Source organism: Balaenoptera borealis (genome assembly GCF_965194805.1).
Source record: "Balaenoptera borealis genome assembly, chromosome: 11".
Lineage (NCBI taxonomy): Eukaryota > Metazoa > Chordata > Mammalia > Artiodactyla > Balaenopteridae > Balaenoptera > Balaenoptera borealis.
The window spans coordinates 99,253,339-99,325,048 of NC_138868.1; positions in this window are offsets into that span (position 1 = coordinate 99,253,339).

Here is a 71,710-nt window from a genome sequence, read left to right on the forward strand (position 1 = left end):
TGAACCTGTGGAGAGAGAGATGCCCAGTACCACCCTTGGTTTGTGCTCTAGAGAGGAACAGAGAGGTCAAGGGAAGCTGCCACCCTATGGCAAGTCCAAGAAGGCTTCCTGGAAGAGGAAGAAGAAGGATTTCAGGGGCTTGCTGAATGCAGGACAAGATGCTGAGCAGTGGGCAGAGGTGAGGTGGCATCCAGCCCAGGGAGAGGCCGTGTGGGAGTAGATTTGATACCAGAGCATCAGGAGTCAACAAACCTGCTGGAGTCCTAGTTCTGTGTTTCCAGCCATTTAACCATGCCATACCTCAGTTTTCCTGTTTGTAAAATGGGGATAATAATACCAGTTCTCTGTCAGGGTGAGTAAAAAGAATAGGCGACCGTGTCAGTAAACTGGCTTTTAAACTGGGAACTGCCACGCAAGCGTAAGCAGCTTGGGTCTGGAGTTTCACAGACCGGGGTTTGAATCCCTGCTCTGCCACTTCTGTGCAGCCCGGAGACAAGTTGCTTGAGTGTCGTCACCTGTAAAATGAGGATAACGAACCTCTGCATCACAAGATAAATAGGCGTTGTCAGTGGGAGAACGTGTCCCTGGCATATAGTGGCTCCAAGGAGCGTCACTGTTCCTTTGCAAAGGGAGCGGTGTGGCCTGGTGGAAAAGTGACATCCAGACCTGGCCCCTCCTCTGCTCAGCAGCCTGACCTCGCCTTACCTCTGTGAGCCTCAGCTTCTGCAGGTAAGAAAGAGGAGGCGAACCTCTCTGGGTGGCCGTGAGAATGGAGAACCCTGAGCAGAGGACTAGCACGTGGGAGGTGGTCAGTAAGTGATGGGACTGTCATCAGCCAGAATGACCAGGTAAAGGCAGCTGCGAATCAACAGGCCAGAGAGCAAAGAGGAGAGAGTTCGGAAGAACAGGAGGCAGGAAGAGGAGCAAGGTACCCAGGATTAGAAGTAGCAACAAACCCGGCACCGCTGAGAACACGTAAGGCTGCCAGGGCTGACCTTGACCCCACCCCTACTCACGCCCTGGGGAGCAGCTCTGGGCACGTTCTGGTCTGGACCCAGGCTCTGGACCCAGCCCCGAGGCCAGTCTCTAGCTTGCCCCACCTGGCATTGATGGATGCCCAGGCGGGGACCGCAAGGGCTGCAGCCACGATCAATACTCTAATCAACACCACATGGAACCTGCCAGCGTTTTTTCCCCACCCCAAACTTGGGCGGGGGGTTGGGAATTGCTGAGAGGAGAGAGAGATTAACTCCAACGCTGAGAAGTCGACTGGATGAATAATTGAATCAGTGGGAGAGGAGGAGGAACGGGCAAGGGAGACAACACAGCCAGGGATGTGGAGGAGCCTCTCCAGCTGCAGGGGTGGGGTCCGGAGGCAGGGGCCTCCTGGGCTTCACAGGCCAGCACGAGGGATCTGGGACAAGGGTGCAGGCTCAGATGAGGGATGACAGTGCCAGCTGCTTTGCATTCCTTCTGCCAACGCTGAGTCCCTGCTGCGTGCCCCACCCTTTGATAGGACAGCACGTTATCCTCTCCCACCCCTCCTCCTTCCAAGTCGTGCTCCAGACCCTGGATCTGCGGCTCCCACAAGGGCTCCAGAACCCCCTTTCCTTCCATGCAGCCCTGGAGCGTGAGGTTAGGACACAGCCAGGGGCGTCTGTCGGACCCCAGTTCTTCCTCTACTCCAAGGGCCAGAGCCTCCTTCCTGGGAGTCTTTTGCAGTCCTTCCCTTGAGGGAGGGGCCAGGTTGTGCTGGTTCATCTGTAGCAGTGGCTTTTGTCCAACTGCTGACCCGATTACTAGGTGCCAAACTTCACTCTCCTGAGTGGCAGCACAGTGCTGAGTGCCCAAGGATGGGTCAAGACCTTTGCTGCCGCTTGATCCCCTGGTGCCCTGCCCCACTGCCTCTTTGGAGCCAACCTCTCTTGCCAATCATGGGCCTGTGCACCCACTGCCCTCCAGATGGAACCCTGGGCATCTCCACCTGTCCCTGGGGCAGAGAGCCTTGCAGGCTGGGCAGCTGAGCCCCACAGAAGTCGCACCCGGGAGGAGACCTGGTCGTAGGTTATAGCTCTGCCAAGGTTGACCTTGGTGAGTCACTTCATCTCACTGAGCCCCACTTCTCTCAGCTTTGTAAGGAGGATAATCATCTCTGCCCTCCTGGCCCCCCGGGGTTTCTGAGGAGAGAAAATGTGATAATGCTTCCTGATGGCTTGGGAAGGCTCAGCCAGGAAGTGATGGACCTGGTAGATGTGGCTCAAGCTCAGGCTGCTGACCCTGGACCACGTGATATCCATCCACTGACCCCACGTGGAAATGATACAGGAATGAAACCATCAGATACACGTGGGGAGACTTGTGAGAAGTGGGGGGATCGTGGGCTCTCTTTGGACTGGACCTACACCTCATCCTTTGATCTCTCTCACGGGTTCTTGGGCATCAACCCCAGGTGTCCATGGAGGTCTATGCTTGAGCTCAGGGTCAGGGCTCAGGGAGAAGAAAGTGTGACCTCAAAGCCTGGCTGAACCCTCCCCGGTCATATGACTTTAGCATGGCCCTCACTCAGCAGTAAAGATTGTCCCTGGCCACCCTCCCTTATTCCCCTCCCTAGACCACCTAGAATGTCACAGCTGGGAGTGACCTTAGAGACTTCAGGTAAGATGGCCTGAATTGACTTCAGGGTCACTGCTGTTTACATTAAGGCTGGTGGTTTGCAAACTGGGTCCCTGGGGGCCCGAGGCCTTCAGGGATGTCCTGCAGATGCCATGATGGGGAGGGCAATGGGGGAGTTGAGTGATCAAATCTTTGCCCCCTCCTCCCAATCTCCTTTTGAGTCAGGGCTGCTCCCTTCTCTCTCCTTTTTTTAAAAATAAATTTATTTATATTATTTACTTATGTTTGGCTGTGTTGGGTTTTGTTGTTGCGCGTGGGCTTTCTCTAGTTGCAGCGAGTGGGGGCTACTCTTTGTTGCGGAGCACGGGCTTCTCATTGCAGTGGCTTCTCTTGTTGAGGAGCACGGGCTCTAGGTGCATGGGCTTCAGTAGTTGTGGCAAGTGGGCTCAGCAGTTGTGGCTCATGGGCTCCAGAGCGCAGGCTCAGTAGTTGTGGCGCACGGGTTTAGTTGCTCTGTGGCATGTGGGATCTTCCTGAACCAGGGCTCGAACCTGTGTCCCCTGCATTGGCAGGTGGATTCTTAACCACTGTGCCACCAGGGAAGCCCTGCTCCCTTCTCTTTGATCTGTATTTTATTTCTGGGTAAAATGTATGAAAACAGGATTCTGCCGCAAAAAAAAAACAGTGTGAAAACTGCAGCCCTGCACTATCATCCCTCATCTGAGCCTGCACCCTTGTCCCAAATCCCTTGTGCTGGCCTGTGAAGCCCAGGAGGTCCCTGCCTCGGACCCCACCCCTGCAGCTGGTGAGGATCCTTCACATTCCCCCGATCTGAACCCGACTCTGCCCTACTCAACCCCTCCCCTGCAGACTGTCCTCATCTGTCCCTGGATGGTTCTGGGCTCTTCTTCCAGACCACATTCTCCTATACTCTCCTGTACACCTATCTCTAAAATCAAAGCCAACCTTCCAACTGGCCAAGCCTGATGACTAGTCTCTGTTAAAGAGATAACGGGAGAGCCTTCCCAGGAATCCAGGTGTATTTCAACAGGGATCTTCTGGAGATTTGCCTTAATTTGCTTTAAAGGACTTGGTGGGTGGCAGCAGGGGAGACTTTGGAGGCTTATTGTCCCCCCCATGGAGTGCACACTTAGCCTGTGCTCACTGTCATGGGCAGGGTGGGAGCAGAGCAGTTACAATCGCCCTACACGCGATTCACACCTCCGAGGTCCTTCCACACCCCACACTCCATCTCATGTCATCTCCACAACTGACCGGTCAGATATCAACTATCATCATCCCCATTTTACAGATGGGGAAACGGAGGCTCAGAGTAGGTCTGTGACCCTTCCCCAGGGCCCCACGTGCTGAAGCTGCCGACTCTTATCCTCACCCGCCTCCCAAGCCACGCCTACGCTGCTGCAGGGCTGCCTGAGTCTGGCCCTTCCAATGTCGATGTCAGATCCACCCCCAGGGCTCCCTGCACCGAGGGCCTGCTGGCCCTGAGGCTGCCGTTCCTCCCTGCCCCCTCTCCGTCTCTCCTCTACGTCCTCTCCTTCCGGGGCTGAGCCACCACATCCCTCCATCTGTTCTGTTCATCCTCACTTTGGCCGGAGGGCGTGATAGTGAAGGCTCTGTGTGTGTGTGTGTGTGTGTGTGTGTGTGTGTGTGTGTACGCACACATGCTTACGTGAGAATGATTGCACAGACAGGAGTGTGTGCATATGTGTGCATGTGTGCACACGTCTGCATTTCTGGGAGTGTGTGAACAGGCAGCATGTAGTTGGGTGGAATGATGACCAGACCCCGGGGGGTGGGGATGGCGAGCTGGGACCCCTCGGTGGGCTCTGCAGGTCACTGGCCAGGCGTTCTCAAACTAGCACAGCATCTGGCAGGAACAGGTGCTCAATAGATGCCCACTGAAGGGATGCAAGTGTCTCCAGTACAGACTCAGGGGAGCAGTGTCCTGGGAAGGGCCTGGGTGGGGCTTTTCCTCTCCTAGGGCGAAGTGTCCCGTTGGCCGGCTGTGTGGCAGGGGCTTGTCTGTGGACAGCGTGTCGGGGGAGGGTCCTCAGGCTCCCCTGGCCAATGTCCGGTGTGTAAAGCCTGTCCTGGACAGAGAAGCCCCTCCCCCTGCCCCCACCCCGCCCCCAGTGGGAGCCACAGTGGAGACAGTCCAGGCCTTGGGCTCACACAGGCCGGGGATGGGTGCTGCACTGATCTGGACTTGTCAGTGCTGGCGGACCTTGGGCGAGTTGCCTAACCTCTCTGAGCCTCCCCATCCTCTTCAGCGACAGGAGACTCATCCTCTCTGCTGGAAGTCCTCTAGGGATTAAGAAGATGCAATGAGACCACATGGGCCTTCACATGTGGGGACTGTTCTCTGGTCTGTAAAACAGGGATATTTCCCTGAAACGTGTGCATCAGTTGCGGGGCTGATGCACACGTTTGCCAGATGGCTCAGTAACGCTCCCCGTGCGGTGCATGGCACCCAGCAGGAGCTCCACAAAAGCAGCTACTTCAGTAATTAAAAGGCCAGCTACCTGCTGTGCCGGTCAACTTGGCCAAGTGCTCTGTGGCCGTTAGCCAAACCCACAGTTCTCTGGGGTCATCATCCAGGGCCCCTTTGTCCCAGGCAGATCAGCCACGGATGAATTTCCCTCAGGAGCGATGTCAGCCTGCCTCTGGGACAAAGTGGTCCCCAGGACGATGTCTGGGGGTCCTGGTGGGGCTGTGTGCCTGGGCTGGGAGAGGGACCTTGTGACATGTGACTCTGGAGGGTTTAAAGTCAACTCTTGTCTCCGCCTGCTCTCTGGTGTGGGGACGAGGAGATGGGGTTCTGGGGCCTGTGGGGAAGCACATACCCCAGCTGGCTGCTGGTCTGGGAGGGAAGGGAAGGTTAGGGAGTGGCAGTTTGGGGACTAGAGCCTGGGGTGGGGTGGGGCTTGTGAGTCAGGAGACCCCAGCCCCATCCCTGACCCAGAGGGGCGTCCACAGGCAAGGCCCGAGGACAATCTGGGCATGGGTTTCCCCATCTATGAACTGGGGTGACTCAAGCACTCCTCCCAGGATCCTTGAAGGGCTGATAAGACATGGGAAGCAGCAGACCCCTCTCCAAATGGCAGGTGCCACCTTGCTGGTCCTCTGGGCAGGTTTCCAGACTCTTGCCCTGACATCCTCTGACCTGTGATTCCTGGCTTAAAAAACAAACAACAACAACAACAAAAAACTAATGCCAAGCCTCCATAGCTCTCTGGGGACAGAGCTCAGCCTTCTCTACAGCCAATTACATACTAAAAATAAAAGCTTCTTAAAGATTTCCCTTTGGCTGGAAAACCACGATGTGAATTCTGGCCAGGGAGACAGGAGATTTGAGATCAAGACTCTACTGTTCGAATTGTCTGACAGATTTTGGACAAGTCACTTTCCCTTTCTGTACTTTCTTTTCATCCCCCCCTCTGCCCTCAGCTTTACTGAGGTATAATTGACAAATAAAATTGTAAGATATTTAAAGTGTACATAGTGATGATTTGATACATGTATAGATTGTGAAAGATCCCCACCTCCTACTTAATTATCACATCCATCATGTCCCATATTTATCTTCTTTTTGTGTGTGAAGACATTTAAATTCTATTCTTTTAGCAAATTTCAATTATATACTCCTTGTTATAAACTATAGTCAACATGTTATATACTAGATCCTCAGACCATATTCATCTTATAGCTGAAAGTTTATACCCTTTTACCAACCTCTCCCTATTTCCCCCACTCCCGAGCCTTTGGCAACTGCTTTTCTACTCTCTGTTTCTATGAATTTGACTTTTTTCAGTTTTTTTTTTTAAAAGATTCCACCTTTAAGCAATACCATGCTGAATTTGTCTTTCCTTGTCTGGCTTATTTCACTTAGCATAATGCCTTCAAGATCCATACATGTTGCCGAAAATGTCAAGACTTCCTTCTTTCCCATGGCTGAGTGATATTCCACTATACATTTACATATATATATACATATATATATATATATATATGTATATATATATACACACCACATCTTCTTTAACCATTCATCTGATGATGAACCGTTAGGTTGTTTCCCTATCTTGGCTACTGTAAGTGATACTGCATTGAACATGAGAGTGCAAATATCTCTTAGATATCCTGTTTTCATTTCTATTTTTAATTTTTTAAAGGATTCTCCATACTGTTTTCCATAGTGGCTACACTAGTTTACATTCCCACCAGTGGTGTAAAAGAGTTCCCTTTCCTCCACATCTTTGACAACATTTGTTACCTTTTCTCTTCTTGATGATAGCTGTGAAGTGATATCTTATTGTAGTTTGGATTTGCATTTCCCCGATAATCAGTGATTTTGAGCACCTTCTCATATACCTGTTGGCCATTTGTATGTCTTCTTTGGAAAAATCTCTATTCAGTTCCTCTGCCCATTTTTTAACTGGATTTTTTTGCTTTTGAGTTGTATGAGTTCTTTATATATTTTGGATATTAACCTCTTATCAGATATATGATTTTCAAATATTTTCTACCATTCTGTTGGTTGCCTTTTTGTTTTGTTGATAGATTCCTTTATTGTAAGAAGCTTTTTAGTGCGATGTTTATTTTTGCTTTTTCCACTTGTTTATTTTCACTTTTGTTGCTTTTGGTTTTGGGGTCAAGTCCAAAAAATCATTGTCAAAACATCAAGGAGCTTATCCTCTATGATTTCTTCTATGAGTTTTATGGTTTCAGGCTCCAAATTTAAGTCTTTAATTCATTTTGAGTTGATTTTTGTGCATGGTGTAAGATAGGAGTCCAGTTTCACTCTTTTGCATGTGGCTGTCCAGTTTTCCCAACACCAGTTATTGAAGAGACTATCCTTTACCCATTGTATATTCTTGGCTCCTTTGTTGTAAATTACTTGACCATTTATGCATGGGTTTATTTGTGAGCTCTCTGTTATGTCTCATTGATCTATGTGTCTGTTTTTATGCCAGTACCCTACTGTTTTGATTCCTATAGCATTGTAGTTTGAGATCAGTAAGTGTGATTCCTCCAGCTTTGTTCTTTCTCAAGAAAGCTTTGGCTATTCAGGGTCTTCCATGGTTTCAAACAAATTTTAGATTGTTTTTTAAAAAATTCCTGTGAAAAATACAACAGTATTTGGATAGTACAGACATTTTAACAATATCAATTCTTCCAATCCATGAGCATAGAGTATCTTTCCATTTATTTGTGCCTTCTTCAATTTCTTTCATCATTGTCTTATAGTTTTCAGTGTACAGCTCTTTCACCTGATTGGCTAAATTTACTTCTAGGTATTTTTTAAATTTTGATTGAATTGTAAATGGCATTGTATTCTTCATTTCTCTTTTGAATAGTTTGTTGTTTGTGTATAGAAACACAATGGATTTTTGTATATTGATTTTATATCCTGCAAATTTACTGAATTCCTTTATTTCTCCTCCTCTTCCTTCTCTTTCTTCCCCTTCTTCTTCTTTTTCTTTTCCTTCTCCTGCCTCCTCTCCTTCTTTTCCTACTTCTTCTTCTTCTTCTCCTTCTCCTTCTACAGTTTTATTGAGGTATAATTGACATACAGTAAACTGCACATATTTAACATGTTTAACTGGATAAATTTTGACATATGTATACAATTTTGAACTATCACCACCATTAAGATACTGAACATTGAAGGGGTTTAGAACATGCCACCCCTAAATATGCTGCTTTGGCATATTGATTATTTTGAGCCGAAGACACTTGAGAAATAACAGATATAGAAAGGGCTCTCTGACCTTGGTTTTCTTCCTGAAAGCAGATCATAACATTTCCCATGTGAAAGGATTTCTCTATGTACCAAGAAGAGAAGACAATACTTATCACCAGAGACTGGGAATCAATTCCAAAATGGATGTGTACAAAGTTACTGAAATAACCCTTATCTTCCCTTAGTTTCCCCCATATATTTCCTAGTCACCATCCCATAATTTCCTGCCCCAGCTCAGGCCCCTTTTTTTTCTTCACATCCCCACAATTTATCATTCTTTGTTTAAGAAGGTATATAAGCTTTGGGGACTAATGGCTCCTTTGGCCCTTCATTTTCCTTTTGAAGATTCCTTTGTACAAGTAAAAATGTTAATTAAAATGTGTATACTTTTCTTCTGTTAATCTGTCTTACGTCAATTTAATTCTTAGGTCCCAGCCACAGAGCCTAGGAAGATAGAAGAAATTTTTTTCCTTCTTTACAACATAGCCATCAGTCCCCAAAGTTTCCTCATGCGCCTGGGGAATCCTTCCCGCTGCTCCGCCCCACTCCAAAGTTTTTAACTACCTGTGGTTCTAAAGTAAGTTGATGGCTTCCGTTCTGGTGGCAGGAATAAGGGTTTACAAATTGAGAGGATTCCCTCTCAGACCTGGGAAAAGAGGTGTGCACAGGTAGGTAGCATCTCCTCAGGGATAGGGTGGTGGTGGGGTTTAGTGGAAAAGGACTAGAGAAGACGCATTGTTGGCAAAGCTGGGAATTTGATTGGGTGATCACTTTATTGGTGCTAATGAAGGTTAAGATTATCCTATGCATAAGAAAGACTACTCTCACCCTTCACCCAGGTGCTTAGAGCTGGAGAAAAAAGAATGGAAGGAAAAAGAAGGGATCTTATATACCCTTGAAGGTGTGTGGGGCAAAGGGACAATTTGAAGAGGTAACTATTAGAATATTCTTACCCCTCCATACTGTCACTCTATCTACATGGATTGTGCTATTATTACAATGGGAATGGGTTACCAGTGTTTCTCCAAGTATAGCCCCAGAACTAAGAGGCGTTACCTGAGCTTGTTCAAAAGACAGATTCTAGTACCTGTTCACCTCCCACTTATCCTGCCCCTGACCCATTGATGTGGAATTTTGAGAGGGGGCACGAGTGATTCTAGAATCTGAAATTAACAAGTCTCCAGACATTCCCTTTTAAATGTAAACTTTTAATTGAAGGATACATACACAAACAAGCAAATTTATAAGTGTGCAACTTGATGAACTCTCACAAGGTAAACACACCTGCGAAACCAGCATCCACATCTAGAAACAGAACATCACTATCCTCTGGAAGTGCCCTTGGCCCTCCTGTAGCCTCCTGCTCCCTCCACCAAGGGTAACCACCAACCTGGCTTCTAACCCCATACATTGATTTTGCTCTTATTTTTTAAACTTTATATAAATGAAGTAATAAATATGTACTCATTTGTATCTGGAAAAATTTCCCTCAGCGGTAGGAGAATGTGGATGAAGCCTTTCTTCCCTCAGCACTATCTTAGAGATTTATTTATATTGCATGTGGTTGTAGTTCGTTCACGTTCATTGATGTATAGTATTCCTCTGTATGATTATATACAATTTATCCATTCTTCTGTTGATGGGTATTTGGATTGTGTCCAGTTGTGCTATTATGAACTGTACTGCTGTGAAGACTCTTGTACAATATTTTGATGCACCTATGCATGCATTTCTGCTGGAGTGGAATTGCTATGTCAGAGTAAATGCTGTGTGCAGCTTTAAGAGGTACTGCCTGTGGCACATCCTCTAATATGGCCCCAATGATCCCTGTCTCTTGGTCTTCACACTTGTTATGAGAATGTTTGCATCCTGCCCAAATTTTTATGTTGAAACCCTAATCCCCAGTGTGGCTGTATTTGGTGATGCGACCCCTACAGAGGTAATTAAGGTTAAATGAGGTCATGAGAATGAGGCCCTGATCCAATAGGATTAGTGTCCTTATAAGAAGAGACATCAGAGAGTTAGCTTGCTCTTGCTCAATCTCTCTCTCTCTCTCTTCTCCGTCCCCAACCATGCATGTACAAAGGAGAAGTCATATAAACACACAGCAAAAAGGCGACTGTCTGCAACCTAAAGGGAGAGCTCCCACCAGACACCAACCCTGCTGGCACCCTGATCGTGGACTTCCAGTGCCCAGAATTGTGAGAAAATAAATGTCTGTTGTTTAAGGCCCCTGCCTTCTGCCTCAGGTCTACAGTAGTTAGTTATGGCAGCCTGAGCAGACTAATACAACACCCTGTGTGACCTCCTTCCTTTGGGTTGGGTTGAATTTATTGACACACCCCTAACAATAGAATATGGCAGAAGTAATGGGATGTCTGAGATAAGGCTATGAAAAGACCTCAGCTTCCGTCTTGTGCGCTTTCTCTTGCTCTCTTGCTCACTCTGAAGAAAGCCAGTTGCCATGTTGTGAGTTACCCCTTGAAGAGGTCACACAGCAGGAAACTGAGGGAGGTCTCCTGTCTAGCCAACAGCTTAAGAGGAACTGGATCCTGCTAACAACCATAACAATGAACTTAGAAGTGGACCCTTTCCCAGTCAAGCGTTCAGATGAGACTGCAGTTCTGGTTGACAGCTTGACTGCAACCTCAGGAAAAACCTGGAGCCAGAGGTACCTAGCCTAGCTGGGCTATATTCTTTACCCACAGAAACTGTGGGATAATAAATGTTTGTTGTTTGAGCCACTAAGTTCTGGGCTAATTTGTTACACAGCAATAGATAGCTAATATACTGCCAAGCTCTTTTCTAAAGGGGTTGTACTAATTTATATTCCTACCAGCAGTGACAAGAGTTCTAGTTGCCCTACATGCTTGTCCACACTTGGTATTGTCTGTCTTTTTTATTTTGGTCATTCTGGTGGGTATGTTGCAATATTGCATTACAGTGTTAATTTGCATTTCTCTGATGACTAATGAAGCTGAGCACCTGAATATCTTTTGTGAAGTGCTTGTTCAAGTCTTTTACCCGTTTTTCTAGTGGATAATTTACCTATTTTTAATTTATCTGGAGGGATTCTTTTTATATTCCGGTTATGACTTTTTCTTGGACATCTATATTGCAAATTACTTCTTCCATTTTGTGACTTGCTGTTTCACTTTCTATTTTTAAAGTTAAGAAAAATTATTTTTTCAAATTTACAGAAAAGTTATAAGAACAAAATTAGAACAAAGAATTCTAGTATAGCTTTTACTTAGATTCAACTTTTGGTAGCATTTTACCTCATTTGCTTTATCATTTGCACTCTCTTCCCACAACCCCTCCCAGACACACACACATGCATACACATGTACACACGCACGATGCTTTTCTGAACCATGTGAGAGTAAGTTACATACATGACGATCTTTACTCCCCAATAGTTCAGTGTATAAGTGTACATTTCTTCAGAATAATCCCTTACATAGCCACTCTACGGCTATCAACTTCAGTCAATTTAACATTGATATACTACTCTACTATCTGTATTCCATTTTTTTTCAGGTGATCTACTGATGCCATTTATAGCATCCCCCACCCCCCAGCAAATACATAATCTCATCGAGGATTAGGTATTGTTCTGTCATCATGTCTCTTTAGTCCCCTTTAATCAGGAACATTTCCATAGCCTTTCTTTGTCTTTTATGACATTGACATTTGGAAGAATACAGTCCCTCTCCCCTTCCCTTTTAAATAGAATGTCCCTCATTTTGTTTGTCTGATATTTTCTTATGATTAGAGGAAATACAGCACTGCCAGCTGGAATAGTATATGAATGACGTTGTGTCCTTCTCCAAGTCTCACATCTGGAGCCACACAATTTCCCTCTGTTCCTCATTAATGACGTTAATTTTGATCATTTGGTCAAGGTGGTGTCCGGTTTCTCCACCGTATAGTTCTGATATTTTTCTTTGAAACTAATGAGCAACCTAGGGGGATACACTTTAAGACCATGCAACTATTCTGCTTCTCATCAAAATTTCCCCTAGATTTAGCATCCACTGAAGATTCTTGTCTGAACCGATCTTTACTTTAATGGTTACAAAAGGATGATTTTCCACCTCTGTCTCTCCCTCCACTTTTACCAGCCAGCCGTCAGCATTATACTGTGAGCAGAACCCCTCCCTTTGAAGGTGTCTTGATTTAATGGAGTCTAACTTATAGGTTTTCTCCTTTATAGTGAATGACTTTTGTGTCCAGTTTTTTAAAAAAAATTGCCTACCTCAACCTCTTGAAGATATTCTCCTATATTTTCTTCTAAAGGCTTTATTAATAGCCCTTTGACATTTGGATCTGTGATCCATTTGGGATTGATTTTTTGTGTCTGATGTGAGCTAGGGGTCAAGACTAACTTTTTTCCATCTGGAAATCCAATTAACTCAGATGTTTTCATTAATAATTTTTACTTAGAGAAGAAATGCATACATACTTTCCTCCCTTAAAAAATTCCAAGACATTACAGATAATGCTAAAGTCTCCTTTGACCCTCCCTGCCCATCATAATCATTTCTCCCTCCCCTTGGAAGTAACCACTGCTATCAGTTTATTACATCCTTGTGGACTTTTTTCCCTAAACATTTACATACATGCATGTACCAGTTTCCGTTTTCTTCCCCCTATCCCATAGTGTCACCTTGTATGAATCATTCTACAACTTGCTTTTTTCACTCAGCAACATGTCTTGGATGTCCTTTTGTGTTGGTACAGAGATCTCCACAATTTTTGGAAACCATTGCTCTGGATTACATGTTGTATATGTCATACGTTACAAACTGTCAAAGTACAGCTTGTTTTGTCACTCGTGGATTTTTAAGTTGGTTCTAATTTTCAGTTTTGCTCTTCTGATAACTTTTATGCACACTGTATGAACCACTCGCTGGGTAGAACCATTACAAAGATTGAGGCATCCCCAAAGGGAGCATCTGTGTCCAGAACCCCTGAGAAGTAGATGAGGATAAGAACTCAAGTCTGGAAGGCACTGGACTCTTCTCAGGTTCAAGACAAGCTAGAAAGCTCTGAGTCTGGGTGACAGCCAATAGTGACAAAACTGGAAGTGAAACCTGTCTTGGGATGCTGGGCCCAGGGCACAGCAGACCTCCCAGACCACCCTGCTTCACCCTCCCTGTTTCACCTCCCTCCAGAGCTGGACTCCAATAGGGGATATTACGGCAGAGGGGTGGGGGTCTGCTCATGGCTCCTCCCATCCCCTCCCCCAATGCCCTGTGGTCTCTCCACAGGATCCAGGCCTACACCTCGATCCTAAGGCCTCCCTCCTCTCAGCCTCTGTTTGTTTAAAACTCATCCGCCTTCCAAGATCCCCTTGGGGGACAGGTAAGGACAAATTTTGAAGGGAGAGAAGCTGCAGCCCTTAAATTACATGTTGGGCAAAATAATCACAGAATCTTCCCCAAATTTGTCAATGGTGGCACTGGGCCTAGCTGCTCAGTAATCACTTGCACTTGATGACAGATCTCGAGAAAATGCGTTTTGGAAGCAATCAGTATATGCTGAATAGGATCCTATTTTACAAGCATTTTATCTACTCTTAAGGACATGGGAGATGAGGAAAACAGATAAGCCTCTCTATTAATATTGATTAGCCCATTATATATCTGAAAAAGAGATTTTAGTCGGAGATGATTGCACCTCAGCAGCATAGCCTTCCTTCTTGAATTGAATCGTTTAATCCGCTGTTCTGTGCTGGGGTGTGGGAGAGAGGCACCTGTGGGCTTTGCTTCCTGCTGGGAGGAGAGGCAGAAGAGGGACTCAGGTGAGAGGACTGAGAGGGCACTTACGTGCTTTCTTGCCCATCCCACAGGGACCCAGTAAGAGGAAGGTAAAATGTTAGCAGCAGCAGGAAGGATGGAGGTCAGACTTTAGGAATAACTGCTTATTTGAGTAGGCCTTTTTATTATTGATCACAAAAGACTGATAAAAAAGTGTTAACCTCACTAGTAATCAAATTTAAACAATGAAATATTACTTTTGCCATCAGATTAACAAAGATTTGTTTTGTTTTTTTTAAAAAGCATAATACCCAGTGCTGGTGAGGATGTGTTGAAACTGCACTTTCATGCATTACTGCATGACTGGAGGAAGTGCAGGTGAGTACCACTTTTTTGGAAGACAATTTCATGTTATTTATAGAGGACCTATTTTCTGTTCAGCACTAGGTTAGGACCTGGGTGTGTAGTAGTGAATGAAATTAAGTTCCTGCCCTCACAAAGCATACCATTTAGTGGCGGAAACTGAAAATTCACAAGTGAACATACAATCAAATATTTACAAAATGTGAAGGGCCTTAAAGAAAACAAACTGAGCCAGGCAGGTGGTGGGGGAGGTCAATGAAGTCTTTTCCAAAGAGGTGGCTATGAGCTGAGTCATGAATGGTAGGAAGGAGCGAGCCACAGGAAGAGTGGAAATGATCCTGGCAGAGGAAACAGCATGTGCAAAGGTCCTGTGGTGGGAGAGATCTTTGATGAACTGAGAAGAGGCCGGGGAGGACACAGTGGATGAGGGGAACATGGTGTGGAGTCAGCTGGAGCAGGGGTGAGTGAGTGACGAGCAAGGGGAGCCCTGTTGGGTTTTCAGCAGGGGTGACACAACCTGCTGTTACCGTTTGATGAAGAGGTTCTGGCTGCTGTGACAGTGGGTTGGGGTGGGTAACAGAGGAAGCAGAAAGGACAGTTAGGAGCCTATGGAAACAGTGCATGTGGGAGATGACAGTGCTTGGGCGAGGGCCTTGGCTGGGTGATGTGTATCAAAACCTTACAAAGGTTTAAGCCTTTAGACCAGCAATGCCACTATGAGAATTTATCCCAAGGAGATGACCAGGTACACCCAGAGATTTATGTACAAATACATTCATCGTGGTTTTAGTCAGAAAGACAAAAAACTGGAAACAACATGAATATTCACTGTGAGGGGGCTGGTTAAGTGATGGTACATCTAGACAAGGGCTGCCACACAGTTATGAAAATTATTGTTTTAGAAGAATATTTAATGACACAGGAAAATGCTTTACATTATATCTTAAGTGAAAAAAAATCAGGATGCAAAACTGAATTTACATTATGGTGCCAGTTTAACAAAAAGTAGTGTCTGTCTTTTTATCTAAAATAAACACCAAAATGGTCATGGTGATTCTCTGTGTGACCTATGAGCGAGTTTACTTTTTTCTACATTTCAATGTTTCCTAAATGTCTTACAATAAACATATACTTTCGTAATTGAAAAAATACAAAAATTATTTGGAAATAATAAGGTGCATCTCTCTAGAAGAGGCAAGGGGTGGGTGTGTGAGTGTGCAATGGAGGCATCAGGGGAGGGGCGGGAAGCGGCACCTTAAGTGAAGGGTGAGTGTAAATCCAAGTTACCAGCCAGGCGCACGTCAGCTGTTCCTCCTCTTGGCCTGAGACCCTCCTGTCCTTGAAGACACCCCCTAAAGCCAGCTCAGCTCTTTCCCCTCCTGTTGTTCACCTCTCGCACGTTGCCTCAACAGTACGGCCACTATGCACGGCCTGGCTGTGGTCGCGTCCTCTTGGGGCTGAAGAATGAAGATACCTGGGCTCCACCCCTGCCGGTTCCCATCCTGAGAATTTTCCCGACCGCCAATCTTCTCTATTTCCTAAATGGCTCAACCTTCCCTCCCAACAGAGTCTGTGAGTGTGGCAGTTGGGAATGTGAATTCTGGGGCCAGACTGCCTGGGTTGGAACCCTGGCTCCCGCACTTCCCTGCCCAGATTCCGCGCCCTCAGCTGTGAGCGGGGATTAGAATAAGGCCGACTTTGCAGAGTTGAGGAAATGGGATGAGTGAAAATATGCACAACCTTTAGGACAGGGCCTGTCACTTAGTGAATGGATGCTGTAGGAGTGGTGGTAGTGTCATTCCTCCAGTTGCTCAGGCCAAGAGCCCAAGGGTCCTCCTGGATTCCTCCTTCCCCTCATGACAGTATCAGAGCTGCCAGCAAACGCAGATTGTCTGTGCTCAGCCCCTGCGCTGTGTCCATCCTGCCCCCCTGGGGCGGCTGCAAGAGCCTCTGCGGGGCCTCCCCGCTTCCATTCTCGGCCTCCCTATGACTCAGCCTCCTCACGCCAGCCAGAAGGGCCTCTTCAGGGGAAAATCTGGTTCTGTCGCTCCTCTGTTAGGGGTTACGATAAAATCCAAAGTCTTTACCATGGCCTGCAAGGCCCTATAGAATCAGCCGACAGAAAAGAAATGGAAATTTAAACAATGAAACATTATTTTTGCCATTAGATTAGCAAAGACTTTAAAAATAGAAATAATACCCAGTGTGGGTGAGGACGGAGTGAAACTGGGCTTTTATGTGGGAACCGCCTCCCATACCGGCATTTTGAGGTCAGGGAGGGAAGTCAAGGAGGAGGCCAAGGAGTCCTGAGAGAGGTGAGGACCAGGTCAGCGTGGCTGAGGGAGGACCAGGGAAGGGCTGCTTCAGCAGAAAGGCGGTCTTGGGTAAAGGCCACTGAGAGCTCAGATAAGACGGGGCTAGGGAACTGACCGTGGCTTTGGCCAGAGCCCTTCCCGGGAGTGCTGGGGAGGGAAGCCATATTGCAGAAGAGTGCAGAGGAGAGAGAATCCCATGAGTTGCGATAGTGTGATGTGTGTGGTGTGTGTGGTGTGTGTGTGTGGTGTGTGTGTGGTGTGGTGTGTGTGTGGTATGTGTGGTGTGTGTGTGAGTGTGGTGTGGTGTGTGTGGTGTGTGTGTGTGGTGTGTGTGTGTGGTGTGTGGTGTGTGTGGTGTGTGTGTGGTGTGTGTGTGGTGTGTGTGTGGTGTGTGTGTGTGGTATGTGTGGTATGTGTGTGGTGTGTGTGGTGTGGTGTGGTGTGTGTGTGGTATGTGTGGTGTGTGTGGTGTGTGTGTGGTGTGTGTGTGGTGTGTGTGTGGTGTTTGTGGTGTGGTGTGTGTGTGGTGTGTGTGTGTGGTGTGTGTGTGTGGTGTATGTGGTGTGTGTGTGGTGTGTGTGTGTGGTGTGTGTGTGGTGTGTGTGTGTGGTATGTGTGGTGTGTGTGTGGTGTGTGTGGTGTGGTGTGGTGTGTGTGTGGTGTGTGTGGTGTGGTGTGGTGTGTGTGTGGTGTGTGTGGTGTGTGTGGTGTGTGTGTGGTGTTTGTGGTGTGGTGTGGTGTGTGTGTGGTGTGTGTGTTTGGTGTGTGTGGTGTGTGTGTGGTGTGTGTGTGGTGTGTGTGTGGTGGGTGTGTGTGGTGGGTGTGGTGTGGTGCAGTGTGTGTGCGTGGTGTGTGTGTGTGTGGTGTGTGTGTGGTGTGTGTGTGGTGTGTGGTGTGTGTGGTGTGTGTGTGGTGTTTGTGTGTGTGCGTGGTGTGTGTGTGTGGTGTGTGTGTGTGTGTGGTGTGTGTGTGGTGTGTATGGTGTGGTTTGTATGGTGTGGTGTGTATGGTGTGGTGTGTGTGTTTGGTGTGTGTGGTATGTGTGTGGTGTGTGTGTGGTGTGTGTGTGGTGTGTGTGGTGTGGTGCGGTATGTGTGAGTGGTGCGGTGTGTGTGTGTGTGGTGTGTGTGTGTGTGTGGTGTGTGTGTGTGGTGTGTGTGTGGTGTGTGTGGTGTGTGTGTGGTGTTTGTGTGTGTGTGTGGTGTGTGTGTGTGGTGTGTGGTGTGTGTGGTGTGTGTGGTGTGTGTGTGTGTATGGTGTGGTGTGTGTGTGTGGTGTGTGTGTGTGGTGTGTGTGTGGTGTGTGTGGTGTGGGTGTGTGGTGTGTGTGTGTGGTGTGTGTGTGGTGTGTGTGGTGTGTGCGTGGTGTGTGTGTGTGTGGTGTGTGGTGTGTCGGGTGGTGTGTGTGGTGGAGGGCAAGAGGAGACCAGCCTAAGGAGAACTCTAGAGGATAAGGCAGGCCCTCTGGGGTGGGAGTGGAGGGGGCCTGCTGACTGGGGGGGTCCTGAAAGCCCCTGTGAGGAGCCAGCTGGCAGCAGCAAGTGGGGAGAGCAGGAGTTTCAGGAAGCTGTGATAGCTGGGAAAGGCCCCGAGGGGCATGTGGGGCCCAGATTAAAACTCATTAGAAAAAACAAAGGAAAGCGCGGGAGTTTGATGAGTTTGGTTCTAGATGCCAATTCCTGCCAGAGCCTTCTTCATTTCCTTGGTAAATCAGATCACTTGGATCACTGCCGTGGAGGAAATGTATTTCTGATAGGGACCTCTATCTGATTGTGTGTCTGTTCGGAGATTCTCCACAGGAGCAATGAGCTGGTGATGTAAGGGCCCCACAAAGAAGTAAACAAACACGTGTGTGTGTGTGTGTGTGTGTGTGTGTGTGTGTGTTTATGTTTTTCCAGTTCCAGTTGGGAGGGCAGGAGTGGGAGCCTAGGCCCTTATTTTTGAGCCTATTTGTTGGATCGGGTAGTTGGGTGAGGTTAGGGCGGGGGCTCTTGTTTGGGGCTCAAAGACAATAAAAATACTTTTAGTTTTGATGTTTTGAAATGTGGGTATTTGGGGATATATAAGAAAACCCCTCTTTCTACCCATATGTGTTCCACTTTTCCTTCTAATCCCTGCTTAAAGCCCACTGCCTCCAGGAAGCCTTCCCTCCCAGCCCCACTCCTGGTGTGACCAGTCCCTTCTTTGAGCCCAAGTTGGCTTGGGCAGATTTGTGTCATTGGACCAAGGGTAGAGGCTCACACACCGGCATTTAGAGAAACCTCACCCCTCTGGACCTCTGTTTCATCATCGATACATGAAAGAGGATGAGGGCTAGTCTGGCTCTTGGAATCTCCGGTCCTAAGTGTCCACAAGGAGCATGAGAGCAGGGGGGGCAAGAGTGGCGGACGCCCCAATATACTGTGAACATTTGTTATAGATAGGATGTTATACTAGGCCCTTTTCATGCATTGTCTCATTTAATTTCACAACAATTTTATGAGTCAGCAGGAGCTATCACTGTCCCTATTTTACAGGTAAGGAAATGAAGGCTTAGAGATGTTAAATAATTACCCAAGTTTGGCCCTGCACGGAATGGGCAAGCTGTATTCGACACAGTCACGTGACCTGGGCAGGGCGGCCTGGCCAGGAACCTGGGGTGGGGCCAGGCGGAACTGTGGCCATTCTCCCAGCGTTAGTGGGAGCCTCTGAGACCCCCTTGCCTTGCTGATTTCTCTGCTGCCTCTGTGCTCTCTAATGCTCCCAGTCTTTGAAACTCCCAGGGTCAGAATTACACACCATCCTTTCTCTAGGTCAAGGACTATAAAGTTAAATTCCTACAGGGCCAGGCAGTAATTAAGTGAAGTGGGACGTGGCCAGAGTAAGGGCAAATGTTTGTTGCCTGAGCGATGGCAACTTCGGCTCCGGAAGAACACTTGCTTCTTAAAGGCAGCTGCTCCTCGGCTCCAGCCAATTGTCGTCTCCTGGTATTAGTGAGCAAAACCTCTGATCTGCTAAGTTCTCTGTTCTGAGCAGTATCTCAAACGATAAGCAAATAGACAAGCAAAATACATTTACAAACGGAATACCTGTCAGGTGGCAAGTTTGTAACCTCTGAAGTCTGTTCTCATGCCTGCCTTGCTCCAGGCATGCTCAGCTGAAAGCTCCTCCGGCTATGGGTGCTAAGGAAATGGTGGTGGACCCTGAGGTAGGCTCCAGCTTTGGGGAGTTTGTGATGGAGTGAGATAGACATCTCCTGGAAGAGTCTCCTCCCTTACCAATTCCCCACTCTCCCTGGCCCCAGCACATTTCAACACATTTGAAGGGGGATGCAGATGTTGGTAGGAATGGGTCCCAATTTCAGACCTTTTTGAGTAGTTTCCTAACTGGACTTTGAACAGAAGTGTGAGATGGCACCCTGCTGGGAACGGCAGCCCCTTGAATTAATGTCCTTCATCCTCAAATTTCTCTAGAAGGTTGGCAGCCTAGTAGCTGGGTCAAGGTGAAAACCCAACACACATTCGAAGATGACCAACACACAAGGAAACAAGACACCATGCACAAGAACCAGCAGAAACAACAGACAACAGAAACGGTCTCACGGACTTCAGATAGTGGAATTGTTAGACATAGACTGTAAAATGACTGCACTTACTATGTTCAAAGAAATAAAAATTCAGCTTGAACATTTCAGCAGGGAACTGGAAACTATAAAATACATAACATTTTAAAAAAGGAATTCTAGAACTAAAAATGCAATACCTGAAATTAAGAACTTGATGGATGGGTTTATTTATTTATTTTAATTAATTAATTAATTAATTAATTTTTGGCTTCATTGGGTCTTCATTGCTGCGTGCAGCCTTTCTCTAGTTGTGGCGAGTGGGGGCTACTCTTCGTTGCGATGCACGGGCTTCTCATTGCGGTGGCTTCTCTTTGTTGTGGAGCATGGGCTCTAGGCGTGCGGGCTTCAGTAGTTGTGGCATGCGGGCTCAGTAGTTGTGGCTCGCAGGCCCTAGAGTGCAGGCTCAGTAGTTGTGGCGCACGGGCTTAGTTGCTCCACGGCATGTGGGATCTTCCCGGACCAGGACTTGAACCCATGTCCCCTGCATTGGCAGGCGGATTCTTAACCACTGTGGCACCAGGGAAGTCCCGACTTCCTGGGTTTAACAAGAGATTAGATACAGCTAAAGTGAAGGTTACTGAATTGGAATTTAAGTCAGAAGAAACTGTTTACAGTGTAACACTGAAAGACGGAAAATGTAGAAAAGAGGGTGAAAAAGTGGAGGGAAAAAAATGAGGTCTGATATATGTTTCATTGGAGTCTCAGAGGAAAGGAGAAGGAGGAGAGAGAGAACAGGGCGGAAGAAATATCTGAACTTTCCATTACTGAGCAAAGATATAAGCCTATAGAGTCAAGAAGCCCCCAGAGGTGGGTTGATCTGTGCCAGACACAGGAGGGCTCAGTCATACACTGACTCAGAGGGATCAGAAACCAGTACTTTGCAAATTACTTGGCCTAGATGGGAATGGAGCCAGAGGTCCCAGCTTAGGGGGAGTGGGAACTGGGGGAGTAATGGAAGTAAAGTTTTCATTAATTTACTTTATGAACTTATTCATTCATTTTTTAAAAATTTATTCATCAATTCAACACTGATTAATTGAGCACCTCCTTGACTTGAGTCACTGTGATTGGCTGTTGGTCAAGTCTTAGTTTTTTTTTTTGCCATGTAGCTCGTGGGATCTTAGTTCCCCAACCAGGGATTGAACCTGTGCCCTCGGCAGTGAGCATGGAGTCCTAACCACTGGACCGCCAAGGAATTCCCCAAAAGTCTTAGTTTTAAAAGAGATGTTTGTCCTCGAATGAGGCAAGATGTTTAGAGAATTTAGTGTCTGGGTGCACAGAAGCAAGATGGCACCTGGAAGTCCATGATGATGGGGATTAGAGCCTGGTTGGGAAGAAAGGCCATTTGATGGGAAACCATCCAAACTGGTACCTATGCCATTTTTGGTTTATCTGTGAAGATACATATTATTTCAGGAGGAGGTAATTTGAGCTGTTAATAAGCTCTATGGTACTCTGAATGGAATTTGTAGGGTTTTGAAGAATCTGACCAACTTAATGTTATTTGTATTTTATTCATTTTTCTTCCTTTCTCAGTAAAATTTATTGCAGTAAAAGGAGCCTGCCTAAACTCTACTAGAAGGAAGTCCAGGGGTTTGTGTGCTGGCATGGGTTGCTGAGGAAGGAGGCACAGCAGCCCTGTGGAGGTCAGATGTGGTGGTAGTGGCCATTAGGGAGGTCATGCCAAGGTGCCCCTTCAGGGGACAAAGCCAGGGCTCTTTGAACGGCTATCCCTCCTGGAGGTTTGGGAAGGCCAGGAACACTTGAGGCACATGCAGACTTGGGCACTGGCCTCCTCTATGGCTCTCAACGGTTGGGGAGGTCACAGACCACCTTGAGAAGCCCGTTACCAGAAAAGTACACATACAAACCATATTCCCTGTGCAAATTCAGGGGACTCATGGATCCTGATCTAAAATTTTTTGACCTATCTGACCCTTCGTTGTAATTTGGGGAAACTGACGTCTACCTTAGTGAAGCGATCGTCCAGATTCACACAGAGAGTGGACTCTGTCCCAAGTGTCTTGACCTTTGGTCTGGTGCGGTCCTCCCTCCTCCTGGCTCCCTTGGGAGCTGTCCAGGATGGGGTGGTGCTGTCTGTGTGTGGAGGCAGCTCTCTCATGGGACGTGGTGCGGGGGAATCAAGTTCATGAGATGTGTGTCTGGGGGACTCTCAGTGGGTGGAGGGCCCATGAGGGGAAACCCCTTCTGCAAGATGAGGCCCTTCTCCTGAGGGGCCTGGGGGGTCAAGTACTAGCTGCTTGTCAACCCGAAAGACACTGGGGAGGGAAAACTCTCGCATAGAATAGGGCGGCCATGAAAGAGTCACTGGAGGAGGCTGATTCCTGAAGTCCTTCTCTCTCCTGTCAAACAGTCTCCAGAGCAACCCAGGGCTCAGGAGACAGCCCCAACTTCCCAGGGTGACCTGCCCTCCTCTTTCCTGGAATCCACCAGAACCCAGCCTTGAGCCTGACTCCAGTCCTGTGGGGTTAATTGCCCTCTGGGTTTTCTCCCCTCTCTCCTCTGTGTTTCCCTTCCTCTCGGCTGCAGGGACAAACTCCCATTTTCTTTCAAGAAAAAAATTATGATTATTAAAGATGTAATCTTGGAGTCTAAAAATACCACAATGTGAATGCCTCTGTTCCCCCAATCCTCTTCCCTCTCTCCCCATCATCGCTCCCTTTCTTAATCAGCCCCCCTAGAATTGCACTGGGGACAGGTGTGGAAACCACTGGTATCTTCAGCAGCTGGGACGAGAAGTGGCAGACCTGGAGGAGAGTGGGGAGGCGCAGGCAGGGTTGGGTGCAGCTGCAGGAGAGGGGGGCTGGGGTACGTAGGGTTCACTGTGTGCTCTGGCTGAGCTGCCCTGTCGGTGGGGGGCCGCTGTGAAAAAGCCTCAGGCTCTTGCTTCTGGATGGTGAGCAGTTTCCCAGCACTCTTAGCTGAAGGCAGACTTCCTCTTCTCAATGAATGTTTGATTTGAAGTTTATTGACTCCATTTGCCAGAGTATTTTCCTTAAATGTTTTTTGAGTCTAACGCACACTGTATGCATCCATAATTGTTCTGGCGAGCCTTGTTTTTCTGTGGGACCAATAAAGCAATTTGGATGAGATGGAATTGAACTCAGAGGCATCAGGAGAGGGTGGCTGGAGATGTGGGCAGGGAGGGCAGAATGGGCTTGAGAGAGAAGAGCCAGGAGGTGGGGAGAGGCAGTATTGAGGATGCACCGTGGATGCAGAGAGCTGGAAAAGAGAAAGGAAATTAGACAAGGAAGAGGACACAAAAACATGGAAGGGGAAGAGAGAGAAAAAGGAAAAGGAAAGAAAGATGAAAGAATACATTTTGGCCAGCTTGCAATTTTGTGTGACCTTGGGAATACAGGTGAGTTAAGTCTATGGATGACTCTCAAATTACTTCGGAGTTTCCAATTCTAATCTCTTCTTGCTCTCACCCAACCTTTCATGAAAAAAGCAAAATAGGTAGGTGTGTTCGATGGCACTGTCTGCTCCCCCAGCATCCTTTCACCCCCTCTCATGGCGTAGCAGCCTGTTATGGAGTAGGACTGAACTCCTGGGCTGGCCCATCACTGGCCTAAGCCAATCACAGTATTCCTAGTCCCCTAGCCCTAGTGATTGGTTGAGGAAGAGAACCAAGCCAATCAATGCTTAAGATTCTCCTGGTCCCAGTGATTGGTTGGAGAGCTACTTTGTCATTGAAGTTGGTCCAATCAGAGAGTAAGTTGGGAATTTTGTTAAAAGGTGGGGGAAGAAAAGCCTTTTATCTCCTCCTGGTTAGGAAGAAGGAAGCATGGGACCCTAGAACTGCTGGCAACCATTTCATTACCAGGAGGGAGTTCAATCTGGGGATGAAGCTGATGTATTAGGAGGGCAGAGTGGAGAGGATCACAAAGAAATGGAGCTGAGCCCTACGGGACATCACAAACCTCTGGATCAAACTTATCCTGAAGCCAACATTTCCTCTGGACATCCCAACTACACAAGCCAGTAGATTCCTTATTGTTTAAGTGATTTTGAGTTGAATTGTCTATTACATATAGTTGAAAATATACTAGTTAATGTAATATGTTTGAATTTGATCCTTTCTCTTCTCCTAGCTACAGGCCTCATGAAAACTCTGGCAGAATGTACCCAAAGGCCCGGACTGGGCAGAGCTCCAGGAGAGAGCAGGGCTCTGGACAGAGTTCCCTCCCAAAACTTAGCTCAGACTTTGGGGGCAGGGATGTGGCTGGAAGGATGAGGAAGGAGCAAGGAGTAAAAGAACAGAGAATCTACATCCTGGATGGTCAGGCCCTTCCCACTCAGCTGGGCAAACACGCCCTCTCCGCTGATCAGCTCCTAGCCAGCCTTCAGCTCTAAGTACCAATCACCCGGCTTGGCATCCCAGGCTCACCTCTCACCGCTTCCCTCTGTGCACACCACTGCCTGCCAGGCTCAGCCCCTGGCCATTCTCTGAGCACACCCACACCTCTCCTTTGCCTAGAACCCTAATCCTAACCACCCATAAAGCCTCCTCTGACTTTAATCAACTTTAAAGCCTCCTTTTCTGCTGGGGCTTCATCAAAATCTGCACGAAGTAGGGTGGGGGGGGTGGCCAGGGAGAGCTGGGAGGGCCCTGGGGGATCAACGGCTGCGGAGATGCGCCACCTGTTCTCCACCAAGATGCACGTGAGCGATGGGGTTCACCTTTGCAGTGTGCTCCTAAGGTTATTAAAAGTCTAGATCTGTTAGCTGTCACCCCTCACCTTTCTTTTATACTCAAGAAAGCATAGAAGAAAGTGAATGACTCTGGAACAAGAGGTCACTGCTTGGCTTTTTAAAGACCTTAGTGTACCTGTGGTCTTGACAGCCTCATTTGTAGAGATAAAATGCTTTTTTCTACATTTATAAATTAACTCTTCACACTGTAAGAGCAAAGCTGGCAGGTGTGAGCACAGAGTTTGACACGGGGTGTGGGGAAGAGACACAGGAACAGGCCCTTGCTGCTCTGGTCTGCCGGAGGGGGCGGGGTACACACTGAGCACCCTCATTTCTCCACGTCACCCTCCCGGGATCAAATTCACAGCAGGGTGGGTGAGAGAGAGGTGCTCCCAGGAGGTGTGGGGATCCTGAGAATACTGGGGCTCGTGCTCTGCTTTCCAAGTATAGCCTGAGGAGCGGATGAGCCCCCGGGGTGTGACACAGGGTGAAACTGCAGCTTCGGTAGAAGGAGGTGTCCGGGGTAGGTTTGAGTTAGTGTTTCTGGCCGCCATGCCTTGTATCCAACAAGGAGGGGGCGGTTCCCACAGGTTCCCGAGGGGGGATTGCAGAAACACTGAAAGAATTGGTGGAGGGAAGAGTTCTGAGGTCAGAATGAGGCTGCCACGTGACTGGACTTCATCGGGGGCTGCTATTGGGATGCCAGATCGGGTGGGGCCGGAGGACACCAGCTCGGAACCAGGGACAAGTGGCCTGGGGGATATCTCACGAGGCTGGCAATAACCCAGAGGGTGTCCGTGTGTGTGCTACTCCCCACCCCCATCCCCGCAGGCCATCCAAGGCAGGGAGATGGAGCAGGAAGTCTCCTTGAGGGAAAAGAAATGGCGCCAAAAGGGACTTTGATTCTTGATTGACTATCCAAAAAAGAATGTTTTAAACTGAGTTACTATCTACTGACAAGTTGGTCTCCTACCACGACCAACCCCGTGGCCCCAGCATCAGCGAGAAGGGAGAACCCGGGCAAGAGGCAGCCATTTGTGGAAAGTAAAGTCACTTGTCTTACCTACTGAGTTGTTGTATGTGACTTCTACCCCTTCCCACAGTATTTAGTTCAATGAGTATATGAAAGAGAACCTCAGGGTACTATGGGAAGGAGTACTGGGAGGTCTGACCTAGTTTGAAACATCAGAGAGGGCTGCCCAGAGGAGGTGATGTTTAAGTGGAATTCTGAAAGATGTGTAAGACTTAGGGGGGTGAAAAGGGTGGGCATCATTCTAAGGTGGCTGACCTTTGCTCCTTCACCCCATGTGAGGACTCCCCCAGAGTCCCCTGGGTGGGCTGCTGCCGTAGCCACCTCGCCCCGTTCCCTGGCCAGGGCCAGGAGCAATGGGAAGTATCCCAGAAGCTTGGGGCTGCCCTGTGTGCCTTTTTCTAGAAAGCGGTGGAGGTGGAGAGGGCCTGGGTCTGAGCCTCTGGCCAGGCAGCCTGACAGCTCATTCTGCGGGGGAGTTTGCCCTTGGTCTCAGCCAGCCACATCCCGCAGCAGCTTGAGAGCCTTTGCTATCCGAGCAGGGGTGAGGCAGGTGGCTTCCTGCCCCCATGTCCCCAGCCAGTCCATACGCTGTGCTGTCCGGCCGGCAGCCAGTGCGTGGTGTTGGCTGCCCTGCCTAACGATCGGGTAAAGAGGCAATCCTGTGCGGTCCTACCCATGTGCCAGCCTCAGTTAGCCCAGGCAGGAGCGAAGGGCGGCACGTAACAGAATCTGCAGCCAGGCTGATGCAGTGGGGGCCCTCCTTCCGTGCCCTGCGGGCCCTGGCGATAGATCACAATCTGGGGACGAGGAGAAAGGCAGGTCTCCAACTTTCTCCTTGCTCCTAGTTTGGAGGGAATGTTCTAGAGTGGAATCACGGCCACGGGATAGGAAGTTCTTTCTCACCAAAACCATCTGGACCCAGCCTGAGTGACAGCAAATTAAATGACAGAGGAACGCTTACCAGGAACCTGACCTCAGAGCGGCAGGGTAGGGGTGGGGATGGGGAGATGGCCGAGGCCTGGCTCAGGGGGCAGCCCTGCTAGTGACCGCGGCAGTGGCTGCCATGTGGATGCTCCAGGCAGGGTATGGGGGAGCCGAGGCCACGCCCAGGGTTTCCTGGGAGCTTAGGGACCCCCCAGACGGACCTCTCTGAGCCCCTGTGGAAGTGTTAGGGGCAGTGGGTTGGGCCTTGGCTGCTGGGGAGTGACCTTCCCCTTGACCAGCCTCCTTTTCAGGGTGCCTTCCCCTCATAGAAGGTCCAGGGAGAGGGCCGCCAGGCAAAATGTAGGATGCTTGGTTAAATGTGAATTTCAGATAAGTAACAGATAATTGTTTAGGACAAGACTATCCCGGCAATATTCAGGACCTACTTACATGAAACAATTATTCATCATTTATCTGAAATTCAGATTGAACTGGGCATTCTGTACTTTTATTTGCTGAATCTGGCAGCCTCTTCAGATTTTTTTCCAGAGGGTGGAGAGCTGTTTCTTCACAGCAGGTGGAGGTCTGCACACCACCCCGTCCTGGGGAAGGAGCAAACAGGCTGTGCTAACCCTGGGCTCTGTGTCCTGGGCCCATCGAGGGGGCCTGTGGACCACTGTGGGGAATCACCTAGGACCCTGGCTGTGGTCAGTGTGGGGAACCAGATTCATCAGCTGCCTCTTCTGAGCTCAGAGCACAAAGGAAGTTTAGGAAGAGGAGATGCTGTAGGCGGTGAGGGGAGGGGCCCAGGCCTATGGGAGCGCCTTTCCCAGCTCGGCAGAACCTAGAGCAGAGTGTCTTTTGGACTCTGTGGCTCCCGGCTCGGTGAATGTCCCCTCTCTTAGCCGGTCTGGCCTCCCTCAGCCCTGAGATGGCAGGAAGTATTCCCAACCAGACTCCCTTTCACTCTGATGAGGCGGGCACTGGGCATCTATCATGGGCTCCTCTAAGCACTGGTGTTTGGCTTCCTGGCACAGGGACCGCTGCCCTCCAGCCTCTGAATCTAATTTCCCAGAGGCCTGGGGAGCCATGTGGGTTGGAAGGATGAAAGAAAACATCAATCTTCCGGTGCTCAGCCCAGGCCACATTTAAAATGGGGAACTGAATGTTTCTGAGTGTCCTGGTTGGGGGTGGGTGGGGACTCTTTAAATTTGAAGCATGAGCTCTCAATGGGGTCTCCTACCTCACTGGGGCTCAGGGTGAGCAGGGCAAGGGGTAAAATGCATGAAAAGAAGCTGATGAACCAGGAAACAGCGTTGCAGCAGGTTAATTTCTCATTAGGCCCCTGGAGGAGGCCCTCACCGGAGGGCTGTCTGCCCTGAGATCAGAGACCTGCAGAGTTCATCACACATCCCGTCCTGGTCGCCCCAGATGCATTTAAATACATTTCTCCCCCGGTGCTTCTCCCCACGGTTCATGCTCTGGGCTCTGGCCCGTCCGGTTTTAAATGAACAAACGACAGGACGGCAGCATCTTCCTTAGGAGAAGATTCTGGAGGCAAACTGCCCTCAGTGGGACTGCCAGCATCCACTCTTTGTGATGTGTTTTTGGCTACCACATATCCTTCCCTGTCCCGAACCTGGCTAAGCCTCTGCTGCCTCTGGGCCAGTTCATAATCCCCAGTTTCCTCAAAACCTGCTATACATGGATGTCTTGCTGAAACTGTTTGGGATCAGCTGCGCCTGGCTCCGAGGCTGCCTGCACCTTCCACACCACCTCCCTCAGCCCTTCAACCCTGTAGCTGACATGTCTCCTTGTGTATGCTTCTGGTTTCCCGGCGGGGGTGGAGGGGAGTTCTCTCTCTTCCCCTAGACCACAATTTCTTCCTGGAACAGACCAGCTGTTTTCTTCCCTTTCCTCTTGTTCCTTTCTCAGAAGGTGTTTGATGTTTGATGCCCTTGCTGAACCTCTTGTTGTCTTTTCACGTGAGAATCTTTCATGAGTAGTGTCCTTCGCCCCTCTTTTAGTCCGTTCCCATCGCCCAACTCAAATGACCAAATTGCTCCAGCCTCCCCAAGGGAGTGTTGTACATTCACCCACTGATCACACATTCTTTGAGAATTGACTGTTGAACTTCAGGGATACAAAGATTGATGAGAGTCAGATATTCAGGGTGTCTCTGAAAAAGATGGACTGGAAAGAACTGAGAGGTAAATTCTAACCCCCGCCCTGCACCCCTCTTTTGTTTTGTTGATCAACGGGGAATAAGTGACCTATTTAATATCACAGCTAGTTGGGGATAGAACCAAGATTGACACCTGCATCCCTTGACTCTTAATCTACCGTATTTCCCACCATTGTAAATTTCAGTGGAGCAAGTTTGTGTGGGGGTGTGGGACTGGGTACAAAGCTGATCCTTAACTACCGCGTGAGACATGAGAAACCCACATCTCTCTCCACTGCCCACACCAGCTTCACACCAATCACAGCAGGATGTAAGTTCCTTTTTGTCCACTAGACGCTGAGGCCGGCATAGAGAAACTGACTCAGAGCCAGGCCCTGGTTTGCAGCTGAATTAAGACTGGGCAGCTGCCTAGGGTGTCCATCTGAGTTGGTGCTGAAATATCATAACACTGGAAATGCAAAACGACCTAGAGGGAGCTGTACTGACCTGTGCTCCTCTTGGGGCGTGGAAGTGGATGGGCTGGGGGAACATGCTGATAATCTCCTTGGGGTGTAGGGTGAGACCTCAAAAGGGCATGTTGGGACTTCCCTGGTGGCGCAGTGGTTAAGAATCTGACTGCCAGTGTAGGGGACATGGGTTTGAGCCCTGGTCCGGGAAGATCCCACATGCCGTGGAGCAACTAAGCCTGTGTGCCACAACTACTGAGCCTGCGCTCTAGAGCCCACGAGACACAACTACTGAGCCCATGTGCCACAACTACTAAAGCCTGAACGCCTAGAGCCCACGCTCCACAACAAGAGAAGCCACTGCAATGAGAAGCCCACGCACCACAACAAAGAGAGTAGCCCCCGCTCGCCGCAACTAAAGAAAGCCCACGCGCAGCAATGAGGACCCAACACAGCCAAAAAAAAAAAAAGGGCATGTTCAAGTAGCAACAGCTGATTGATCCCTCCATCACATCTTGGAGTGGATGCCCAATTATTGCTGGCCTCTGGCTTTGCTATGTCGGTGAGGAGTGCACCTTTGGGGCCAGAGTAAACTGCTTAGGACCTAGAGGAGAGGTCAGGCCATGTCACCTAAACCCTCTTCTTAGCTCTTCCCCTGCGCAGCCCTTGACCTTGCCTTTAAGTGCATGTGGAATACACATCAGTTTGACCCTGTCTGGGGCATTGTATATTTCTGTAAACCTCTGAAGAGTCCGGTTCCAGTTCCTTGCTGTGTAATCTCAGATGCTCGTCTTTCTCCTCTATTCTTTCTGCTCAGGCCAGAAGCCAGTCTTCAAGAGAAAATTCCCCTTTGCCTGGACGCCCTCACCCACCTGCTCCACCCAGATATGCCCCACCCACCCCTCCATCCCAGCCAACCGCATCGGCCCCCAGTAGCCACGTGCCAGCCCTCCACTGCTCCCCCGAGGCTTGAGTAACCCCCTCTCGTTAAAGCTGGTGGAAGCCTTTGGGTCATTACAAGGTGCCTCTGGAGTCTCTCCATTGAAAAACTCTTTTTCCTTGACTTGTTCCATAAATGTGTCTCTTGATTCTCTTTCTTCTTCTCCAGCTAGACCGTCTCTTCCTGACTGTACTTTCTCTCTCTCTCTCTAGGGGGTTTATCTTCTCCTAGCATCAGACATCACCTTCATGCCAGTTTGTTCCCTTGTTTCTTTATGCATTCATCCAGCTGGCATCTGCGGGTCACGGGTTAGAGCGAGCACTCTTCCAGGCCCCGGTGTGTGACGCTGAACAGGCCCAGCTCTCGGTGCACTTTCAGCTAGCAGGTTTGTGCACGTGGCGGGGTGTGGGGGAAGTATAATAAGCAAACTGATGAAGAACAAGGAAAACACTGGTAGGGATAGTGCTGGTGGCTGCTCTCAGGGAGGTCTCTCCAGGGAGGGACGCTCTAGCAGAGACCCACATGACAAGAAGGGCCAGGAGACAGCAGATTCTGCAAGCCCCCCCCCCCCCCCGAGGCTCTCAGCGGGGAGCAAGGTCGGCAGCCCGAGGAGAGGGAACCGTAAAGAGGAGCAGGGCAAGGGTGGCAGGAGGGCGATAGCCCGGGACCAGCTCACACAGAGCTCCGAGCTGGCTGAGGAGCCAGCATTTGGTTCTGAAGGTGAAGAGGAGCCGCTGGAGGGCGTGATGCTTGGCAGTGACGTGGTCTCATCGCGGCTGGGAGGGAGTGGGCTGGGGGAGGCAGGGAGCCAGCGAGAGTGGGAAGGAGGCCTTAGGTAGGGGCTGTCGCATCCCTCCAGGAGAAAGATGACAGGGGCTCGGAGCAGGCGGAGAGAAGAGGACGCTTGGGCCCACCTGCCTTGCACAGAGGGAGGGCCCATAGGTGGAACTGATGGCTGGGATGTGGGGAGAGAGTGAAGGTGAAGGAGGAGAAGATTCAGCAATGCCTGTGGGGTTTGCCCTAAGCCATACGACAAGTGGCCACATGGATCCCGGAGCCCGAGAGGCAGAGGGGGAAGCCGCAGGAGGATCTCAGCGTCTCTCTTCACCCTAAAGCCTGGATGTGCCTCACGCTACATCTACACCCCTGCCGTGCTGCTGGTCTCGATCATTTGTCTGACTACCTCTGGACATCTTGAGATGGGTTTTTCACAAAACCTTCAAGTTCAGCATCCAATTGGCTGACCAGGGAATCAGTTTGGGATTCACCTCCACTTCCTCCCTTCCTGGCTCACCTTTCCACACCCAAAGAGTCCCCTCATCCTGTGCTTTTGAGCTCCTAAATGCTCCTGGGCCCATCCCCCAGCTGCTCCTGCCCCTCGTCCCTTGCTGTCACCAAGCCACCCTCCACTCTGCAGACTTAACGATTTATTTTTTTTCAGAGCATAAATCTGACCTTGTCATTTTCTTTCTCAACACTTTTCAATGACTCCTCTTTAGGACCAAGTCCACACTCCTCAGCGTCCTGCCCTCTACCCGGCTCTTCATCCTTCCCTCCCACCACGTGTGTGCACCAACCTGCTCCAGCCACGCACAGCTCCCTTCAGGTCCCCAAACGAGCCTCCAGGCCTTGGCCCCAGGGGACGTCCTGGAATTCTCCTCTATTAAGCGCCTCCCTCACCCTCCCACCCTATCTTCCTTTCAAGAACAAGCTTAATTAGTACCTCTTCTTAGAAGCCTTCCCTAGACTCGTCTTCATCGTGTCACGGGAGGACACAGACCTGGGAGGAGCTGAACACGCCCCAGGTCATACTCACGGAACGTACTCAGAAGTGTTCCGGCCTCAGGTCCCTGTCTCGGTTAGCGACCTGGGCACCATCATCCACCAGGAGACCGAGGCAGGCATCCCACACTTCCCTCAACCTCCCCAGTCTCCGCCACTCAACCAGTCATCAGGGCTGATTAATTCTAACTCTGAGGCACGTCCCAGGCAGGTCCTGTTCCAATTTTGCCGGTGAGGAAACTTGCCTCACACACTGGCATTTTCCTTGCGAGCACTTCCCCCCCTTTCGTGACGTAATTATTTGTGAAATTTAAGGATGTCTGCCTCGATACAATGGAGGAAAGTATGGAGGTTCCTTAAAAAACTAAAAACAGAGTTACCCTATGATCCAGCAATCCCACTCCTGGGCATATATCCAGAAAAGACGAAAACTCTAATTCGAAAAGATACATGCACCCCAATGTTCACAGCAGCACTATTCACAGTAGCCGAGACACGGAAGCGACCTAAGTGTCCATTCACAGATGAATGGATAAAGAAGATGTGGTACATACATACAATGGAATATTACTCAGCCATAAAAAGAATGAAATAATGCCATTTGCAGCAACACGGATGGACCTGGAGATGATAATACAAGTGAAGTAAGCCAGACAGAGAAAGACAAATAACATATGATATCATTTCTATGTGGAATCTAAAAAAATGATACAAATGAACTTACTTAAAACAGAAATAGACTCACAGACATAGAAAACAAACTTATGGTTACCAAAGGGAAAAAGGGGAAGGAGGGATAAATTAGGAGATTGGGATTAACAGATACATACTACTATATATAAAATAGGTAAACAACAAGGACCTACTGTATAGCACAGGGAACTGTATTCAATATCTTGTAATAATCTATAATGGAAAAGAATCTGAAAAAGAATACGTGTGTGTGTGTATAACTGAATCACTTTGCTGTACACCTGAAACTAACACAACATCGTAAATCAACTATAGTTCAATAAAATAAAATCAAAAAAATATCAAAAAAATAAAGGCATCAAAAAAATAAAGACGCCTGCCTCCCGCCTAGACTGAAGAGCAGGGCTGCGTCTGCCTTGGTCACCACACGTCCCCAGCACCCCACAGCATGTGGCACGTGTGTAGGCATTCCACGTTTCCTGAGTGAACATGCATGCCCTTCACGGGTTGTTGTATCTTTCAGTCCAACGTGCCAGGCGCCCTCTTGTCCTCCCACCTCCCCACCCCTCACTGGCTACCTGTCATTCATCCTTCAGCTCCTATAGCCCAGATGTCCCCTCCTTCCCCTCCTTGAGTCTGGATTAGGTCAGCTCTGTGTTATGAGCTCCACAGCAATATACAATCTTCTGTTCTCGCACTTAGTAGAGTGAACCGTAAGTACACCCTTTTCTGATTGTTTGCTAATGTCTATGTTCTCTAGGCTGTGAGCTTCATGGGAGTCGAGGCACTGTGTCTCGTTTTGGTCACTCCTGCACTCTCAATGGCTGGCACAGTACCTGGAGCACGGTAGGTGCTGAATAAATATTTGGTGACTCGATGGACAATCCCAGAATAGTGGATGGGGAAGGATTTGCAAACTGTAAAGTTCTACCAGTGGTTCCCAACCTTTCTCTGGCCCCTCTCATCTGTAACACTGTCCTCCATGGGGGTTGAGTTTTAAGTGTCTTGGGGGTGGGGTGGAGGGAATATATATGGCAGACTCTTGGTGGCCAAAGTTAGGACTTGTGTAGTTTAGAGATGACCCAAATTAATGTGGTAACTTCCCCCCTCCTGTACACACATACACACAAGCACATGCGTGCACATGCACACACACACTCTCTCTCTGTCACACCCAGGGCCGTTGAATTGCTCCAGGTTTGTGTCACTGTTGTGTGGCAGTGTGTTCCATACCTATGTGTTAGTTTCAGCAGGTCAATCTCAGATTGTAAACTTCCAGAGAGAAGGAACTGGGCCTACAAGAGTCTCTATAAAGCTTCTGAGCGCTTAAGGGAAGCAGAAAATGAATCCATGATCAGCTAGTAAATTGCATTCAAAGCCTTTTTGGGAGGCGGGGAGAGGCGGGGCAGCAACAGGGTGAGGCGGGGGCCAGGAATGTTCAAGCATTTGCCTCTCAGATGGATCACTCTGTGAAGGCCAACGCAGGAGGTGAACCCCCATCCTCCCTACGTTGTCACTGTGTGGGGGACAAGTGCAGGCAGAGCTGCAAGTGTCTCATCCTTCCTGGAGCCCTGGTGTTGGATAAGCCCTAGGAGCTGGAATTTGGTTTCCCTTTCGGAGCTGGAATTTTTCCAGCAGCCTCCCTGGCAGATGTCACAGAGTCAGCATCAGAAGGGGCCTTGAACACTAAGATTATTATCCAGCTCGGTTTGAATACTTCTGGAGACGGGGAGCTCACTACTTTGCCCAGCAGCCCCTCCCACTGCTGACGGCTCATAGTCATTTCCTGCCTTTCTGGAGCTGGCTGTGCCTCCTTGCCACCAGCACTGTCTCTCTGAAAACCTGGGTCCATCTCCCTCTTGGAGGAAGGAGTAAGTGTTAGTCAGTGGGGCTGGCCGGGGACTGAAGGTCGCTGCGTGTGATGTCTCCTCTCATCGCTCCCCACCCCTATAGCAGGGGCCTTCCTCCCACATGCTCTCCCAGGCCCCCTCGTCTGTCACCCAGCTATGACTTACCTAAACGCGTGTCACCCAGAGGACGGGAACATTTGATTGCTGGGGAAAAGGACTTTTTTTTAATCACCTTTCAAAAAGTGAGTCATGATTGGTCTAAAAATAGCCTGTGGAAATCAGAAGAAACAAAACACACACAAAAAATGATACTAAAAATCTGGAGTAACTAATTATAGGAGAAAGGAAATGGTTTGGCAGAATTGGGATTCCAGAGATTTTTTTTTTCGTATTTTCTTTGACTCAGACATCGTGCAGGGAGAGTGAAATACATCAGGCATTGTTAATACATTTCCCAACCCAGAGACTCAAAATTTCTCTCTCAAGCTATTTACAACCTCCATGGGCATCCTGAGTTTGTGGTATTTGGATCTGCTCCCCTCCCTGCATTCCCCCCAGGCAGCCCCTGCTTGCCACCATAAACCTCACAACAGGTGTAATCCATCAGGCGGCCTGTTGCAGTTGCTCAGTCCAGACACTGAGCAAGCACCTTGGGTGAGGAAAGCTCCGTAGAGGGCCCTGAGCAGAGATTATTGAATGGATGGTTCATGAGCCTATAGGAAAGGAAAGGAGAGATCACTAGGAATCTTCTTGGGTTCACCAAGCACAAGTCCAGCCGCAATGACCTCCTTTTTTGGGCTGACAGGTGACCTAGGCTGGTAGACACATGGTGTGCTATGGATATCACCTATCTCGATTTGAGCAAGGCGTTCTGTAAAGACTTTGATGTAACACTCGGGGACAAGATGGAGAATTGTGGATTAGATAGTTATCAAGTTAGATGGATTAGCAGACAAAGCACAGTGTGAGCCAGCAGTGGGTGAAGCTGCCAGGGAGCTAGTGCAATCTTGGACTGTATTAATCGAAGCCCAGAGCCCAGAAGAGGGGAGATAATGGTGTGTCCCTCTGTGCTTGGCAGTGTCCAGACCACATCTGGAGCATTGCATTTCATCGCAGTTGAGCAAGGACATTGACAAATGGATGGCACTTGGAGGAGGGGGACTGCAATGCCCTGGGGTCTACATACCAGGCCACGTGAGCAGTGGTTGAGGGAGCTGGGGACCTTCAACCTGGATGAGAGGACATCTAAGTGGATCCTGACAGCTGCTTTCAATATTTAAAGGTCTGCTGTGGAAGACAGAGCAGAAATTTTGGATGCAGCGTCAGAAACGCCACACTTGACAGCAAGGTGGATTTTGGTTTGGTCTGCAGTACGTCAACAAGAAGAGCAAAGCTCTGAGCCCTGCACTGGCTTCCTTCCCTGGAGCAAGACCTGAACGTGGGGCTTGGGCTGTCCTACACTGCTCTTAACTTTTCTGGCTTACCAAAAATATACCGGGTCCCGTGCCAAGCCTGGAGGAGGAAGAGGGGATACAGAGGTGCGTAGGACATTGTCTTTGCCCTCAAGAAACTTATGTTCCAGTCAGAGAGATGGACACACCAACAGCTATTGTTCATATAAGGATTTCCCTGTAGTATAGCAGGAAGGGCACTGGATTGCTGCTTCCAATTCAGCCGCTGACTAGCTGTGCCATCACGGGCAAATTATTGCACCTCTCTGTGCCTCAGGTGTCAAGTGGAATGTCTAGGGCCGTGGTCCCCCTCCTCTGCAGTGCATACTAACCAGCTGGAAAACTTGTTTAAAATGCAGCCTTCTCCCCCGCCCCCACAACCCCGGCATCAGTGGCCCAGGGCGGGGTGGCCGAGTGATTCTAATGCAGGGGACACACGGATCACTGAAAAATACTGACGGAGTTAAGAAAGAACATGGCCTCTGAAAGAAGTTTCAGTTTTCTGTTGAGAGTGAGAGGGGTGGGCTGGAGGGGAGACCAACCAGTTAGGAGGCTAAGGTGCTGAGCTGGGGAAGAAGGAATGTCAGCCAGAATTAGGGCAGGGCGAATCAAAGCACAGGGATGGTCTCAGTGGAGAGACAGAAGTTGCAAGTCTTGACGTGTGGGATGAGGATGGAGAAATATTAACACGACTTTTCCGTGATAAAGTTTTACAGTTGGATTGGCAGATGGACTCTGCTTGAGGGTGGGGATGGTGAGTGACCACAGTCTATGACCGTGGCCTGTAAATTCTGACCATTGGTCTGGCAACCCGGGGCGGGGGCGGGGGGAGGTACTGAGTCTTCTCTTTAGAGGGCAGTCCCTGCTGTCAAACTTCCTGGAAGAGGGCAGCTTCTCCAACCAGGGGCTCGGGAAGTGAGGACCTTTGGGGGAAAGGATCCCAGCTGACTAGGTCCTTGCTCAAGCTGCTTCCGCTGGCCCAGCCCCTCCTCTACCAGCACCCTCCCACCCCACCTCCCTCTCCCTCTTTCTCTCTCCCTCCCTTCCTTCATTCCCTTCCTCCTCCAGGCAGGGGAGTCAGAGAAATAATGAGGTTGCCCAACTGACGGTGCACACGCCGTCAGGGTGTAGGATGAAGACGGATGACTGTAGCTAAGAGACAATTTGAAAAGGGATAAATACAGGCAACAAGTTATTCACCACAGCAATTTGTAAAGAGCATTAAAAACCTGCAGATGGGTTGTTTCACATCATCTCCTTTTCCATTTGCAGGCTGACAGGCCGGGGTAAACGACAGTGATGGATGGCTTCGGGCCGGGCCCCTTAATCTACTGCTCTGCCATTGATTAGTTTGGCTGGCACCGCAACCCAGGGTGGTGGACGTGACCCGTCTCCTAGAATCCAGAGTCTGAGCTGGGCTGTTGGACTTGGAGGGGACTCCATGGAGAAAGGGATGGGCTGGGGGTAGGGGGCAGAGAGGCCCCCCAGGGCTTGGCACTGGAGACCTGGAGGCCGGCACAGAGGAGCAGGAGGTTTCTGCAGCAGAGGATTGATTTGATCAGGCAAAGATATTGGGGTAGAGGAGCAAGCAGAAGTTGGGAACCTGGAGTCCAGCGCTCCAGCCCAGCCTCCACGAGAGGCCGGGCCCCTCTGTCTTGCCTGGCAATGACCGGTGATGAGCCCTTAAGGCTCTTTTACAGGTTGCTTTTATTTATTTAAAAAAAAAAATTTTTTTTTTAAACATCTTTATTGGAGTATAATTGCTTTACAATGGTGTGTTAGTTTCTGCTTTATAACAAAGTGAATCAGTTATACATATACATATGTTCCCATATCTCTTCCCTCTTGCATCTCCCTCCCTCCCACCCTCCCTATCCCACCCCTCTAGGTGGTCACAAAGCACAGAGCTGATCTCCCTATGCTATGCGGTTGCTTCCCACTAGCTATCTATTTTACGTTTGGTAGTGTATATATGTCCATGCCACTCTCTCACTTTGTCACATCTTACCCTTCCCCCTCCCCATATCCTCAAGTCCATTCTCTAGTAGGTCTGTGTCTTTACTCCCATCTTGCCACTAGGTTCTTCATGACCTTTTTTTTTTTTCTCCATAGATTCCATATATATGTGTTAGCATACTGTATTTGTTTTTCTCTTTCTGACTTACTTCACTCTGTATGACAGACTCTAACTCCATCCACCTCACTACAAATAACTCAGTTTCATTCCTTTTTATGGCTGAGTAATATTCCATTGTATATATGTGCCACATCTTCTTTATCCATTCATCCAATGATGGACACTTAGGTTGCTTCCATGTCCTGGCTATTGTAAATAGAGCTGCAATGAACATTCAGGTTGCTTTTAGACTCTGTATCCCAAGTGCCCAGCGAAGTGCCTCACTATGAATTAATCAGCAGGTAACATTCTCCCAGTGTTATAAATGGGAGGAGGGAGATCCCACAGAGAGGGAGGTTATAATCATCTAGTGGGGAGGAGGAGCTGATCCCAGACTGAGTTTAGGATGTCCAAAGTGAAGAGAGTATAGACAGGGGGCCCTGGAGACAATATGCAGGCAGGAAGGACGCAGGCTGGCAGGCTGCTGCAGAGGGGATCAAAAGATTAGGAGGCATCAAAGACTACAAATTTAGGGCAAGGTGAGAATGCACAATTCCCTGTATTGCCTAAGAAATTAGAGAGAGAAGAGAGATTTGAGGAAAAGATATGCTGCTGCATTGGAAAAAGCATTAGGGTCGGATTTGGGGAACTTTGGTCTTGTCTCTGTTTCCCATATGGCTCACTGTAGGGTGCTGGGCAATGGTGGAAACCTCCCTGGGCTTTGCATCTTGAATTTAAATAGAGAGATGTGGAAAATGGTAGCAGCTCACGCTTGTGGTGTGCTTTGCCATGTACAGAAGTGTTCTTGCAATCATGATACCATTTGATCCTCCTAATAACTGAGAGAGAGAGGGAGGAGGGCAAGTATTATTGTCCCCATTTTAAAGTTGAAAAAGTAGAGGCTCAGAGAAGTTAAGTAACTTGGCCAAGGTCACACAGCTTATAAGTGTGAACTCAGGCTCAAGTCTGTCTCTGCTACACTACATAGCTCCATGGCTTCTGGGACTTAATCACTTAGAGGGAAGTGGGGCTACTGAAGTGTGGATCAACCAGATTTTAAACAAACGCTAACCTAAGTTTGAATCTTTAGAACAAAATACATTTTTCTAAAAACTGGGCAATCATTGCCTGCTGGTGCATGAATGTGAGTGCCCCTGAGATCCCTCAGTCTTGCTGGAAGGATGATGAGAATACAGATCAGCTTCGGTTTCCTTAGAAACTGACCTCAGAATGAGATGACCGGTTCTGGGAGCTAGCATCCTTCCTGCCTGCTCCCTATCCAAAGCCACACCATTCTGTAAAGTTTGGTTCAGGGCCCACCTCCTCCTTGAAGACCTCCCTGATAATCACACCACAATGAGGACTCCCTCCTCTGGGTGCTCAGGGTGCTTGATCCTATACTGCCTTTGTATTGCCAGTCAGGCCAGATGTTTTGGGATCTGCTTAATAAATGTGATTACCTTGTGATTCTGGGAGACAGTTGGAATTAAGGGCCTTTTACACATTGTCCCCCCCTCCATGCCCCCGCCAGACAATGACCCTGAGTGAGTCAGGATTAATGAGTTGAGCCCTATCTGGGCAGCTAAGTACCTTCTTGCCCTTGGACAGGTCACTTTGCCCTACATGGGTCTGTGGTTCTTGCCTGTAAATTTCAGAGGTGATGGTGGTAGAGAGAGATGACCCAGGTCAGTGCTTTTCAGCCCTGGCTGTCCATCAGAAACACTTGTGGAACTTCTGAAAATACAGAAATCTGGGGCCGGTTTCAGCCCTACTGAATCAAAATCTCTGGGGAAGTGGCCTAAGCATCTGGCTCTGTTTTTTCTAAGCCTCATGGCTGATTCTGATATTCAGCCAAGGCTGGGAAACAGTGCCCTCCATGGAGGATCAGAACAGCTATCACTAAGGGAGTCCTCGCCATAGGTCAGGCACTGCGCTAAGCCGTATGCTCACCTCATCACGTTTAACTGGCCACATCTTGGCTACTCTTCTAGGTCGGGTTCCCCAGGACAGACTCCGAGACAGGGATTTGTGCTCAGGAGGCTTTCTGGGGGGCCTGTAAGAGAATATCACCCATAAGGGAACGAGGGAAGCAGGACTGGGCAGAGGGATGAGGTGAGCATGTGTAGTTACAATAAGACCTTAGCCAAGCCCAGCACTGAGACTGAGATGGTCTTTCCAAGTTACCTCAGGTGGAGGCAAGGGGGTCAAGCCTCTGTACCCCATATGGATGAGTCTTTGGTTGGGGGCCGCCTCTGAGGAAGGTCCCTAGCCTTGGGGAGGGCAGCTCCCTTTTGCCAAGGGTATTCTTGGGCAGGGACTCAGCTGTGAGCCATCAGTAGGCAGTGCCCAGGCAGCTGGAGGACTGAAGGCCTGGTTCCTGAAGACGGGGTCTGGGTAGCCCCCGCCCCCAGAGCATCTGCTATATTATGATACCCATTCATGGCAACAGAGGCTCAGACACTGACTTGTCTAAGGGATCCTAGGTCAAAGCACATCTTTGCACATGGCTCAAAGCTACATGTCATATTTGAAACATTTGCATAAAATCTGGAACGCTAGCTCTGCACCCCGTCTCCCACCCAAACACACACATGGACACACAAACATCAACACACTCACACACACACACACACCACATAACAGGGAGGGTAGAGGGCCAAACCTCAAGTCCTGGCAATAACTGTCTTGAGACATCAAACAAGGCTGTGGTAGCAATATTAAGACAAGCCTAGGTCTGTGAAACTCAGAGGTTTTATTCCAGTATTAAATGTATCTTAAAAAGTCTGTACCAGTTTTGCCTTAATTCACACACCAGAAGTATCATTTATTTTTATTCTTCAGAGTAACATGCTTTAACATTCTGTAATTGCTAGCCCATCTCCAAGGGTATTCTAAGGACCCCGCTGGAGCGTGACAGTTCCTTTGTCCCCACCTGACTGGGGGGCACAGGGCCTGCCTCTTTCTGCTTCAGGGACCCCCTCCCCAGGCCCTGGCATGCGGGGCAGCTGCACCAGGCCAGCAGGGTTGGCAACCAGCTCAGGTGCCCTTATTTGGCCGTCGGCAGGGGCTCCTTGGCACTGGAGCTCTTCCCTGCGAGCAGGCCTGAGCTGGCCGGGTTTCAGGCCAAGATGGCGGTGACGGGGGCAGCCCTGCTCACTCCCATTTGATTTAAGGCCTCGGAAGGCAGAATGGGAAAGCAGCAGCTGTGAGCAGAGGCAGGCGTGTCGCGTGCTGCAGAAACACCAGAATAGACTCAGTGGTGGAGGAGAGGGTGGAGGAGGCGGTCTGAATGCTCACCTTGGGGAGACCCAGCTCCGAGGGAGCCAGGAGAGGAAGAGGGGGCTGAGGGGGTACAGACAAGGGAGAAACGCCTCCAGCCAGGAGCACGGCTGGGGGCCTCGAAAGCCTGTGAGTTAGTGCACTGTCCGGGCACCTGCTCACCACCTGCTCCGTCTCTCATCTTCGTTCGTTCACTGACCCCTTCCTTCCTTTACTCACTCATTTGTTTCTCCAGACTGAGCGTTCCTGAGGGTGGCCTGAGTCCGTTTTAACGCCCTGCATTTCTTCATCACCCAGCACACTGTCTGGCCTACAATACTTAATAAATATTTGTTGAGTGAGTGAATTTCCTCATTTATTCATTCACTTTCATTCATTCCACCTCATATTCGGTCACTTTCCACGAAGCCTTTGAGTCTCTGAGGGCACACAGGGAGCTCCCAAAGGCATTCGGAGCACAGACATTGACTTCCTGAGGTGGGGAGTGAAGAGTTGCACCCATGAGGGGGTTTGGTACCAGCTCAGGCTGTGAGGGGCTCCGAGGTTGAATGAGCGGTTTGGCCAGCTCGAGGGTCAGGACCCGGGAGAGGCCTGCCTGGGCTGTGTGCAGGCCTGGCCTGGGAAAGGTTCTTGCGGGAAGCTGGACCCTGCAGTGGGGAGGATTTGGGTCAGGCGAGGGAAAGGAGTGCCGTAGGCTGCAAGAGGACGGTAGTAGAGGGGGAGTCAGGAATGAGTGGAGAGAGGAGGCACCCGATGAGGAGGCTACAAGGGGAGGATGTGCTGTCCTCTCTGGCCGTCCGGGGCTGCTGGCAGGGCCTTGACCTCTGTAGACTGCCCGGAAGCTCGGCATTCTAGACTACACTTGGGCATGGGCTAGGATGGGTGTGGTGACCCCTGAGAATTTGCCCATCAAGCAAGGTCTATTCTGACAGCGTCAAAGGGACCCAGAAACCGATTTTGAAGAGTACGCATCCCAGGAATGAACAGGCTCACGGCGAGCCAGGTTGTCACCCAGGCTTACTAGCTGCCGATCATCGCACTTTGGCTTGAGATACTGTCTGAGAATGGCTTACTGGAGACCCATCAGAAGGCAACTTTGGACCAGATAAAAATGACTTCCTCCCAAGGTAGAAGAGAAACCAGCTGGTCCCTCAGATTCCACCTCTGTCCTCACCTACCAGGCTTGCATGAGCCTTCAAGTTCACCCAACTTATGTTAATTGAGGTCCTCTGAGAGCCGGCCCTGATGCTCGTTTGCTGTGTAGATCTAGGCCTCTAGGTCTCTTCCCGCCCCCTGTCTGAGGGATTCTGGCCAGACTCTTACTTCTCCTACAGGAGGGTCCCGCTGAACCTCACCTGTGTCTACACCATCCTCAAAGGCGAATCCCGGCACTGCAGGTGAGGGGCTCAGGAGTTCACATCCTCATCCTGCCCTGCTCACATCTCTTCCACTTTCTCAGGAAGAGGGAACCCTTTTCTGGTCACAGGGAAGAGTGTGGGGCATTCAGACGCTTTTACTTCCTCTATTCAGAGGCCCTGAAAAAGGGACAGCTTCCTCCATTGGCCTCTGGGGAAGCAATTGCTTGTCCCTAATGAATAGGAGAAGCTAATAGGGACGTGAGCTCCAATCCCAAACCCCCAGGTACAAGTTTGCAAAGGGCTGGCCTCTCTCCCCATGCCTGTCTGGGCCTTGCCAGGTAGCATGGACGAGGCGGCTCAGGGAAAGAGGAAGCCTGAAATTCCAAGAGTAACTTGCTGCAAAAGAGTGCGGAAGGGCCCTGTCACTCTCTCCACCATGGCCAACCCCTCCCGGTTGCCATTTCTCCTCCCTCAACCCCACCTGCTGGCTGAGATTGCAGTTTCCACCAAGGACCGAGGTCATCTGGTCGCTAGAAGAGATGCCATCACTGTGTTTCTTGGACCGGAAGCAGTCGTGCCATCGGGCGCCCACCCCTGGAGCATCCCCTGGACCCTTAGCCTGGGGGGGAGGGGGAGAGTTTCTTCACCAGAGGAAAGGCCAACGCAGAGGGAGGGAAGGGAAGGGGAAAGGTTTCTGGGACGAGCCACTACGAATAGCTTTGGCAGTTTTGAAGGTCACTTTTTTTCCCCTTCCACCAAAGAATTTAATTAGGCTTCCATAAAGCAGTTAGATTTAGGAGCGGAACATTTTTAGCTCCCCTGCTAGGAGTCCTCATGAATATTAAAGACTGGGGAAGGAGGCAAGAGGCAGGAGCTGGGCCAGCTCACACCCTACGTCCATTCCCGGGGGACTGCGGCGCATGGACACAGGAAAAAGGGCAGCTGGGTTCCTTTGGCGGTGGGCCGGAGGGGATCCTGCACAGCCCTCACCGGCTGCATGTCACTAAGTGCTGAAGACATCACTTCTTCTGCTCAGCCAGGACTCAGGGTGGAGTGTCCTGCAGTGCAGTGTGGGTGGGCGAGGGAGGGTAGCGCTGGCCCGGTGGCTCAGGTGACAGCAAAGGGTGGCAGGCTCGGCAAGGACACTGAAGATCCACCTCAGGCCCCCTTCGATTGCTCTTACTGCCCCTGAGAGGAGGGCCAATGCCCCGGGGCTGTCTTCAAGGCTTTCCTACAGCAAAGGTCAGCCACCTCCCCAAATGGGGCATGGCTGGGTCACGTCAGAGAGCAGGGGTTGATCAAGTCCCTACACGCTCAGCTTGTGGGGGGAAACAAGATGGACCCGCTCCTGCCCTGCAGAGGTTTCCGGCGGAGCCAGGAGACAAGACGGGCTCCCCAGAGCTGTCCGAGAGAGCAAGAGGACAGGCCCAGCCATGCTTAGACAATGAGTGGATTCTTAGTTCCAAGGACTGTGGGCAGGTGGGGATGGCAGACCCTGGGCACTGTCGGGGCCAGCTCTCCCATCACAGTGAGGAGCCCCTCCAGCTCTGCTGTTGATGCCAACCCAACCCCACCTTCTGGCACATTCCCACAGGGTGCTGTGCTTTCCAGACATGTTCATTCCCATCGTCCCCCAGGAGCCCCACTCACAGGATCCCTGAGAAAGAGGCGGGGTGGGGGACTCCCACATCCCTCCATTTCACAGATGGGGAAACTGAGGTCTTGTGGATGTCATCCCTGATGTACTCTGATTCCATCCCTTGCCTGATGTCATGGAGCTGATAAACAGAAGGATTGGGTCTAGAACCCAGATTCTGGGCTCCCAGCCCAGCACATTTTTACCTCAGCAGTCATGGTTCTGCTCACAGTCAAGGTTAAGGCCTTGTTGATATGGCTCTGGACTGTGTCAGGAGGAATTTGTGGGGAGGGATCTAATTTCCCCAATGTCTTTGTCTGCTGAGGCTGCTATAACAAAGTGCTATAGACTGGGTGGCTTAAACAACAGACATTAGTTTCTAACAGTTCTGGAGGTGGGAAGTCCAAGACCTAGGTACTAGCTGATTTAGTTCTTGGTGAGAACCTCTTGCTGGTTTGCAGACTGACACCTTCTTTCTGTGTCCTTACATGGCAGAGAGAGAGAGAGAGAGAGAGAGAGAGAGAGGGAGGGAGAGAGAGATACTCTCTTCTTATAAGGGCACTAATCCCATTGTGAAGGCCCCACCCTCATGACCTTATCTAAACCTAATCACCACCCAAAGCCCCCCACCATCTAATACTATCATATTGGAGGTTAGAGCTTCAACATATGGATTTGGAGGGGGGGAAACAATTCAGCCCATAGCACTCTACTAGATTCCCACCTGTTGGCTGGGGCCCATGCCTTGTTATAGACAGTATTTGCCCCACAGAGCCAAGGGCAGAACTAGGCTTCAAGAAGGGCAGGCTGTAGGCAGCCTGATTCACACACATATCAAAACTTCATTTATTCAGCGAACCCTGAGCAGCCACTAAGGGCCAGGCACCGGGCCAGGCACTGTTAGATCATAGAAGGCCAAGGAAGCTCAAGCAACATGGGATAGGAGCGCAGAGTACCTGTGAACCTGGAGAAGGGGAGTTCCCCAAAGAAGCCAGTGTCCAGGTTCTTGGTTTCTGGTGTACAATGCTCAGGTCCAGTATTGGCAGGTGAGGCAACAGGAAAGGAAGAAGGCAGCACATTTCTGGGCTCAGGTTGGAGCTGTTCTCCTGGCAGCTGCCTCCCCATCCTGGTCTTGTTTGTCTGCCCATAAATACCCTCCTGGTCCCCAACCCGACACAACGTGGCAGCAGCCAATGGCTGGAGCACTGGGCCAGGAGCCTAGAGAGCTGTGAAGAAGGCTGTGGTTTGCTGGGGTGCTGTTTGTGATTTCAGCTCTTTGAAGGCCCAGCTGGGAAATAATCTGTCCTTCTGTTGAGGCCTGGATTTGACCCACAGAGTCGCTGAGCTGGCCAGGGCCTCGCTGTCTGCCCAGCTGCTGCAGCCCAGTGTGGCACTGGTGTTATCCAATGAGTTCTATGGTTTTTTTTTTGTTTTTTTTTTTTTGAGAAATGGAGTCCTCACCAAGGTCTTGAGATGTATCATTCGTGAATACCAGACCTACTATATTATATTCTTGGTTTCATCACTGACTTGCTTTGTGACCTTGAGCAGGATTCCTAACCTCTATGGGCATGTTTTCTCTTGATGGCAGAATGATGACAAGAGTCCCAGCGACACCTGCTTCCAAGCACATGAAAGTTTTCTGTGAAGTCTCAGTTTCTTGATGTCAGTGAGGCCTTGTTCCCAGAGCAGCCCTGCCATTTGGGTTCAGGAGCCCGGGGGGTGAAACTCCACCCAGGTCTGTATTTAGGATCCAGTCTCCGCCCACCCTTGGGGTGCTTTGTGACCCTGGGCAGGAGGCTTGCCCTTCAGGGTTTCTTCCGGCTCCTTGTCTGGTGGGGGGATGGGCAGGGGCCGCATCTGAGGCTGTAGACATCCTTCTGGGTTGTCGGGGGAGATGCCAGCAGCTCGGCTTTGCAGAGAGCAAACAGATCTCCAGAGCAGGGAGCCCCCTTTTGCCCACATGGGAAGCTTCCTGCCCCCCCATCTTGCTCCTTCCACCCTCCACCTGCTCCTGTTCACCAGCTTGACTCCCTGGCCATCCATTCATCTTGCCTATCAGAGAGCCCACGGCACACGCGCCCAGTCTAGTCAGCTTGAAATTAAAGACTTGCTCCACGGAGCCGGGTCCTCTCCAGAGATGCTGCACTTTGATTATCCCCTCGGAAGGAGCGGCTGATTTGGTTTCTGCTGTGATGCTCCAGGATGGGGTGGGGAGGTGTGGCGGGGGGAGGGAGGGGAAGAGGGCTGGAGAAGCTCTTGTCTCTCTGGAGCAAAGCACCTTGCAGAGCTGAGGGATCTAAAGGGCAGCGTCCCCGGTAGCAAATTGACCTCGTGTTCCGATGGCCATTGTGCCGGCTCAGGGGGGATGCTGCCGTAGTGAGTGGTATGAGGCTGATTAGGACGGACTCTCCGGAGGATCCCAAGGAAAGAACAGAGGAGACTCAGCGCTACTGGGTTTGCTGAGGGGCCAACCTCCCTTCTTTGCTCTGATCTTTCCCATGTTGGATGAGCGTCTTTATAGAGAAACGCAATTCAGCAAGGAGCCACCTCCTCTTCCTCCAGTGTAGCTCAGGGCCCCAAGAGGTGCAATGTAAGGAAGTGTGGCCGGAGGGGGGCGCTCTTTGGGTGCCCGTCTGGGCTTCTGTCTGTGCAAGGAACACAAGTGCCAGCTGGGACCTCCCCGCACCTTAAGATTTATGACACTGCCCTGAACCCCCATGGCACATGGAAATTCAGCACTCTCTCCCAAGACTTCTAAGAATTTCCAGGGAGAGGAGTGAGCTTGATTCTCATGAGCACCTTGGCTATGAGCTCGTGCTTCTGCTGAATTCACTCAGTTTATGGATAGTCTCCTGACCCACACAAGCCATCCCAGTTCAGCAGTTTCAATTTAGATGCGGGATTCAATTCTTCCCTCTTTCAAATTCTACCCCCAGACCACTCACACAAGGCATTCACACCTGCGTCAGACTTGACTGAGGTGTGGGGAGACAGAAAAATATGTCTGGGGGAGGGGGTCATTACCTGTTGAAAGGTGGGGAAAATTGGCACGTCTAAAAGCACGAAAAACCAACAAATCTGGATCAAATTGATATAAATGACTTTTTAAACCGCACATATTTAAAGTGTTCAATTTGGAAAATTTTTACACATCACCACAATGAAGATACTGAACAAGTTCGCCCCCTCCCCCAAAGGTTCCTCCTCCCTCCACCCTGGTCAACCACTCCTCTGCTTCCTGTCACTATGGATTGCTTTGCATTTCCTAGAGTTTTATAAAAATGGAATCATGTGGTATGGGCTCTTTTTAAGACAGAGATGTTTTATATCTCAGAAGTGCAAACAGCTTCATGTTGGATATTTGACATACTTTTTCTTTAAAATTGCGTTGCCCACTCCACCGAGATGCTTTGTAGCACCCACACCCCTGGGCTGTTCTGCTTCCCGCTGCTCGTGAATTTCATCTCAATTTTAATGTACAGCCGTTCAGCGACTTTTTGTTTCCTTGACTTCTGTTAATCCATATCCTTAGTGACTTATCAAGGTAATTTCCTGAACAAAAGAGGGTTCCCTCCCTAACATCAATTCCAGTGTCAGCTGTTAGGATACATTTTTCTATCCTCTTACGACTTGTGTGTGAGTGTGTGCATGTGTATGTAAGTGTGTGTGTGTGCCCGTGCGCACATTTGGGAGTGGAAGCATGGGTCAGGCAAAGGGGGCTATTTTTTTTTTTTAATTTTATTTATTTATTTTTGGCTGCGTTGGGTCTTCGTTGCTGTGCGAGGGCTTTCTCTAATTGCGGCGAGCAGGGGCCACTCTTCATCGTGGTACGCAGGCCTCTCACTGTCGCAGCCTCTCCCATTGCGGAGCACAGGCTCCAGACGCACAGGCTCAGTAGTTGCGGCTCAGGGGCCCAGTTGCTCCGCGGCATGTGGGATCTTCCCGGACCAGGGCTCGAACCCGTGTCCCCTGCATTGGCAGGCAGATTCTCAACCACTGCGCCACCAGGGAAGCCCAAAGGGGGCTATTTTTAAAAAACATTTGTTGATTGATCAAAACTCTGACACAATTTGAGCTTGCTATAGCAAGAAAGTTTAACCTATTCCGGTGTTCTCTTCTCTGTGAGACAAGCCGTTATATAGACTTAAACAGTGTAAAAAAAGAAAACATTTGTTGATGCCTACCTGTACCAGGCACTAGGCTAAGTTCTTTCATTCATTACCTCCCTTAGTCCTCACAGCAAATACGTGACATAGGAATAATAATTCACTTTAACAGATGGGAAAGCGAGACTCAAAGAGGCTAAATACATTGTCTACAGACAAAAGCAAAACTAAGCCCCAGGTGTCTTGGACTCCAAACTTGGTGCTCATTCCTCTGCACTGGGAATGATGAGGAGGTTGTGAAGCCTGTGCCTCACGAGTTGATTGGGAGTAGCTGCTTGGAGGGCTGTGTTGAGAAAGACGATGAAGCTGAGTCTGAGTTCAGCAGAAGGCTGGCGCCATTGATTAGTGATGTCTGTCACAGGTGTGGGTGTGGAGGTGATGTCTGTATGTCTTCCTTGCTTTATACGGTGCTTCTTTAGTCCTTCCTGTAATGCAAAATTGAGTTATTTTTCTTCATCAACAGGAGAGTCAAAGCCTTGATCTCTGAAGGAGCACCCACAGGGTGCCCCAAGCTGGTTGGCTCCATCTAATGGCTTCTCTCTAGCAGGATTTCACGCCTAACCTTGGTCCCCACACCTCGGCTGCAGTTGTCAGAGTTCTCCTCTCATCCTCTCTCCAGCCCTTTCTCTGTAGGGATCCAGCCCCCAAGGCTGCCATCTAGTTTCTCTCCCAAGCCTCACCACTCCATGCCAGACAGCCAGGGCTCTGGGCCACGGGCGGTAGAACAGCACTCTCAGACCTCAGGTTGAGTGCTCTGCGTACCCCGCTCTCTCTGACACCTCTTCTGATTTCCTCTCCACCTCCACGGCCATCTCTGGTCCAGTCACCAGCACCTCTCATCTGCATCACTGCGGAAGCCGCTTCCTCTCCTGCCTCCGACCAGTCCGTTCTCCTCAAGGCAGCAGGAAGCCTCTTCTAAAATGTCCATGGGATCATGCCGCTCCCCCCTCCACAATGCCGTAGTGGCTTCCACCCTATTAGCTTGCAACTCCTCACCGTGGAGGCCTCTGGTGCCTTCTCTCCGTGAATACTCCAAACTCAAGTCTGCCTTAGGCCTTCACACCTGCTTAAATGCCACCTTCCTGACCATCCTACCTAAAATCAATGCTCCCTCCCTCCCCTTACTGTCACTTCCCTCATTTCCTTCAGAGCACTTATCACAAGATAACATATGCCAGAGAGTAAGCTCCATGGGAGCAGGGATTCTGTCTTTCTCTGTCTACCTTTCAGTCTAGAATAATGTCAGGTACGTAGAGATCACCAAATATATGTGGAAGGAATAAATTCAAAGAGCTTTACTGCAAACATACGTTTCATTATAAACCTCCTCAAACTGTTTATGAAATGGGAGGGGAATAGTAATAATACATGGAAAAGACATGAATATCTAGGTGACCTTGGGCAAGCCATTTAACCAGCCTGGACCTCAGTCTCCTTGTTTGCAAAATAGGGCATGGGCTTCCCTGCACACCCCAGGAGCTGAGCAGGCTGGTGACAGGGCATGGGGCCCACTCTCCTCAGGAACCGGACCGCCACTAGGCTTCTTGGGAAGTGCTCCAGCTTTGGGCCTCTGAACCACCTGTCTTTCCCTGCCGCAGGCCAGAGCCAGAGGCTGACAAGACCTCTCCCCAGCCCCAGCTTCTCTCCTCCCCCTTTTCCCTCTTCCCCCCCTTTTCCCTCTACCCCCTCTCTTTCTGTCTAGTTCCCAGATCCAGCTGGGAGTTCCTTCCCACCTCCTTCCTGGGAGCGTCAGAGCCTTTGAGTCAAAGGTGCTGGGTGCTGGCCCATCAAGCAGGAGGAAGAGCAGGCGGCGGTTTAGGGGAAGGGACACCCCTTCCTGGGGCCTGAGGAATGGCGTCTCAGACTCTCTGGGTTCCGCGCCCCAGAGCAGCTTGGTGGAAGCACATCCCTTCTCCTCCCAGGTCACTTCTCTGACCCCTCCTCCACTGACCCACACCCTGGCCACTCCCATCACCTCCTCTCCCCTCCATCTATAGGATGGAAGGGAGGATTTTACATCACAGGGATAGGCTCCTGGGGAAACTGCGGACAGCACTGCCTCAGGTAGGAAGGAGGCAAAAGGGTTGGCAATGACTTTCCTCTGGGGGACATTTACCAGATGCTAATGGTTTCTTCCTACATGACCCCATCTTTGAGTAATGGCCTCTGGGCCTGGGGGTGGCCTCCAGAGCACAGTCTGGGGAGGCAGTCTGGGTCAAGTGGCCTCCCTCATCCCACTCCTGCTGACGGAGTCCCTGAGGAGTGGTCCTTGGTTTGTCTGCCTGGGAATGGGCCGCTTCAGCCTGAGGCTAAGTGGTAATGGAATGTCAGGACATGGGTTCCCCTGGTGACAGGGTGACATCAGGCAGGTCACTGCCCTCTGTGGGTCTCAATTGTGTCTGCTGGTAAATGAGGGATTGCAACTAGAGGTCTTGGGATGATGTTTGCTCTGAGAGACTAAAACTCCATCCAGAGCTCAAGTGCTACTGATTGTTCTTGTCTGACTCAGGTGAGCTTCTTTCTGTGCCGAATTCCTGGCTTCCCAGACCCTCTGCTTCTCAGTGCAGGCGGGGCCCCCACCAGCTCAGCAACAACCTCGTTGTCATTGTCACCACTGCCATCCTTTGCCACAAAACCACTATTGGCTGGCTGTTTCCATGCCTTGCCTCATTCTCTGTGCGGTAGATAAAACTTGCTCTCCAGAGGATGAAATAGAGATGCACTTACATAAAGTTAGAAGTGACCAAGGCAGGATTTGCCCTGCTGCCCGAGCCATGCTCAACCCACAATGCCGGACTGTACACTCGTCCCCTCCAGCCTCCTGCCATTGGGCAGAACTTTGCATAAATGACCCACAATGGTGGCAGGAGATGAGGGCCCTTCCCTAGACACCTTGGAAAACAGGGCGGGCAGCTCCCAATGTCTCTCCTAGGACAGTTGGTAAGGATCCGCATGTTTTGCAGACTCCGGTGCTGTGATGGAAAATGTTATCAAAGAAGGAACTTCTGCCAGCCATGGTGTGTTTCTTGAGAAGGGCAAAGGGCTAGCGAGGCAAGCATGATCCAGAGAGAGCCGCAGGGACAGGCCTGAGTGAAGATAAACTACATGTTTCTGGTGCAGCAGGAAAAGCAGAGAAGCCAGGACGGGTAAATAAGGAGACAGATGCTGAGCATGGAGCCAGGGGAACTAGCGCAGGAGGGCACCGGGGCAAGGAAGCCTGCCTGTGTCCACGGAGATGCTTGATAGACTCAGACAGGTAGGAAAGGGCAGTGGGACAAGCTTTCCAATGCTTTTGCTCTCCTTTGAGGCAAAAGGAGATGGAGGCTCTGAGGTTGGTTGGAACCATTTATTTCCTGGAGTTTCCAGCTCCTTACTCTGAAAAGCCTGGGAACCAGAAACAGCCTTTGCCCCCTTGCCGGCTGAGGTAGGGTCTCTAGGAATCCAGCTCTCCCTGCTCCCACCCCCTCACATGGTAGACACACTTCCATACCTAAAGGCAGAGGGACAAAGAAGGTAATAAACCTATCAGGAGGTAATAAACCAGTCCGATGGTTTCTTTCTAAGGCAGCCTTGCAAATAAGAACGTAACATACCAACCTAAAATAAGTCTTCTTCATCTGCCCTCGGCAGGAGAGGGAGTCAAGGCAGTGACGGGGGGCCTTGTTGGCCTGGCAGAGTCTATGGAAACATAAAACATGCCCGGGGGTGGGCCCAAGAGCCAGCCCCTTCTGCACCTTAGAGTCTAATGTCATGCTGGGTGACACAGTGCCCCCAAGAACTCCCTTAGGGCTCCAGCTAGAAAGAGCAGAAGCCAAGGCAGAGAGCATACACTCTCATGAGGGCGGTGCCACTCAGGGCTCTGCCAGACCCTGCAGGGACCGCAGGCTGTGTGTCAGCAGGGGCGGGAATCCACGTGCCATCAGCTCTAGATCTTGGGAAGACACATCCATCTGATAACATGGCTGGTTCATTTGTATCCATTTGGTGTCCTCCTCACATGCTGGGATTTGTCTTCATTAGGGAGGGAAAGAGACATTTTCTGATAAGGTCTGAGGGACGACTTCACCTTCATCCTGCCTCACCCCAAAGCCGGAGCAGTGGCTGGGGTATTCTTCTGAGACCGCATGGGGAGATGAGTCCCTGTCTCTCTTTAAGATGAGGGAAGAGTCTAGACAAAGGGATTCCTGGGCAGAGGGTCTCTGGCATCGTGTCCACCCCAGGAAAGAAACCCTGGAAGAAACTGAGGATTATCCAGCCCTCAGCTTGGGGGCCCTTTGCTCTGAGGACAGACATATTTGCTATCTACTGTAGTGTAACAAATCACTCCAAGACTTAGTGACTTAAAGCGACACTAATCATTAATCACCTCTCATGGTGTATGGTGTTCAGGGGCAGCCCGGTTGGGTGATTCTGGCTCAGGGCTTCTCACAAGGCTGCAGTCATCTGGAGGCTGGACTGGGCTGGGCCCCATTTCTAAGGAGATCCCGTCACATGGCAGGCTAGCCGGTTGCTCTCACCCGGGCTCTCAGCCAGGCTGCCTAACATGGCGACTGCTTCACCCAGAGAGAGCCATGCAAGAGACTGAAGGTGCGACGCCGTCGTGACCTAGTCCTGGAAGTCTTGTGCCATCACTCCCACTGCATTCTAACGGCCATAGTCTAGCCCCGATCCGACATGGGAGGGTCTACACAAAGTCTAATTCCAAGAGGATCAATGGGGGCCATCTTGGAATCTGGGCATCGAGCAGGGATGAGAAAATGCTTGGGGCAGGGATGGCATTAGGCTCAAGGATTGGAAGCCTAGGGAATAGGGATGAGGAAAGAGCACTGACCTCAGAGTCAGAAAGATCTGGGATTGAACCCCAAGAGTCACCCACCTGCTGTGGGACTTTTGGCAAATAACCTCGCACTTTTAGCCTCGGCTTCCTTATCTGCTGAAAGGGGGTGAGTATCCCGCATCACACTCTGCCCAAGGCATGATGAGGGTGTGTGATGCGTGGTCAGGCTCAGAAAATGACCATTCTGTTCTTCCAGGGTCCTGTCCTCCCAATGCCAGACAAAACCCATAAGCTTTCTGGTCACCTATCATCCACCTTCTGGGGCCACTGACCAGAACAAGGAGATTCATGAAGGTTCCTGATGGCCCCTGAAGGCCTTCATGAAGGCCCCTCCCAGGCAAACTCCTGGAGCTCCACCCACAGGGGCCCCAGGGCTGGGGGCAGAAGACATGTGTCTTCCCCTTCTCGTGGTCTGGTCAAAATGCCCTCCTTTGCCTGCTAGGTGAACCCCCTGCCCTGGGTGATCACAGGCCTAGGGTATGGAAGGGAACAGTAAGTAGTAAGTAGTGTGGTGTGTCTGGAGGGTAAAGTTTGCGGTTCTGAGTGATGTGGCTGGGAATGCAGATCGGGGTAAGTTTGTGAAGGACTTTACTTCCCAGCTGAAAATCACATCCTTTGTCTGTGGGTCCAGGGCAACCATAGGAGGTTCCCAAGCTGGGGAAGGCACCATGGTCCAAGCTCTGCTTTAGAACAACCAATATGAGGAAGGTCTGGCTCCAGCTTTCTTCTCCCCACCACCATCATTATTGACCTGTTCACGACCACCACCCACACCCACCACTTCAGGGAAGGGCCGATGGAGCTGCACCACCAAGTTAATACAAAAGCCCTGGCCTCAGTGCCATGCCAGCCCAGAGGGGAGACAGCTGTAGCAAGAGAGGAAATTACAGATAAGGGAGGAGAAATGGCCACAGCAAGATGAAGGGAAGGCGGGAGCCGGCAGAAAACAAACCAAGGTGACAAGACAGAATCAATAACAATCACCGCAAAGAGAAGAAGATGGGATTCATTACTGAGAGGGTAAAACAGACATTACCCAGCCTGCCCACGCGGCTCGCTGCGCAATTGGAAGAACTTTCAACTCGGCAAGTGCTGACGGTGGATATACTTGACAACACGGCGACGTAGGAGAGAGAAGAGGAAGACAGAGAAGCAGAGAAAGAGACACACAGGGAGACTGAAAGAGACAGCGGAACGCGCAGAGGGGCAAACACGGGTGGAGTTTGATTGATTTTGTGCCTAGGTTCTTGGGCCTGTGGTGTAGAGGGACAGGGACCTCTTACCCTACAGGGAGCTGGGACAGACCTGAAACTGTCGAAAGTAAAGGAGGAAGATGAAGGCATGGAGACCAACACGGACCAGTTTTGGGGAGAACTGTTGGAAGAGAACCCATGTCTTGGATGAGGGGCTGAAAGCTGAGCACGTTCACATCAGCCACCTTATCCTGTGCAGGGAGAACAGGAAGCCGACTTCCAGGGTGGGGCTCATGGGAACGTGTACAAAGGACAGGAGTCCCAGGCCAAGGCTTACGGTCCCCCCGCCATCCGTCCTGGAGGCAGACAGGGCAGAGCCTTTCCCCCACTTTGGAAGGAAAACTGATGCTTAGGGAAATGTCAAGTCTTCAGGCCAATGGAACTGCAAAGGCGGAGATGCTGCCAGGTCCCAGAGGGGCTGGATTCCAGGGCAGCACCCTCTATACCAGGCAGCAGGGCAGGGTTAAGGTCAGGGATGAGGCCACCCTCAGGGTGCGTGAGGGAAAGAGACTGAGTGTTAGAGCCAGCTGCAGGAGCGCAGGGAGGATGGGGTGAGAGTCAGAGGTACAATCTTCAAGCCCAAGTTGTCACCATCCAAAATGGGGTAGCAGATATGCTGACAGGTGGGCAGAATGATGCAGGGGGCAGCAGGCAGCCTTGGGGTGGTCTGCTGCTGGCAACAGGACCCTCGCCATGGGGAGGAGGTCTGACACTAGCAGGACAGAGATCCAAACCTGGAAAGACCAGGGTATCGGGAAGGCCAGCAGGATAAGGCCTTGAACAAAGCAGGTGCAGGAGCAAAGCAGACGCTACCTTTTCAGTCCCATGCGCCATGCAGAGCAGCCCTGGGGACCATGATGGTGTAAACATCAGGCCAGAACTGCAAGATCCTCCAGCCCTGAGGCTGGACCTGGGCTTGTGGCAGAACCTACTGATGGAAGGGGAAGGGTAGGAGGGTGGAATGAGCAATCCCAGCCTTGGGAAAAGGAGCGCTGTACAGGCCAGGGCCCAGACAGGGCCAGGCACCCAAGGCCCCGTCCCCAGGCCTGACTGGATCTTCTCAACCCTAGCACTGGCTGAGTGCTTGCAGAACTATGAGCAGGGCACCTGTGGGCAGGGATGTGGGCGGGCTAGAGGCCAAGGGACCCAGGAGGAAACTCTGGCCGGCATCCTGTGCCCCTACGCATCCTGCACCCAGGAGGCGAGCAGCTGATGGGGCTTGCCTGGAGGGTGCTGGAAGCTGCCTTTGGTGCTGGTGTTTAAATCGTGTACCTGTCAGGGCCAATCTGCAGTGTGAGCCAGAAGCGAGCTGGGAGAGCATCCAGGGCCCGGTGCGCTCACACCGCGAGAGGACAGGCCCTCAGCCACAGGTTACTTGCTCAGTCACCACCCTCCCGGAGGGGAGACCAGTGAGTAATAATACACCAGCAGACGGTTATTACTACATCCAGTAAGCTTACTGTGTGCCAGTCACTGCGCTCAGTGCCATATGTGCTTTGTCTCATTTGAACCGCACACAACTAATGTTATGTCCATTTTAAAGAGGAGGAAACAGGTTCAGAGAGGTGATGGAACTAGCCCAACGTCACACAGCCTTGAAGTGGCAGAACCCGGATGTGAACTCAGGCAGTTTGGCTCCTTAACCTCATTTTGTCATCTTTGTCTAAGGGCCATCCCTAAGCTCTTTAGACTTCTCGTTCCTAAAGATGTCTGCATCCCACATCTGTGTCCCTCCCACAGTGGGCCACCACAGTCCCTTCACCCATCCTCGTCCTTGGTCTCTCTCCCTTCCTTCTTGTTTTCTTTTTCCTTTCTGTCAATCTCTCTGTTTGTTTCTGTGTGTCTCTCAGCGTCTATACCTCCCTTTCTGCCATTGTCTCCTTTGTTTTTTTCCCCATGTTTGCCTCTATCTTCCTGTATTCATTTGGAAGATTTGAGTTATTTCCTTTTGTGTCTTTTATTTCTAATTCACATTCAGCCTATTCTTCCTATTCTGTACTATTTAGGGTAATATAAATGGTCGTTCTCACACAACTTGCAGAAAAGCCGTGTCTGTTTGGGAGGATTTACTTGGCAGATCTCCTAGATTCAGGTATTTCTTGTGGGCTCTGCCCTACTCTCATGACTCGCTCCTTCTCTTTCCCCTATCCCAGCTCAGAGCTGATGTAAAGGGCTGGAACAGCCCAGCCGGAGCAGACAGAGGCAGCCAGAGCCCATGCTCACCAGAGCAGCTTGCAGGGAAGGGAGAGGCTTTGATCTCAGGCACTTAGCATGGACACAGCATCTCTGGCCTTTGGGGGAAAAAAGTGATGGGCTGGATGGGGAGGAACAGTGAAAGCGCACTGATACTGACAAAAATCTAGTTAAAACAATTAAACTGGTCAAATATAACTATTTTCACTCCCTGACAGTTTGGGGTGCTACAGATGTGCCCTGTTCTAGCCCCCCAATAAAGATGCTCAAGCCTAGACCCTACCTCCCCACTGCCATGACAGCAGCACATCCAGATAAGCCCCTCCCTATCATGGGTCCCAGGGACCCCTGGACTAATGAGTCTTTGGAGGGGCAAGGCCAGACTCACTGGCACCTCAGGGCCTCTGCATATGCCCTCCACATGCCTGGACCACTCTTTCCCTAGATGTTTGCATGGACGGCTCCCGCACATCCCTCAAGGCCTCTGCTGGGATGTTACCTTCTCAGCCAGGCCTGTTTTGAAAACTCCATTTAAAATGGCCCCCACCCAGCCATCCTCCTCCCTCATCTGCTGTCATGCACTCATCTCCTGCCACTGTTTAATCAGTTTTCTCTCTTTCCCCCCGTACAGCCTGGTACATAGTGGGCACTCAGTAAATATTGGTTAAATAAGGGGTTTTATAACTAGATTGGAAATTTTGCTGTACCATGGGGATGGTTTTGCAGTCTTTCTATGTTTTTAAACATTTTTATCTACTTTTCATATTTGAGTTATTTCCTTTTGTGTCTTTTATTTCTAATTCACATTCAGCCTATTCTTCCTATTCTGTATTATTTAGGGTAATATAAATGGTAATAAAAAGTTGGAAATAACCTAAACATTCAATCACAGATATTAGTTGGAAACATGTCTAATATTACAAAAGAGAATATATGATAAGATTTTATTTTTGTAAACTGAATCTGAAGATGCATAGATATTTATCTCTCATTATTTGGCAAAATGTTTTCTCAGAAACACATTTTAATAGCTGCCAGAGGAAAAGAGAACTCTGGCGTCAAAGAGTTTAGAGAACAACAAAGTTAAAATAGGTTTCTTAACTGTGCATCTCCCCAGAGCTTCCAATTCATTTATGATGACTCTCATAATGAATATTCATTATAATGAATATTAAGAGACTCCAAGAAGAAAATACAATATGTAATACTTTTCAAATTTTGACCAGGTTTTTTGTTGCTGTTAATGTTCTTGTTTTACAGCACAAGGGACTAAAGTTCTGGAACTTTCTTTGGGAAGTGGTAAAATTTGCATGATCACACATACACACACACACACACACACACACACACTCTCACACATGCAAAGAATCCAGAAGTGCATGTACCAAGATGTCCTCAGTGGTTGTGTATGAATGGGTGGGTTTATAATTCTTCTTTATGTTCTTTTTGCTTGTCTGTATTTTCTGTAATGTGCATTTTTTGTAATAAGATAAAAAGCATAAATAACTAAAAACAAAACTATAAAAGAAACTATTAAGAGAAAAGATCTGGAATTTTTCAATTTGGGTTCCCCTCCCTCTTTTTAAAGATTTCTAATTTGTTTTCAACCTGCTCTGGGGTTTTTTTGCAATGCTTTTATAATTTTTATTTTGAAAATTAGTTGCAAATGAAAGTTTCCAATTAACAGCTCATATTTTTTTTATGACCCATTCATCATCTTGACCAAATAGTCATCTCTGGACCAAATCAGGCAGGAAGATGGGAGGAGGGACTTGGAGTGGGAGGTAAAAGAGGGGCTAGGAACAGACAGGTGGAAAAAAACAGAGAGTAAGGCCAGCAGGGCAGAAATGAGAGAGACGGGAAGGAATGGGAGAAGAGAGCAGAGTTGGAACAGTGGAGAAAGAGAACTCAGAGACGTGGTGGAATCAATAGGGGGAGAGATGGGAGTGTGGGCGGCCATCAAACATTCATTGGACTGTTGTCCTGTGCTGAGCACCGGGGAAGGGCGCACAGGACACAGCGCTGAGATTACAGCATGATGGGGAGATGGGTAACGAACCACTGCCAGAGAGTGTTTTGTGTCATGAAGCAGGAGGCTGGCGGTGCTCTGGGACCTAGAGACACAGAGAGGCAACTGTCAGCCCAGCGAGAGGAAGCAGTAGATGCTCACCTGAGCTGCCCTTTCTCCCAGAGGACAGAGAGGGGGTCCCTGAGCTCCCGTCCAGTGTCTCCATGGGAGGGGACTTGGGGCTGCCACCTGGTTAAGCTGGGTGGGGCTGGGGAGGGCTGGACCACTTGTCCTGTCTCAAGCGGTATGTGCATCTTGGCCAGCGTGCACTGTTTTTACAGAGATTGTTTGTTATAAATCTACAAAAATAGATTTTTTTTATTAGAAATGCTCTTATTCACATGCTTTACACAAGATTGAGAAATGTCAGTTGCCCACACCAGAGAACACGTCTTGTTGCTGCAATTTGGAGACTGGTGGAGATTACGTAGGGGTCAAAGCTGTCCCCATCCTCAGCCCAGGGCACAGCCTCTGTCAGGAGTTGGTGCGTCAGGTCCTGCTCCAAGCCAGGAACATGGGCTTGAGGTCCCATCCAACTCACCAGTCCCTTAATCTGCACAACCTGGCAAAGGCCAAGCCTCGGCTGCCCCCCTGCCAGCCCCAGCCTTCCTGTGGCCCCATCACAGTTACTGGACTGCACTCCTGGTGGGAGGACGAGCAGCCAGTGGCTAATCCCCCATCAGTACTTCATGCTTCTGATGGAGCACTCTGTCTGATGCGAGTGTGGAGGGAGAGAAGGAGAGGTTATGCCTGCTCTCGGGGCCTGATCTTACTGTCTGAAGCAGACGGAGCCCACCCTGGGCCCAGGGACTCCTCAGAGGCCATAACCCACCAGCACTGTCCATCTTATCTGTGGCCAAGGTCAGCGCAGGCTGGGGGAGGGGAGCGGGATTCAGCAAGGGAGCTGCCCCAGCATCACCCGCTTCCCTGAGCAAGCCCCATGTGAGGATGCCTGGACCTCTTGGCATTTAGAGCTCAGCAAGAAGGCAGACGTTAAATAAATACAAATGTGAAGGTTGCCAGTGAAGAGGAAGGGAAGCATGATGGTGGGAGCCGGAGGAGAAGGGGAGGGGGCAGCGACTCCTGGGGGCAGTCACCCAGCCTGGGCACGGGGAGGCGCTGTGGCCCTGGAGGACACTGAAGGTGCCACGGGTGGGTGTGGGGCTGGGGAGGCTGTGAAGGGGCTGGGCAGGGCTAGAAGGAAAGAGGAGGGAGCTGTGTGTGTACGTGCATGTCTGCATGAGTGCACGTGTGTGCGTGGGTGTATGGCCTCCAGGGCCCTCGCCTGCGGCAGTGAGTAGAGTGTCTAAGTGTCCAGGCTCCAGAACCAGACTCCTCGCTGGGACTCCTGGCTGTATCTTCCCTTGACGAGACCTTGGCCATGTTCCTTCACCCGAATTCCCAGCCTCAGCTTCCTCTTCTGTAGAATGATAGGAATAGTATCTGCTCTGCAGGGTCACCAGTTAGGATTTGATGAGATCTTACAGGTGAAGCACTGAAACCAGGACTGACGCGTGACAGGTTCTCAGCACATGTTAACTTGTAACACTGGTAATGACATTATTTTATCTGTCGGGAGGAAAACTGTGATGCTGAGATGATGACTTGCCCTCTGAACACTGGGCTTGAGACACGCATTCCTTCTTCCCTGCCAAGCTTCCCCCCTTTTCTGCTTAGGGCAGATCATCAACTGCCCATGCCCTGGGGACGCCAGAGAGGACAATGGGAGCATCCGATGCTGCAGGGAAGGACATGGATCTAAGGGGCTAAAGCACAGCACCCAACTCCCCGGCCCACCTGGATAAGCCCCACTAGCCACTTGTGACAGAAGGCAGAGCTTTGAGTGACTACTTCAATTTTAACTCTTTTCTATAATCCAGCACCAGAAAGCCACATACTTTAAAACAGTCCTCGTATCATAGATCAGCCCAAAGAGGCCAAGTCCAGCTCAGTTAATAACCTCTGGAAACACCATCCATCACTGGGGGCAGCCCCTCCTTAGCTCCCCATACGGACTCCTGGCAGAGATGGATGGGCCACTTCTCTTGGCGGCAACTCTTGGGTTGTTTACATCTTGCCTTCTTACGACTGGAAATTGACTTTTCTGAGCGGAGCTCAGGGTGGAGATAGAAGTCAGGTGGGTGGCAGGAGCAACAGAATGACTGTCCCTTAGAGAGAGGAAGTTGCCCTCTCTCCCTGCCCCTCTCAGGGGACTCTCCTCCTTCCTGACATTTTGTGAGCTTGACCTGTGAGCTTTGCTTGACCCCCCAGTATTGAGGAGGAACCCCAGATGGTCTTGGCCTCTCCTGCAGGAACCCTCTAAGAGTCTGCTCCCTGTGGGGTGATTACACAGGGGAGGGCCTGAGTTGTGTGAATGTGGCCTGCTAGAGCAATGCCAGCTCCCCATTGGGTGGGAGCCTCTGTCTGCCGACAGCCAAGTATTCTGCAGAAGCTGGGCCTGTCTCTGGAAGTTGTCTGGCCAGGGATGATGTCCTCTCTGATGGGGACACCCTGAGGCCTGAGGTCTCCTCCTTCCTGCTGTCTTTAATACCCAGCCCTGCTGCCACTTGAGGACCTGTACACACCCCCAGCCTCCTAGACTGTCATCCCACTGTCCCCTAGCCAGTCCTCTCCCACACCCAGCCAAAGGCCTCTTGGAGTTTAAACACCACCTTGATCACGTCCCTCCTGTGCACAAAGCACATTTCCATTCGCTCCCCACTACCTAGGAAATAAGGCCCAAGCTCCTTAGCTTGGTGTTCAAGCCCAAACTGATGCTGCCAGTTGAATCCTTGGCTGAGGCCAAATGAATCATTCGTCCCTCGACCATCACCATCCTGTACATTTCAGTGCTTGCTCATAACACTTCCTCTCTCTCCCTTCCACTTATTAAAATCCTATCCGTTCTGTTAAGTACCAGTTCAAATCTCACCTCCTCCAGGAAGCCCTCCTTGACCACTCCAGCCCCCACTTCTGGCACTCTGATGGCATGCACTGTCCCTGACACAGCCCTGGGCACTTGGTGTGGGCAACTTTGTACTGGTGGGCTCATGCTGACTCAGAAGTGCTTACATTTCTTTGAATTCTGCACAGGTGTCCTTGTCTTTGTATCTTTTACCCCAGACCTACCTGCACACATCCAGGTATTTCCCAGTCTTCAAAGCTGACTCCTCTGGGGTCCATTGACTCTTTAGATGGAAAGCCCAGGAGGTAGGAGCTGTGTTGCCTTTTCACCTCCATGTTCTCAGTGCCTAGAACAGAGCCTATCACATAGTGGATGAAAGATACTGGCTCATGTGGATTGCTTTGAACTTTGTCTTTAGCTCTTCAATGGCACAAATTGCTTTCTGCCTTGCACTGCAAATGGTATTCTCACTCACTCCATAAACTACTCACCATGTTGTTTCCCAAACAATATCTAGCAAGGTGCCTTGCCATAAATGACAAACACTTGGATGAACCACTGGGTGAAATCTCCCTTGGGCATCCTTGGAAGTTCTCTTTGGCCTGTGATAACCTAGAGAGGCATGAGGGAGGTGCCCTGTTCAGGGGTCTCATGTGCCACCTGGGCTTGGTTAAACAGCTCCCCCCCAGTGTATGTACACACTACCTTTTCTTTATCCATTCATTTGTTGGTGGACATTTAAGTTGCTTCCACATTCTGGCTATTGTGAATAGCCAAGCTAAGCTATTGCTGAGATGGAATATTATGCAGCCTTAAAAAAAAGGAAATCCTATCGTACATGACAACGTGTATGAAACTTGAGGGCATTATGATAAATGAAATAAACCAGTCACAGATGGAAAAATACTGCACAATTCCACTTCTATGAGGCATCTAACATAGCCAAACTGATAGAAGCAGAGAGTAGAATGGTGGTTGCCAGGGACAAGGGGGAGGGGGAATGGGGAGTTGTTCAAGGTACATAAAGTTCCAGTTATGCAAGATGAGAAAGTTCTAGAGAGCTGCTGAACCACTGTGCTTGTAGCTAACAATAATATACTGTACACTTAAAAATTTTTTCATAGGGTATATCTCATATTTTGTTTTTTTCCCACAGTATAAAAAGAAAGAAAATGTTTAGAGGAATTAAAACAGTAAATCTATTTTTTCAAAAGCAGAAAAGGGGTACAGTGCCCCAGTATCTCCCCAGTTCTTTCTGCTAGGACCAGCCGCAGACTGGCAGCCCGTGTTCTGGAAAGACCTCTGAGATTGGGGTTAGAAGATTTGGGTTTCTTGACTCTGCTCCTTATTAACTGTGTGATGTGTGCGAAATATTTAGACTCCTTGGCCTAAGTTTCCTTATCTTTGAAAATTGAGGGTATAGAAATACCAGGGCGGGCTACCTATCAGTGTTTCTGAGAGAATCTAACGAGCTTATGTTTGAGAAAGCACATTGTAAATAATAGGGCACCGTACAGGTTGCTGTTATTATTCCAGTGAAGTTTCTGGCCAGATGGAGGCTGGGGCTCAGAATCTGTACCTCCTCTTTCTGTTCACCCATCTGAATTAGGAACAGTCAAGATTGCTATAGAAAGTGACGCTGGAGGCTGAGCTGCCTGAGGGGCTGAGCTTCCGTTGGGATTGGATTCAGCTACCAGTGACCAAAAAACCAGTGGTTAAGATAGGACTTTATTTTTCTCTCACGTGAAAATCTGGAAACTGCTGGGGAATGTCAGAGGTGGAAACTTTGGTCCACACACTCCTCAGGACTCCATGATCCTTCCAACTTGCTCTTCTGCTGTCCCTATGCTGCGGCCCTTGTCTTCGCTGTTTGAGATGACCACCATGAGAGCCATGTTCCAGGTGGCTTTGTGGAGAAAGGGGCAAATAAGAAAAGGGCTAAGGGGGCAGCCATATTTTAGGGAAGGTTCCTGGAAGCAGCCAGACAATACTTCTGCCACTGGGCAGAACTTAGCCACACTTCACTGCAAGGGAGACTGGGTTATGAAGTCTTTACTCTGGGTGACCATGTGCCCAGGAAAATTCTCCTGCTTTAGAAGAAATGGAACACGAATACTGGAGGGAAAACTAGCGTCTCTGCCATGGGATGGAAGGGGGATGGGTGGGGAAGAGAGCCTGGTCAAAATCCCCATGTTTTCCTGTTGGATCCTAAAGCCCTCTATTAGGAGGGCTTTGAGCCAAAATCCTGGAGAGAAGATGGCAGTTTGGATACATGGTATTTACAACTTCCTGCCGTCCTCTCCATTCCCACGGGCTAAACAGCCACCTGGATGCGCCAACTTTCAATGCTGAGTGTTTAGAAACATGCAGTTTCACTGCTTTCCTGCCTCAGAGGCAAAGGTGGCTAAAGTAGGTTTTCTGATAAAGTAGGAAATAGGCTAAGTGGCAAATGTCATCTGGCACACCTGTCTCTAGCTGTCTGTCTGTCCACGTATTATGACAGATAGACTGCAGACTCATGAGGCTATCTTAGCACTAGTTATGGGTTGTGGAGCCACTGCCTGAAAGCTCATGGTACCAGACACTTCTCATGTGTTATCATCTCCATTTTACAGAAGAAGAAACTGAAGCAGTGAAAGATTAGATGATTTGCCCAATGTCACACAGCCAGTTAGTAACTGAGCCAGGTGCAAACTCAGTGCCTTGCCTTCATAGCTCATGTTCTTACCAAGACTACTAGACTCTCCATCCGTTCATCTGCTTGTGTGTCTGTCTTGTTAAGACAGACAAGGGTCCCTGTGCTGCCCCTCTGCCTCTCTAGAAGGCTCCAAACCAGACTTTCCTGGACAAAGAGGTCCTTTCCCAAGCCCTGTGTTTTCCAACCTTATTTTTATTTATTAGTTTTTTAAAAATATTTATTTATTTATTTTTGGCTGCGTGTGGTCTTAGTTGTGGCACGCAGGATCTTTCGTTGCAGCTTGCGGGCTCTTGGTTGCGGCCTGTGGGCTTAGTTGCCCTGCGGCAGTTGGGATCTTGGTTCCCCGACCAGGGATCGAATCCACGTCTCCTGCATTGGAGGGAGGATTCTTAACCACTGGACCACCAGGGTAGTCCCTCCAACCTTCTTTTTAAATTTCACTTCCTCCAGTCCCCACTTCTAAAGGGTCCCTTTAATAACCCACTTGGTTTGGCCATGCCAATCCAACATTCATCTCCTTCAACACTGTATCTATCCCTCTGCTCAGTTGCCGCTGGTTGGACCCTGGTTCACGTGTTTCTGTTGTAGGTGTCCTGTGTATTTTTCATGTGTTCCTGTCCTGTCTTCCAATGTTGGTGGGAGTCATTGGGTTATCATTACAGTGTGGGCTCTGGATTCCCTTCTCTCTGCTCCACATACACCCCTACTCTGATTTGTGCATCTTCCCTCCAACCCGAGGACCACACTCCTTCAACCATCCCCTCTCCACACATAGCCCACTGCAGCCTCTGCCCTGTATCTTACTCTGAGCCCATAAAGATGCTCAAGTCATCCCATGTAGTAAACAACACTCTTGAGCCTCCAGGATTCCTTTCTCATTACTGCCCTTTCTCCTCTTTCTCAGCAGAGTTTTTTGAAAGAATAGTCTATACCTGCTGCTTTGTTTTTCTTATCTCTCGTATCTCTTTAACCAAGCGTAGCTTAGCTTCTGTCCTGGCATGCCATTGACCTTGTCTGGCCAAGGCCACATATGGCCTCCATACTGCATATCAATGGGCCCTTCTCAGCCCTTATTTTCTGTTACTGTCCCTGGCATTTGACATTGTTAACTGCTCCCTCTTTCTGAAAACTCTATCCTTCCTTTATTACCATGACACCCTTGTCTCCTAGTTCTCTTTAAACTTCTCCCACCAATTTTTTGTCTTTACTTCTTATTCTCTTCTCCTTCCTTACACGTCCATGCTCCCTAGGGCTCTGATCTTGGTCCTTTCCTCTTCTCACCCTATACTGTCTTTCTAGGTGATTTAATACACACCAATTATTTTAAACGCTGCCATTGTGCTATTGACCCAGATTATTTACATTTCTGGCACTGATCACACTGCTGAGATTCCAACCTGTATATCCAGCTGCCTGTTGGCCGCCTCCTCCTGGATGTCCACTGTCATCTCAACCTCAACATTTCTAAAACCAACTCATTATCTTCCCTCTAAACATGTTTGACCTCCTGCTTTCCTTTCTTGGTCAGAGGAACTAACAACTACGTGGTCCTTCGAGTCAGACAGATTGGATGTGGAATACTAAGAGAGAAGGCAAAGCTGATTCCAAGGACTTTGATAGGACAACTGGAAGGATGGAGTTGCCACTTCATCACATGGAGAAGATGGCAGGGGACTTGGCCAGTGGGCAGGGAAGGGCCATTAAGAGTGTGGTTAGGATAGGTTAGGTTTGGGAGATCTTAGCCTAGATGAGGATGGGGAGCAGGTACTTGGATTCACAAGGGTGGAGTTCACGGAAGAATTGGGGTTGGAGATGTCACTTCTGCTAAAAACCCTCGTATGGCTCCTCTTTATCCTGAGGCCAGAGTCTACCGGGGAGGGCAGGCAGAGGGACCCTCTCAGCCCAGGCTGGGAAAGCTGGAAAAGTCAAGGGATCAAGCAAAGCCTGGGGCCAAGTAAGAAGCAAGGTCCAAAACCAAAGAAGAGGGTTCAAATATGTTATCAACATGAAAGGGGTCAAAAGCAAATGTGACATTGATCCCTATCTGTCCACTGGTCTTCAGCCCAGTTTTTATTCTGGAAAACATTTCCCACCTCTCTGAGTAGGTTAGTGTCTCTGTTAATATGGCTTTATAGTACCAGGTATGTAGTTCCTCCTTGTAGCACTTATCCTAATTGACCTCTGATACTTATAATTTTAAAAAATTATACCGATATTATATTTGATACTTGTGATTTACATTTATGCATTTAGTTATTACATTAATGTTTGCCTCTTCTCTTAGATTGAAAGCTACTTGAGGGCAGGGATGACTTCCATTTTTTCCCTGCCCTGATGAGAGAATGAACAAATTAATGAGTGTCCAGAGGAATTCCAGAGGCAGAGAGAGAAGAGCACAAGGTGGTCACATTCAAGGGCAATTGCTTGGAACACATGTTATGCCAAAGGCTGGTTTTTGGGGGTTGGCCACGGTGGGGCTTGTGGGTGAGCACAGGGCATAGGCTCCCAGGATGGGCATTCAGGACCTTTCAGGGCCTGGCTCCTTCCTGCCCTGGAGCCTCATCTCTCCCAATCTCTTTCTCCACCTCCATCTCCATCTTTATAGTCCCAGTGGATTGCCTGCCTTTGCTATTTCATACCCCTGAGCCTTTCTTCGTACTCTCCCCTCTTAATCTTCTGTTCTCGTCCATGGCAAATTATTGTTTATCTTTCAAAACTAAACTCAGATGTCTCCTTCTCCAGGCCACATTTCACAATCCCCCAGATGTTCATGCTTTCTTCTGTTCTGCACATTAAGGGTCATTATGTAAACTAACTAGCAGCTCTGTGCAGTCAGGAGCTGTGTCCTTGTCTTCACTGTAACCCCCAGCACCTAGCACAGCGACAGCACATAGTAGGCACTTAATAAATGAGCAAAGGAGTGAGTGAATAAATGGCCATTTAACCCAGGTTTCTCGAAACACTATAGTCTTCAAACAGCCCGTATCATCGCCCCATACACGTACTCATAGTTATCGCACCATGGGTCCAGATTTTTCTCCTGAAAATTGTGGTCACTGCAGAAATAGTGCAGTAGTTCCCAAGCTAAAGTCTTTGGACCCCCAGGGAAAGTCATAATAACTCTCTGAGAGCTTCTGTCAACGTCTCCAATAGCGCCACAGAAATCATACTGTTATCAGCACAGCCTACCTAAAACATCAGGTTTCTCTGCTTTTAGCTGGGTTGTGCTAACAGTGGTTATCTCATGCAGGAGCTGAGATTGGCTGGGGATGACTTCATAGGAGTCCTTGAGGTCCGTGGAAGGAAAAACAATAAAGGGTGTGCTGGGAAGAGGTGGGATGGGAGTAGATTCTGCACTTAAGACTATTCCCCGAGAAGCACTGAGGGGGAGCGTTGAGATCCACGCTGCCCACTCTACTGGAGGGCCAGTAGCAGTTTTGGATTGTTCCCTTAAGGACTGTGTCGTCCACACCCCTTAGCACGACTTCACAGCCCCTCACAATCTGGTGCCTGCCTGCCTCCTCAGCGTGACCCGCACCCCAGCGCTCTCCGCGCCCCACGTTCCGACCTCAGGGAAGAGCTCTCCTGCCCCCTCTACTGTGCTCCCCCCCGGGAGCCTGCGAGGCTAGGCGTAATCCTGCTCCTCGCCTTTGGAGACACTTTCACCCTCCTTTGACCCTCAAGGCAGATGCGATTGTTCCCTCTTTCCAGCTGGGGAGTTGGGGGCTGGAAAAGGCTGGAACCACTATGGCGGAGGATGGTGCATCAGAACTGAGAGCCATGAGAGCTGCTCATGTCTCCAGCAGAATGAGCCACCCAACTTCTCTGGGTCCCCAACTCCCCAGCTGGAAAGAGGGAACAATCGCATCTGCCTTGAGGGTCAAAGGAGGGTGAAAGTGTCTCCAAAGGCGAGGAGCAGGATTACGCCTAGCCTCGCGGGCTCCCAGGGGGAGCACAGGCAGAGGGGGCAGGAGAGCTGAGGTCGGAACGTGGGGCACGGAGAACGCTGGGGTGCGGGTCACGCTGAGGAATTAGGCAGGCACCAGATTGTGAGGGGCTGTGAAGTCGTGCTAAGGGGTGTGGACGACACAGTCCTTAAGGGAACAATCCCAAACTGCTACTGGCCCTCCAGTAGCGTGGGCAGTGTGGATCTCAACGCTCCCCTCGGTGCTTCTTGAGGAATAGTCTTAAGGGCAGAATCTACTCCCGACCCACCTCTTTGGGTGTCGATTTCAGCCTGTGGCTCTGAAGGTTTTGACCCAGCTGTAGCTCCCCACGCGTGGAGCTCCCCTGAGTCCTGGAGCTGGGAGTTCAGGTGATGCTGCAGCAATGCTCACGGCAACCGGCCAGGTCACTGGGACCAGAGGTTGGTTCCATGGCAACGAGGGCCAGAGTGAATGAAGCCTCCGTGGATGATGGGAGCCCTTGGTGGCAGGTGCCACTGTGCCCTGGCTGAGCCAGAACAGGGCAGAGGGAACACTGTGCTGCCACTTCTGCCACCCCTCACTCCCACCCCCAGGCTTCCCCTGCAAACCCTCCATTCCTCGAGACCCATGAAAATGCTGCCTTCCATGGTAATTCCACCTCCCCTGAGTCCCAACTCAGAGTTAAGTCATTCTTTCTCTGTGTTCCTGTAACACATTGCGGACACCTCCACTTACTTCTTATTTTGTTCTGCCTCATGTTTTGATGATTTCCTTTCTTGCCTTTTTCCTCCACCAGACTGTGAGCAGAATTGCATCTCATCTGCACTTATATCTCCCTGAATGCTGAGCCTGACTACAGCAGGGGCTCAGTAAACGTTGCTGACTGCAGGAGAAAATATCTTTGATGGCCAAATCCGATGCTGATTTGTTGGTGGCCTGGCATCACCATGCAGACACTAAGTGCCATTACCCGGGGCTCATTCTTCCCTTTGTGTCCTTTCAGTGTCAACAGTGAGAATGGTTGAAACAATGCCCGGAGAGCTCCTTGGAGAGGGTTTGCATGAAAATGTCAAAAGACATCTCCAGTGAAGATAACACAGAAGCCACCCCAGGGAAATTAGTGTTCTATCATTGAAATTTCCAGAAAAGGTGATGGTGTCAGAGCTACCTTTAGGCCTTGTTTTGTACCTAGCAGACTCTTGGAAGCAGAAAATCCTGCTGGATGTCTCCTCTTCCACTTGCTCAGCCCATTTCCTAAGAGGAGCCCCCCAAGTGCCCTCCCCTGACCACCTGGGGTTGGAGGGAAGCCGGCAGAGATCCAGCTGGCTCCTGCGGGGTGGGCATTGGGGGGGGGTGCGGTGAAAGCAAGTGAAAAAGTGTGTCTGCTGGTGACCTCAGCGACCTGGGACCTGCTTCAGGACTATCTGATGGTGGCAGCGCAAAACTCACATTTAGGGACGAGGAAGCACCCGAGTGTTGCTTTGTCTACCACTGCCCCTCCAAGTCACTGCGCCAGAAAAATACTTGCCTCCGTCACTAGGCTGCACCTGTAAATAAATCGGAAGATAAAAGAGGCATTTCTGTTTTTCAGACTGTGACAGGCGCATCCTGGTAAATTGCCTTCATGCTTTTTTAATAGAAGTAAAAAGGTTTGGGTGGATTGCGTCGCCCTAATACAGAAGCACTTTTCTCTCGTTTGAGCGGCCGCAGATGAGATAATGAACGCATTTTTATCTTTGTCTCTAAACAAAATGCAAAGAACCTGGAGTTAGACAAACTTTCCTTTGAGGCATTTCGAGGAAAAAGCTGGAAGTGGGTGGAAACCTCTTGGTGACAAACCCCACAGGCGCTGGGAGCTAAAGGTTAGGGATTTGTTCCCCCAAAAAGCATGCAGCCTTCTCTTGGGCTGGAAGTGTGTTTGCTTCCTGGATTCAGAGACCCACTTCTATATCTCAACCTCGGTTTGTTTATCTATAGAATAGAGGTAAGGTTCTCCATCCCCAGGCTTGTTGGGAAAGAATGAAAAACCCCTGGCTCAGTCCAGCCAGATGGCAGGTGTTCAATCAGCATCAGTTAAAGGTCATCCTGGCTTTGTATCAGGATGTCCACACACCTGGGCACGTGTTGCTACCAAGAAGCAGCCATTCAAGGGCCCTGCCCCTCACGTGGAGGAAGGCTGGGTGAATGGTCTCCACAGGCCTGCCAGACACACAGCCATGCTGTCTGGCCACTTGGCGTCTCTCATACTGATGTGCAATTATTTATCCACGCATTGGTTTTTTCTCTTTCCTGGGAGAAAGAGAGGGCGAGCCTCGTGCCTGGTGGACGCTCTTATCCTCAGCGCCCAGCACAGCACCTGGATACTCAGTAGGTGCCTGTAATGGACTGAATGTTTATGTCCCCAAATTCATATGTTAAAGCCCTAACCCCCAGTGTGATGGTATTTGGAGATGAGGTCTTTGGGAGATAATTAGGGTTAGATGAGGTCATGAGGGTGGGACACTCATGATGGGATTGTGCACCGCCTCCCTCCCCGCCACCCCTCTGCATGTGAGCACATAGCAAGCTGGCCACCGCCAACAAGTCAAGAGCAGAAGCCTCAGAAATAAACCTACCTTGCTGGCACCTTGATCTTGGATTTCCCAGCCTCCAAAACTGTGAGAAATATATTTCTACTGTTTACGCCACCCAATCTATGGTATTTTGTCATGGCAGTCCTAGATAAATGCTCAAAGAATGTTTGTGGGTGAATGAATGAGTGATCCAGAGCAATTTGGCCCTCTCACACTTGGGGTGAGCAGTAAAGCTGGCTAAGTTCCCCTGTGGAGCAGG